This window comes from Euphorbia lathyris, chromosome 1, assembly GCF_963576675.1.
Source record: "Euphorbia lathyris chromosome 1, ddEupLath1.1, whole genome shotgun sequence".
NCBI classification, from domain to species: Eukaryota; Viridiplantae; Streptophyta; class Magnoliopsida; order Malpighiales; family Euphorbiaceae; genus Euphorbia; species Euphorbia lathyris.
In genome coordinates this window covers 71,344,233-71,416,321 of record NC_088910.1, presented here as the reverse complement: position 1 = coordinate 71,416,321, position 72,089 = coordinate 71,344,233, and the positions used below count along the sequence as shown (strand labels likewise).

At 36.0% G+C, this 72,089-nt stretch overlaps 2 protein-coding genes, 1 non-coding gene and 1 pseudogene across 31 annotated transcripts; 2 read left to right on the top strand and 2 right to left on the bottom strand.

Moving 5' to 3' along the window:
- Positions 1–5,574: 5,574 nt before the first annotated feature.
- On the bottom strand, positions 5,575–5,681 carry LOC136216184 (small nucleolar RNA R71). The gene has a single exon (XR_010683174.1). It is a non-coding gene; the product is annotated as a small nucleolar RNA R71 (small nucleolar RNA).
- A 3,601-nt stretch (positions 5,682–9,282) lies between these two features.
- Positions 9,283–21,736, top strand: LOC136201602 (caffeoylshikimate esterase). Of its 5 annotated transcripts, none has more exons than XM_065992250.1 (9): positions 9,283–9,556; positions 9,691–9,880; positions 10,080–10,109; positions 11,369–11,495; positions 11,599–11,745; positions 20,546–20,676; positions 20,757–20,894; positions 21,062–21,160; positions 21,279–21,736. In XM_065992250.1, exons 1-9 carry the CDS (start codon positions 9,507–9,509, stop codon positions 21,504–21,506), a joined length of 1,140 nt encoding a protein of 379 aa, XP_065848322.1. In that variant the 5' UTR covers positions 9,283–9,506; the 3' UTR covers positions 21,507–21,736. The 5 variants fall into 5 exon arrangements, with proteins under 5 accessions (XP_065848322.1, XP_065848323.1, XP_065848324.1 ...); XM_065992251.1 differs by having other exon boundaries at positions 9,284–9,556; positions 9,697–9,880; XM_065992252.1 differs by having other exon boundaries at positions 9,286–9,556; positions 9,714–9,880.
- Positions 21,737–26,065: 4,329 nt separating this feature from the next.
- On the top strand, positions 26,066–44,301 carry LOC136201469 (protein ABA DEFICIENT 4, chloroplastic-like). 25 transcript variants are annotated; one of them, XR_010673887.1, is made up of 10 exons: positions 26,068–27,329; positions 27,425–27,605; positions 27,683–27,783; positions 27,959–28,087; positions 28,174–28,262; positions 28,729–28,848; positions 28,944–29,095; positions 30,038–30,086; positions 37,613–37,661; positions 38,275–38,308. XR_010673887.1 is itself a non-coding variant. In XM_065992153.1 (9 exons), exons 2-9 carry the CDS (start codon positions 27,276–27,278, stop codon positions 38,378–38,380), a joined length of 756 nt encoding a protein of 251 aa, XP_065848225.1. In that variant the 5' UTR covers positions 26,066–26,309; positions 26,887–27,275; the 3' UTR covers positions 38,381–41,310. The 25 variants fall into 25 exon arrangements, 16 of the variants coding, with proteins under 16 accessions (XP_065848225.1, XP_065848219.1, XP_065848235.1 ...); XR_010673884.1 differs by having other exon boundaries at positions 28,174–28,268; XM_065992153.1 differs by lacking the exons at positions 28,729–28,848; positions 28,944–29,095 and having other exon boundaries at positions 26,066–26,309; positions 26,887–27,329; positions 28,174–28,268; ... (1 more) ...; positions 37,617–37,661; positions 38,275–41,310.
- A 5,979-nt stretch (positions 44,302–50,280) lies between these two features.
- On the bottom strand, positions 50,281–54,039 carry LOC136210501 (peptidyl-prolyl cis-trans isomerase CYP28, chloroplastic-like; annotated as a pseudogene).
- Positions 54,040–72,089: the final 18,050 nt, after the last annotated feature.

Genomic DNA, 72,089 nt, shown 5'->3' with positions numbered 1-72,089 from the left:
TATTATTATCCTTTATATATTAGATATATTAATGGATAATGATTATGAATTCTATTCCGAATTGAATTCTTATTTGAATAACCTAGTTCTATCTAACTAGGGATTAGATACAAGAGATTATAAATAACCCCCCTTATAGGATTTTCGAAATCCACAAGCTAAACCCCCTAGAGAATTTCGAATTCCACCCTAGAGCAAGAGAGAGAATTTCGACCCCCAGTTCGAGGACGAGATTTTCCACGGCTTCCTTCCGTTCAATTGATTTTCATCTTTCTTTCTTTATCCTTGATCTTGTGTTGATTAATTAGAGGCAATCTATTTTGGTTGCTATTCAACGGTTGATTCTAACTTGATCTTATATTTGTTTTGTTCTGTGCTCGGGAACTCGAAGTAAGAGTTGTGGGCACTTCGTTTGCAACGGTAGATAGAACATCTAAAAGGTATTTCTTCTTATCCCTCTTTATATGAAATAACGGTTAACGGATCTTATGGTTTATGGATAGGTTAAAATTTTATATTTCCGCTGCTATACGTTAGCCTATTTTTCCAACATATACCTTTGGCGATTTCCCAAAAAAACTTACATTCTCACCTCTAGGCACAAATTGGTTGATATGGCAAACCTCACCATGGTGATTTTGGCCACATTGTGCACAAAATGGTATCCTTGTTGGGTTTTTACGACTAAGGAAAGCCACAAGGAAGTCCATTTTCTTGTTTAAATCAGCTAGACGGTTCTAGAGTTCTGTTATCCATGATAGCGCTAACACAGTAAAGTTTAAGATGTATAAAAATGTGTAGATTTTTACAAAGATACAGCTTTTACAATGTATAAAAGAATGATTATGAACAAGTTTGAAAGGTATAAAATGAAAACCATAAACAAAAATGAATGCCTAAACTAACAAATTCGACCTTTAGTTCGATATTGCAGGAAAAATAAATCCCCGGCAACGGCGCCAAAAACTTGATGCGCCTCGGAGCAATCGCCTAATGAGACTCACTTAGGGATAAGTGTACCCCGTCGTTATCAAGTAATAATCTGGAAAGTCCAGGTATCGAATCCACAGGATTTACACATGCAAGTATCGAGCTACTAAGCTTCTAATATTATCTAGGCTTTGGGGGGTTTGAGATTGAGTTTTTTTATTATATTAACCTACTCCTAATTAAGTTATTCTACTCCTAAGTGATCTTTCAACAATGCAATTACCCGAAGGTTTATGGAAGGATACGATAATGATAAATTCAACCTGTTTAAACAATCAATTATTAACCTAATCTAAGTCACTTGTGCCTGAGGCGATTAACCCTACTTATCCTTCTATGGTTCCTAGCTCGTGATTCCCTTGTAAGACCGAAACTAGCTCTAAGGCTCAGTAATTTGGGCTTAATCTTCCATAGGGTCGTCAATTTTATAGGCTCTGACTACGTCAGATTCAGCTCGCAATATGTGCCAAGTATTTATTCGGATATATGAATGAGTTAAACCAATCAGACAAAACGTAAGACAAAGATTAAATAGGCAAATCAATTGAATGAAACAAGAAATGAAATTAACATTAAAGATGAAGAATGTGTTTGTCACGATGTTACAATTAGCCTAAGATTCATAGCCTGGATCAAAGGTAAACAGAATATAAAAAGAGAAGAAATCTCTTTCAGGAAACCTGTCGACCAGTGCAGATCTCTTCTTAGGACTTGAAGGCTGGATCCTTGAATAATCCTCGGTGGAAGCGGAGCTTGAAGGTTCTCCAATGGTGGATGGAAAGAGAGAGAGAATTCTTCAAGGGTGGAGGCTATGGTTTTTACACAAATTGAAAGATATCTAATTACATTTACAAAGTCCTATTTATAGATGTAGTTTAAGTCCTAAACCTAACCGAGTTTGTTTCCTGTTGCAGGTGGATAAGTGGGGGCGAGTTTGTGGAGTCATGGGGCCAAGAATCAGTCAAAAGACTGATTCCCGAGGCGCAGCTCGTCACACTGGTAGTGCCAGCTTGTCGAGTTGGCCTATAAAGGCCAGTTTGATGAGCGACAAACGCCCAAACGCACCGAGTGACTGTCAGGGGTCCCCGAGACGCGATTTTTGCCCGAAATTGCTCCTGTTTTGACCTGCACACGTACATAAACTCCAAACGCCGTCAGTTCAAAGGCTAAATTGACCCACCACTCGCTAGATTTGAGTAAAAACTCCATTTGGTGCGACCTTTAGTGGATCATTTAGCCACATTAAATAATTGATAGTTAACGTACGTGCTATTTTGGCAATATTTGCCTTAAAACAACTAGAAAACGACTTCAAACTACAAAAGTAAATAAAACATATGTGAAATCTAACTAATACGCACACATGCATAAAAATGCGAGAATTACTCGCTTATTGAAGGATAGGGGTTTTTTGACCCCTATCAATTTCACATTTAATCAAAAGTTTATTCATCTTTCATTTCTTCATCTTCCACTTTCAATGAGTTTCACTTTATTTCAAGTCTTATTTCCTCAATGACTATGAACTAATTCTTCCCTGCTAGGGATGAGGGGAATCTTTCTAATATTTTGAGTCAAGATTAGAAGTCTTTTAGGTAACACTCGAAAGGAATTCAATTTAAAAGAACTAAGAACGTAAGCTTCATCCATATTTCAGTTAATCGCTTTTTACTCACCTGTTGGGGTTTAGTGTCATATAGTCAACTGTTGTAGGATATAAACCGGCTGTAAATGAATTGTTCTTTTATATCATTTGTTTTAATAAGATATAGTTTTCAACCATATATAAAGGCAATCACTTTTAAGAACTAAATAAGTCAAATAAAAGAAAATCCTTAAGTTTATTTAAAGTGATTATAAAGTGTTCATACAAGCATGAAGTGAGACAAAACATTATAATAAACTAATAAACTTAAAAACCACCTCAAGTCAAGTAATATGTTTGAATAGGTATTGACATAATACTATTGAGACTTGCATTTAATAATGTCTTCTGTTGTGAATAGAGAGCTGATCTCACAAGCTTCAGATATGTGGATATCTGGGTAGTTACATGGATCCAGTGAAGGAGTTCATTAGGATTGGGGACCCGACTTGAGATAACATGATGGATGGATTTATCCTATGTCACATATTCGTCACATTGGTATTAGTAGGTATAAGTAATCCTCAGACTCAAAGGAATATTAATTAGTGATTCTGGATTATGGAATGTGATACTTTGACTCTGTTCAAACACGATCCATAACAGGGAGGACCATGGGGTGTGTGCGGGCAGGCGTTGGGTATCACATGAAGTAATTGCAGAATAGTTAATGTTGGATTGAGCATTTGTCACTCCTGATAAATAGGAGATACGTCCAAAGATCGCTTGTGGAAGACTTGACTCTAAATCCTTGCAAGGTGATGGATCAAGAGTTGAAATGAAGATTTCGTTTAATCTATCTATTCGGAGTTAACTCGGCATGTACAAGTACAAATGAAGGTCTCGTTATATGTGACTTGACATAATCCATAGTCATAAGATTCAGTTCGAGGATGTAGCTGATGAAGGATCGAATTATACTGGACCTAATATGGAAAGGTCAACGACGGAAACAACCTGTCTTCTTATAGCTCTGGGGGAATGTTTACGGTTCTGCTATTCATAGTCCGCACACTCATTCCGATATACAAAGATTGAATATAATTTTGGGAAATTAATTCAATGGTTGTATACGACTAGTAGCAATAAGAACCTAATGAGTCACACATAAGACTTGGAACTAAAAGAGGACATAATAGCAATTAATGAATGGAAGATTAAAATTGTTTTAATTAAGTATTTAAGGGGGCCGAAATTCATATACATTAAATGTATATATATTAGTTAATTTATTTAGATAATTATAATTGGATTATAATTGTGGTTAAATTAATTATATGATAAATAAGTTAGGAGGTTTAATGTGATTATATGTCTCTAATTATTATCCTATCAATACACAAATATTATCTGTTATATTTAGATATAATTATAGATAATATTAATAGAGTATTATTTAGAATAAAACTCTACTTAAGTAACCTAATTCTATGTAACTAGGGTTTAGATACAAGAGGCTATTTATACCCCCTTATTGTGATTTTCGGCCCATGAGAACATTCCCACAGTAGGAATTTCGGCCAACACAGTATTGAAGAAGAAAATACTCCGCTCGTCTCCATTCGATTAATTTCTATCTCTATCTCTATTTCTATTTCTCTTTCCTTGATCTTGTGTTGATTTATTAGAGGCAGTCTTCTTTGATTTCTATTCATCGGTTGTATTCTAATTGTTTACTTGTTTGATTGTTTGTTTTGATTGTGTTCATGAAACTCGGGATTAAGAGTTGTGGGCACTTCATTTGCAACTGTAGATAGATCGTCAATAAAGGTATTTCGTTCTATCCCTCTTTATATGAAATAACGTTTAACAGATCTTGGGTTAAAGGAAATAGGTAAAATTTTTATATTTCCGTTGTGCCTGTGTTTGCCTATTTTCCATCAACCGAAAACTACATTCCTAGAGTCGATAGCAAATCGATGTGGTTCCTGGCATTTCATTGTTAGGATTTCTCATTGACATTAAGGCTTTCTTGTCGTATTTAAGTAACCATTGGCCCGGTTAAGTAAATGAGAGTGAAGAATAAGAATGAGGTGGTCTAAGGTCTTAGCACCGAGTTTCTTTTAGAAATCACCATCTTTAAATTCACGAGTTTCTCTTCGATGTTTTATTTCAATAGATTTCATTTGACTCAAACTTAAGAAGTGAACTCGACTCCCTAGTGTTTTACTTCATAGTTTTAACATCAAAAGTTTTTGTCGCTATAAACAACCAAAAATCATTTTAACCCAGTCGTTTAGACTTCAAAAACCTGTGGATAGTTAATGATTGTGCGGAATCCCTGTGGGATCGATCTTTATACATAAGTATACTATATTCCTTGGTACGATAGAGTGCACTTGCTCTAAAAAGCACGTATACGTTTTATACGCATCAAGTTTTTGGCACCGTTGCCGGGGATTCTAGTTGCAACATTAGCGACAATCAGGTTTGACATTCTAGACACTTTTTCAATTTTTATGCTAACGCGGAGCCAATCTTGGCATGTTTTAGTTTTTGACCCAGAAATAGAGCGTACGTGCCGAAGAAATCGGCGTGAAGGAAGAAACGCCGTCATGGAAGAAAACAGAGAAAGAACGAGCATGGACATGTTAACTCCAAATCGCCTTGTGGTCACATCTAGCATCGTAGAACCAACCATAGTTGTACATAACTTCGAGATTAAACCGGCCATGATTCAACTCATTTAAAATGTCGGGCAATTCGGAGGCGATGCTAGAGAAGACCCAAAGGCTCACCTTACAAAATTTATTAAGCATTGTTCTTTATTCCATACTAATGGCATTACGAGTGACGCTATTAAACTCAAATTGTTTTCTTTTTCTCTCAGGGAGGATGCCATTGATTGGTTAGAGTCCTTAGATGACGGATCCATCACAACTTGGGACGATTTAGTAAAAAAGTTTCTTGCTAAATACTTCCCTCCGTCCAAGATGACCATGTACAAAAACGAGATCAACGTTTTCCGTCAAAATGAGAGAGAAAGCTTGTACGATGCATGGGAAAGCTACTGCCAGTTGTTCAAGAAATGCCCACATCATGGTTTCGAGAAGTGGGAACAAGTAAATATCTTTTATAGTGGTTTATCTTCGAATAATTGTGCCACTATTGATGCAGCCGCATGTGGAAGTGTATTCCGAAAGAGCCCGGATGACGCTTATGCGCTCATCCAAGAGTTAGCCGAAAGAAGTTCCCATTGGCCGACCTAGCGCTTCTCCGAGGTAAGGTCAGGTATGTACATGTGTGATGCACCACCCCAATCATCTCCCAACCCTGATGAGCTTAATAAGAAAATGGATTTATTAATGGCTAATTTGAGTATGGATAACCAACCCAGAAATATCTTGCCTATGAGGTGCCATTGGGATCAGTGAGGGAGACTCCAATTCCAAAGTCAGTATAATATTTAGTGATAATAAGGATAATTGACAAGAGTTTTATGAGAGTCAGTGAGCATACCTCAAATACCTCGGAGTTAGGGTATTTATATAGATTTTTGTAACCTTTCAGTACTAATGATGTTTCATTTGAACACTCATGTCATTACTCCTATTAATGGATACTAATTTCCATTTAAGTATATTTATTCCCATTTAAGGATGGCTGTAAAGGCGCCCTTGGAACCGTCAAGACGGATGTACGCTGGTATGGGGAATAATGGCATGTCTATTTCATTTGACTCTTTTCATTGTGTCTCTCTTATATGGCGTATCTTGTTACGATCCATGTGGTGTGGCATAATGCTGAAGACTCATTCCTTCTTTCATTATTACACATTTTCCTCAAGGATAATATTCAGATGTTATCAACATGTTATTGTAGCAGTGTGTCACGTGTTGTTCTATAATTAATGTTTACTAATGTTCCTTTAGTGAGAAACATTTGGTGTGAGTAAGCTAATTAAACAAGCAATACAAGCTAGAAAGTAAAAGTTCAGAAGCTATCCATTTTTATAAAGAAAACTTATTGATGCTTGATTGTTTCTTATTTTCAATTATGTTTACTCATAGTTTTACTGGTTGAAAAAAAACTAGTTTACTAGTTATATTTATAAATAATAACCAATAGATTGATTATTTATATAACTAATCTAATTGGTTTTAAATGTTTACGTCAATATGTTTATTTAGTATATTGATTCCCAATATCCGTGATGATCCATATGGAAATCGATATCATGTGAAATGACATCATGTTGATGACATGATGATCACCCCTTTTCTTGGATAAAAGGTCAGGTAAAGACTGATGCCCAACCTATATTTAGGACGACAACCCAAGCCCAATGATAAAAGGCCTAACTTTAGCTGATCCAAAACCGACAGCCAATACGCAGAGCTTTGGATCCAATCACTAAGAGACACCTCTTAAATCCTACGAGATAAAGGATTCCTCCCAGGATTCGAACTCCTTAAGGGAATAAGAATCCTAAACTCATAAGGATTCCTACTAAAAGGACAACCTTAACCTAATCAAACACTACAAATATAAACACAAGGTTTGGTACGTTAACTACTATCTCAAAACCTATTCTTACCCTCTTATTCGGTCCTAAATCATAAACTAACTTAGCCATCGGAGCGTGTTCACTAGACTCCGGCCCTGTCTGACTACTTACTGTTTTGTAGAGCCATTACGATGTCAGATCATAGTTACGACCTTGACACGTAAATAGGATCAGGTAACAAGTTATCATTGGTGCAGTGAAGGTGGATTCGAACAATCTGTCGCAATTATTCAGAATATCAAGTTATGGCTGCATCTCATCGAATTTAGTCAGAAGTTCATCGAAACAACGAAGAAGATGTTCAACAACCGTTCCAACTGGATCCTCAGTACCAATTGTTGGCAGATGAGGTTTCCTGGAGATGTGATCACCATGCAAAAAGAGATGGACGAAGCGAAAGCAACCCATCAACAGGAGAGGATCATTCTCCAACAACAACTGAGAAAGGCAAGGGAAGACCTTCGTAATAAGACTGTTTAGGCAGCGTAGTCCGGCCAGGAATCCACTAAAACTCTGAAGGCACACTCCCAAAGCGTATCACCCAACAAGGAGACCCTGAAGGAATTGGCAGCCTTTTGGTATGAGTAACTCTTGCCTGAATCAATTTACGACTTTAATCAAATGGCTGAGTCGTTTGTGGATCACCTCGTCACTTTAATACTCGAAGGAAAAACGATGCAAGATCTCAATTGTACTGTCCATGTTGAAGGCGAAATGTTAGCCCTACCATTTTGAGGTTCTTTAGATTCTACACAACCCTACCATTTTGAGGCTTACCTTTCTTGCTAGAACCCTTGCCCTTGCCACGAGAAGATCCCGCTTTAACCATTGATAAAGAGGAAAGATAGAAAATGAAAGAGCAACGGAAAAAAGAACTTACTTAAAGAGGAGCAGCAATGTTGAAAATTCAAAGATGAAAGAGAAAAATCGAAAGCTTGGGAGAGAAAAATATGCAGAAAAAAGGGAATAGCAAAAAAGTTAAAACCAAAGAGAAGAAGATAAAGGGAAGAAAGAAACCGAAAAGACTTAAAGGCAAGTGAAGGGTCTCTTAGCATTGAAACACGAGATGTTATAAATGTGTCGCAAAGAGCACAAGATCCTAGAACCATTACCAGCTAGCCACATTAACACACCAAAAATGAAAATAGGCGGCCTGATGATGACTTCAAAAGGTGACGGTTGTGGAAAAGCCAAATACACGGAATGACATCTCTTGTGAAATAACTTTTACAAACTATATCCCGGAAGAATATAAACTATAAGGAATGTGGGGGACATCTGATATCATGCGAAATGACATCATGTTGATGACATCATGATCATCCCTTTTCTTGAATAAAAGGCCGCGTAAAGATTGAGGCCAAGCCCATAATTAAAACGACGACTCAAGCCCAACGATAAAAGGCCAAACTTTCGCTGATTAAAACCCACAGTCAATATGCGGAGCTTTAGATCCCATCACCAAAAGACACCTCATGAATCCTACGAGATAAAGGATTTCTCCCAGAATTCGAACTCCTTAAGGAACTAGAAATCCTAAACTCATAAGGTTTTCTAATAAAGGGACAATCTCAACCTAATCAAACACAATAAATAGACAGATATAAGTGCAATGTTCGATACGTTAACTACTATCTTAAAACCTATTCTTATCCTCTTATTCGGTCCTAAATCATAAATTGACTTAGGCATTAGAGTGGGTTCGTCGGACTCTAACCTTGTCTGACCTACTTACTGTTTTGTAGAGCCATTACGATATCGGATCAGAGCTATGGCCTTCACATTGACACGTAAACATGATCGGTAACAAGTCATCAGGCATATTCGAAAAAATTGTTAAAATATTTTAATAAAAATTTACTAAAATCGTTACTGCAAATATTGAATACAGAGCGGAGATGCCACCTCCTCTGTACTCTCTAAATTAAAATTGAGCAATCTATATAAGATTTCACACTTTCCAAGCATTAGCTTCCAGCCTTGTGTGAAAATGATTCTCTTTGTCGGAGTGACATACATCTGCAAAGCCCTCGTCGCGTAAACGTGTTCACATAGCATCCGTGGCAGTCAGGCGTAAAAAATAAACGTCAATCCTAACTAAATTTATCTCTTCCACACTTGCACTGCACACACTCCTGATATGGAACCTTCGCCAAAGCAGTTTTACGAGTAACAACTTAAAACTGACGCATTTCCATTATAAAAGCAATACATAAGAAATTGGTAGTTTTATTGCGGGAAAAATTGACAATTCCGCATAAAATACAAATAAATAGCTCAAGATTGAAATAAAATTGGAACAAACCAAACAACCAAGATAGTTTCAATTCATGGGTTTGACGTGAGATTGAGATTTTGCTTGTTATGGATTTAACCCGCGAAAGTCTACGATCTCCACTGCCGTTTTCTAGATGGTCTCTATTTTCCATTACTTTTCTATATTTATTATTATTCATTATTATCTGCTTTAGAAAAAGTATAAATATAGCAAGTAGCGTTTTCATCTCCAACTTTTATTTTTCCTTCTATTCTTTTAATTCTTTTCTAGGATTAGGGATTGTTTGTTTCCAGGTAAAAAGAAAAGGGGAGAAGTAATGGAGAGTTCAGGAAAGTTAGCTGGTGTCGACAAAGAGTTGTTGAAGCTTCTCGATGTGAATATGGACGAGGCGCCTGCTAGACGACGCGTTCGTGAAGCGTTTAAAGACATTCAGCTTGGTCTTGACCATATCTTATTCAAGGTTTTTTTATTTATTTATTTTGTTCTCATGTATTGGCATTTGCTTCCGGAATCAGAATGTTATTAAATTATGATTCTGTTTCGTTAAATCCAAACGATGATTTTCTGTTCATTTTGTGGTTATTATATTATTTGATGGTTATTCAAGTTTCTTATTAATTTTGTAGTAAACTTCATCGATGTCTATTTATATGTTGCAGACGCCTGTTGATGGATTGAGAATGAACGAGGTAAAAGCTATGTACTTATCTATTATTAAATCTATTTGTAGTGACATTTTGCTGCTAGAAGGAAAAATTAATTAGGTGGACATAGGAAGAACAGTTGAGTTGACTAGCTTGAAATTAATTGCATCTAAAATGTGCTTATAGTTCATTGTGGCAATCTATTTTGCTTACGCATGTCAATTCAAATATGAATTTTAAGGCTAATTTGGGGTTTTAAAGGGGAGAAGAGGGATTCTCTGTATTTAATGCTTCAACTGCCTTCTTTGTAGGTGAAACTTATTAGCTCCCTTTTTCAGGTGTATCAAGTCCAACTCCTTATACTTCTTTCTGTTGTACTAAATGCTGCCATTTTTGTTTCAAATGTTATTTTCATCTCCTGACAATATTCTTCAAATTTGAATTCGAATTCAATGCTGGTAGCCTTAAGGAGGTGAATATCACTTTCTATGTGGTTCAAACGAAAAGGGAAGATTGGATTCCAACCAAAAAGAAATTATCAACAACAAAAAAAAAATACTTCAAATGTGGGGGAATACAAATAGTTGGGAAAAGAAAAAAAAGGAAGACAAGCTTCAAGAACTACAGCTTCTAGAAGTACAGTTTGTTTTAGCTTTGATTATTTTTTAATACACATCAATTTATAGTAATCGGTAGGCCCAGCCGTTTCCAGTTAGGGGTCTGGATCCGATGGCCCCTCCTCTAAATTCTAGACAAGTGGAATCTGACAGGTTATGCTATCATTAGAGTATCTTCAATAGAGTGCCAAAACTTAACACATCATACTAAAATATAATATTTTATTGATTTAACTATCCACATTACTCTTCACAACTTTTGTTAAAAAATGCTCAAATAATAAGCAATTTTAAAAGTTGACACAAAAGCTCCACAAATCATTACTTTATATATAATTTATTTTAATTATAAATATCGTCAATCAATAGTGAAAGGAAAGAGACTCGTAAAAAAGTGCACCAATAGTAATCAAGTAAATCATTTTTTTATATTAAAAAAAGTTTGGCAACCTTCCTTGGCACCCACCATCACTCCAATAATAGGTATCTTTTATAAGTTGTCAAACCAATGCCACATCTCATCTGGCACTTTTTTAAACACAGTCAAACCAATGTCACATCATCTGACACTCTTTTAAACAACATGTGTTGGGGATGTTCTTAGATATCTAATCCTCAATCAAATTGTTGTTCTGCAGAATAACTTAGGCCTGTAATATATGAAATTACTTGTATTTTCTTGTGCAGTCATACGAAAAGAACTCTAGAGGATTGGAAATTTTCACTAAAAGTTGGACTCCAAAGATCTCTTCCCCAAAAGTAGTGGTGTGCCTTTGTCATGGTTATGGAGACACTTGCACATTTTTCATGGAAGGTATTTAACCATTTTCAAGTAGTAGTTAGTTACTATTATGTGGTTTTAGGGATGCCAATGCTGTGGAGAATAGACTTTGTTGACTGTCTACACACATCTGCAGGAGTTGCAAGAAAGTTGGCATCCTCTGGTTTCGCAGTATTTGGTATGGATTACCCAGGATTTGGTCTTTCAGAAGGTCTTCATGGCTTTGTTCCCAGATTTGACGTGCTAGTGGATGATGTTATCGAGCATTACTCCAAAGTCAAAGGTATGGATTGAACTAGACCAGACATTTGCTTTGAGTTCCTTGTAGAAAATCTATTCTATTTTTATTGAGGAAATGATGTTATCTCTTTGCAAGTGAAAAGATCAGATTTATATTTCCATGCTTTGAACACATTACTAGAAACGGGAAAATCCTAATAGCATAAGTTTGCCTTGTTATATTTGAAAAATATACTGGGTACCAACAATTTGCATAGGCAGGTTATAGGATATTTTTAATGTTAAGGCAACTTGAATTACAAAGTTAGGGAGATGGGTAATTTACTAGCATGAATTTTCTTTGATTTGGATTGTTAGTGAGGAGGGAATGTCATCCAGAGAGCGCTTGCAGTTGTTGCAGTGTTTGGCTAATTTTTTACTTTCTCCTTGGTAATGAGGCAATGTATTAATTTAGCACTTAGGAAGGAATCTCAAAGCACGTAGGAAAGAATCTCTAAAGGACATTGAGATCCAAACCTTTTACTTTATTTACAGGATATATTTTGAAGCAGAGTGGAGAAACTTGATCAAAGTGTTATATAGATGTTCTTGTATATCAAAATTATCTTGATGGTCAGAAAGGGGTTATCTTTGCTTTGAGAGTCTATCAAATCTCGTAACCTCTCTATTAGGTTTCTTTGAAGTTCCAGTATCATTCATTTCTTTGTGGTTCACAAGAGGTGATTAGATGGGATTAGAGTGTGTTACGTATCAGCGTAAAGGGTCATGTTAATTGCATTTTTGTTATTGTTGTGTTCTCTAAAAGTTGTATCAGCTAGTTAGTTAGTATTGTGCGATTTTGGATTATAGTGTGAGTGGTTATGCTATTTTGGATTATAGTGTGAGTGGTCCTGCAGTATAGAATCATAGTTGTCCTTGTAAACAGTTATGACCTCAGTCCTATATTAGGAGGCATGATTGTACACAATTGATTATCCTGAAATTAATGAAGATATTATTCTCTTCTTCTCTCTTCTATTCCTATTTCTATTTCTATTTCTCTCTTCTATTTCTATTTCTATTTCTCCTTCTCCTTAGTGATGGTCAGTAACGCCGTTCGACGAACTAGAGCAGCTACAAAGAGACACATGGAAGGTCTAGAGCAACAAATGAGGGCGGTCACCGCCCAGATGAAAGAACAAGCAGAAATCATGGCGATGCAGCTTGAATCAATCAAAGCCTTGTTCCAGGATATGCAGTCTGCACAGAATCAACAGATTGATTCTCTTATTCAAGAACAGAGTTGTTCAGGAAGGACCAACTAACTTTTTTTCCTAACCTATCCATCCTTGTTCGAAATGTCCAAGCATCATCGCAAGTGGCATCTCCGTCCGGTGGAGCTCATTGTGACAGGGGTATTCTCCGGTCTCCTCACTCAAACATTGAAAACAACACCAGAGCACCGACCATCTTCAACAAGATGTTGCCTCGTTGTGAACTACCAGCATTTGAAGGAGGGAAGGTGGAAGCTTGGATCTGCAAATGTCAAAAATATTTCCAGATATTTGAAGTTGCAAAGAAAAGGAAACTGGATCTGGTGGGTATCTACTTGCAAGGAAGGGCTGACAAGTGGTTCAAAAACTGGATTAAGTTTCACCCTAAAGCAACATGGGAGGAGTTCACGAAAGAGATCCTGAAGAGGTTCCAGGAAATTGAAACCACAAATATAGTAGAACAGATGAATCAACTGCAACAAACCTCCACTCTGACAGAATATCAGGACCAGTTTGAGGCACTGAAGCTCAAAATGGAAGAGACTCATCCAACCATCCCTGAATCCCTTTATCTTTCCTGTTTTGTCTCTGGGTTAAAACCAGAATTGCGATCAGCAGTGAAAACCCATGAACCCATTGATATCTATGCAGCTATCAAGAAGGCCAAGCTTCAAGAGAGTCATGTCAAGGATATTATCGAAGCAACCAAGCCCAAATATTCATACAAACCAGCTAAGCAGACTACTACCAACAAGGTTTGGAATCCTACACCTATTTCCACCTATAAGCCAAACACAAACACAAACACAATTTCTACTGTTATACCTAAACCACCGGATCCAAAACTTCCTTTACCAGTATTAACCTACAAGAAAACCCTAGGAGCTTGTTGGAAATGTGGGGAGAAGTACTTTCCAGGCCATCAATGCACTATCAAGAAGCTTCATGTATTGAACCTAGAGAAGGGGAAATTGAGGAAGCAGGGGAAACCAATGGCAATGAGGAAGAAGTGCAGGAAAGCATGGAACCCATTTCCTTGTCTCTCAATGCCATGGAGGAGTCACTCTTAAAACACTAAGGTTGAAGGGTATATTGAACAAAAGGGCCATCATGATCCTCATTTATAGCGGGAGCACACATAGCTTCGTGGAACAGAAGGTTGCACTGGAGGCCAAACTACCCCTATGACAAGTTATACCTGCAGCAGTAGCTGTTGCAGATGGCATACAACTCATTGTAAGTGCGATGAGTTTAATTGGTCTATGCATAATTCAAGATTTCAATTTCCTGTGAGGGTTTTAGACCTAGGGGATTATGACCTCATATTGGGATCCGACTGGATGAGAAATCATACACCAGTCACCTTTGAATTTGAGTACAATAAACTGAATACAGAAGGATAATAAGTCCTTAGAATTGCAGGGAATTATTGAGGGCCCTAAACTTAAGACAGTGTCCCTCAAGAGTGTCAATCACTTAGTTTCTAAGGGTTGGAAGGGGGTGACTGCTAGGTTTTTTTAATGTCAGTAAGTGAAGTTCCATCAGACCCTGAATTAACCAAATATATATACCACACGTATCACCTACATTTCAACCACTTCTCAACAAATACCATGCACTCTTCCTACCACCCACCACCTTACCTCCAACAAGGTCTCATGACCATGCTATTCCACTCAAAAATTCCATAGACCCTAATGTGAGACCCTATAGGTACTCACACCACCAGAAGAATGAAATTGAAATGTTAGTACTTGAAATGTTGGCTAATGGTGTGATTCAGCCTAACACTAGCCCTTATGCATCCCCTGTATTATTAGTCAAGGAAAAAGAAGGGGCCTGGAGATTTTGTGTGGATTATAGAGAGCTAAACAAAGCAACTGTTAAGAACAAGTTCCCAATTCCAGTTATTCAGGAACTTATTGATGAGTTGAGGGGGGGCTAGAGTGTTTTCTAAAATTGATCTCTTAGCTGGCTATCACCAAATCAGAATGAAGACTGCAGATATACCTAAAACAACCTTTAAAACACATACAGGACACTATGAGTTCCTTGTGATGCCCTTTGGCCTCACAAATGCCCTTGCCACCTTTCAATCACTAATGAATACCATATTCGAACCTTACCTAAGGAAATTCGTTATAGTCTTCTTTGATAACATACTTATATACAGTTCCTCAACAGAAGAGCATCTGGTTCATCTGGAATTAGTATTTCAACTATTTTCCTGTAATCAATTATTTGCTAAGGCATCAAAATGTGAGTTTGGAATATCATCAGTAGCCTATCTAGAACATATAATTTCTGCAGCGGGGGTGGCAATAGACCCAGAAAAGATCGCAGCTATGCACCCGTGGCCCATTCCGAAGAATTTAAAAGGGTTGAGGGGATTCTTGGGCCTGACTGGCTATTATAGAGGATTCATACAGGGTTATGGTATCATAAGTGTTAGGCTTGGCCCAATATTTAATTATGAAAAACCCAAGTCTTTGTCTTATAGAGTGGTAAGTATCTCACATTGCTTTCAAAACACTTGGTGGAGGTATTTATAAAGGAGGTCCTCACACACTTGGGTGTGTCCCAAGGGGTACCCCACTTTTGTGAAAGGGTGAGGACCTACCTCTTGCTTGACCACCACACGCGCACGTGCGCCGCCGTCCGGGCCGGGTTGGTGTGGTGTGGTGTGAACTCTATAATTTTTTATTGAAAAATTAATATTTTTTTATTAAATTCGATATTTATTTTTTATTTAATTATTTACATTCAGAATCAGTCTTTTCTTAAGGTCTATATTTTTGATCGTGTCTTTCTCTGAACCAGTCTCAACCCACCTTCCCTGATTTCTCTCCCACCTTCTTCTCCACTAAATCAGAGCTCAACAACTCTTTTTTTCCTGTATAAATAGGTGTGAGACTAACTTACAAAACACAATTAATTCATTTTCGATTCTCTGAGTTGAGCATTTTATTGAGTGTAGACAGAAACGAATTCGTACGGTGCAATACGGTGCATTTTATTGAGTGTATACAGAGGGCTGTTTTATCCTGGAGGCGACCGGAAATTACACTGCTTGCAATTTCCCGGCAGTTCCGCGAACGTCTTAAAGAAAGTGACTTAGTCCGCGACTCTGCCCATTTCTTTTGTTCGGTTTTTCCAGTTCCTGTTCCAACAATAAGCAAACCACTTACTGATCTTTTAAAAAAGGATAGCTTTCAGTGGTCTCCTGAAGCTCAAATTGCCTTTGACAGACTTAAAGTGATTATGACTCAAGCCCCAGTACTTTCTTCACCTGATTAGAGCAACCATTGACACTTGAATGGGATGCTAGTGGCATGGGAATAGAAGCAGTTCTTATGCAGCGAGGAAAACCCATATGCTATCTATCTAAGGCTCTTAGTTCTCTCTGCTTACGAGAGAGAACTCTTGGCAATCTTACAAGCTTGCTCTACATGGAGGCACTACCTAGAGAACTCTCCTTTCATCATTAAAACAGACCATGAGAGCATCAAGCATCTCTTATAACAGAAGCTACACACCTATTTTCAACATAAAGAGATTTCTAAGCTTTTGGGGCTGGATTACACGATACAGTACAAAAAAGGAAGTGAAAATAAGGCTGCAGATGCCCTATCTAGACAAGAAGGGTTGGATAATGCCACTTCTAGCCTACGAGCTCTCTCTATGGTGGTTCCAAGTTGGATGGAGGACATATATCTCTCCTATCATCAAGATGAATTAGCCTCTAAATTGATTCCCCAATTGATGGTACAACCAACAACTCAATCTCCTTATTCTTATACTAACGGTTTGCTTAGATACCATTCCAGGTTATACATTGGCATGATCACTGACCTCAGAGGTAAAATCATAGAAGCTTGCCACAATTCTCCTATGGGAGGTCACTCAGGCATCAAGGGAACTCTGTCCAAGCTACAACAACATTTTTATTGGCCCAATTTATCACAATCAGTAGCAATTTGGATTTCTCTGTGTGACACTTGTCAGAGGTGTAAGGCAGATCACTCTGCTTATCCAAGGATATTGCTATGAATTTCATCGAACGACTTCCTAAATCTTCAGGCTACGACACAATATTGGTGATAGTAGACAGATTCTCTAAGAGTGGACACTTCATTGGTCTCACTCATCCTTTCTCTGCTGCTACTGTGGCCTAGGTATATCTAGATAATATCTTTAAACTTCATGGGATGCCACGATCTATTGTCTCAAATAGAGATAGGATCTTCACTGGGGTATTTTGGAAAGAATTGCTCAAGTTGCTAGGCACTAAGTTGCTTTTCAGCAGCGCTTATCACCCTCAAACAGATGGTCAGTCTGAAAGGCTCAATCCATGCTTGGAGAATTACTTGCGCAGTATGTGTTTCTTGGCCCCTAAACAATGGTCTAAGTGGTTGAGTTTGGCGGAATATTGGTAGAATTCCACCTACCATAGTGCTATCAAAATGTCCCCTTTTCAAGCACTGTATAGAATTGTTCCCCAGCTCCCCATTCTACTTTCTCAAACTTCTAATGTAGCCGCTGTTGCAGACCTACTCCAGCAAAGAGAGACCATGAATACCTTTCTAAAAGAATGCCTTACTTCTGCTCAGAACAGAATGTAGACCAGAAGAGAACATATAGAGAATTCGCGGTGGGAGACTGGGTATTCTTGAAACTTCAACCTTACTGACATGTCTCCCTAGCAATGAGAAAATCTATGAAACAGTCAGCTAAATACTATGGGCCATTTATGGTGTTAGCTCGAATTGGGAAGGTTGCCTACCAGTTGGAATTACCTCCAACTTGTCGTATTCATAATTTATTTCATATTTCATTGCTGAAAAAGAGGCCCAATTCATCTTCCACACCTGTTACTACACTTCCTCCTATTTCTGCCGGTGAATTTATTATTCAATGGGAAGGACTGCCATCAATTGATGCCACTTGGAACCTGAGACTACTGTTGCAGCTCAATTTCCAGCCTTTTATCATTCTTGGGGACAAGAATGCAGTGAAGGAAGGGGTATTGTTACGTATCAGCGTAAAGGGAAGAAGTTTAAGGACTAATTGTGTTATTGGTACTAGTTTTTATAGTAAGCAGTATTATGTTAATTGCATTTTTGTTATTGTTGTGTTCCCTAAAAGCTGAATCAGCTAGTTAGTTAGAAGAATGCTATTTTGGATTATAGTGTGAGTGGTCCTGTAGTATAGAATCATAGATGTCCTTGTAAACAGTTATGACCTCAGTCCTATATTAGGAGGCATGATTGTACACAATTGATTATCCTGAAATGAATGAAGATATTATTCTCTTCTTCTCTCTTCTATTTCTCCTTCTTCTTCCTCCTATTTCTAATTCCTGAAGATTAGAACCCTAAGTTCTGACAGAGTGTCAGATTTGGTTGGGAGTGTTTTGGGTTTGTTTAATCTGCAGCCTGAAGAAAGGTTTGATCTTTTGACGAACTGTCACCTTAGTTGACGGTCAGTAAGGATTCCTATTACCATTTCCATGCTTTATAAGAAGTGATTTTTTGACAGCAATTATTGCTGAATGTAATTTTATTTATTTAATGGAGCAATAAGGAGATGGATGTTATAGATTAAGGATCCGTTTGGCTTATCTACTGTTTGTTGCTGTTGTTTGCTGTTACGGTTTGCATTTTGCTGTTTGAAAAGGCTGCTTTTCCAAAAAGCAGAGATTCTTTGTTTTTATAAAAAAAACTATTTTTTCAGCTACAAAAGGCAAACAGGAGGTGTCTAACCAAACACCTAAAACTCTTATTTTCAAAGTGAAAAGACAAACAGGAGGTGAAAAATGAGCAACCAAACACCCCTAAGAATTGATCACATACTCAACAAACTTGTGTTTGGGGATGTTCAGGCAGAGATATTAAAATGGGTTATGATTAGATGGGTTATGACCCGTTTAATACATATAATAAATGGATTGGGTTGACCCATTTATAGATTACGTCATAAATGGATCGATCCATCTAATATATTTAATAATTTTTAAAAACCGAATAAAAAAACAAAAAAAAACATGAGAAACAAAAAAGCATGAAAAATGGATCGATCCAGCTAAGTTTAGTTCCTTATCATATAGACTATTTATATTATAAGGATGTTTAGTATAAATATATAAGACTTTTTATATATATATATATATATAGACTATAAAAAATATAGAGTGGTAGTTTCTATTTAAAAACTTTTCTTAAATTGACTATTATCTTGAAAAAATATATATTTCTAGCATATTATTCTAAATTGACTAATTCTAGATATATCTTTATCATAAAAAATTGTAAGACTTGAGTCTAGAGACGATGGCAAAAAGCATAGGGTGCCAATACACCCCGTTGTCGGGAACCATCTCTTGTACCATTGGTTAGGCCTTTGTTCACATTTTCCTTTTTTTAATGTTTTTTCCGCTTTTACACTTTTACATTTTTAATTATATTTAATTAATTAGGTTAAACGAGTCGATCCATTTAATAAATGGGTTGGATCATATCAATCCATTTATTAAATGGTTTGGTCAATTCTTTTATTAAATAGGTTAGGTGAACCCATCTACCTATTTTCACAACTCTAGTTCATGGCGATTCATTTGCCTTGGTCATGCCTCTTAATATTATTTAATCACAATTGATCTCTGATATCATATGGTAGGTTCAAATTTTGGTCTGCTGGGTCTTTTGTTAATTTAACATCTATTTTAGCGACTTCAATAGGTACCCAAATTTAGGATTTCAACTAGTGGTTTAAAGAATATATTGAGGTCACTTTGCTACAAGTCTTCTGCAGAGTGGTTGCTCATGTATCTATTCTTCTGACCTGAGGCGTAGTTATCATATAGATTAGCTCGTGAAATATATTCAGTGCATGGTGACTGATATGATACGTTTGTAAGCCATTTGTCTATTTTATGTTGTGGGAAGTTGAATCCATCCTGGGAGTAAATATACTTCAAATCTTATCTGGCTATTTATTGTTGTTGTTTTAATTTAATGTCAGGAATTTGCTTTTCTTAATTGAATCGTGTGTGTTTGTGTATAGTACTATATGCATAGCATTGTTTTCATCTCCTTGCATTGCAAGGACTATGACTTCTAAAACGAGGATGTTCTTATAGCTTCTTTTACTATAGATGCATATAAATTAATAATCAGTACCATTTCTTTGTGTTCATAAAGATGAATTGGTCTCTCTTATAGTGGTTTTTAGTGTTAGCAATCCTAAGGGAAACTTGACCAAATAAGTTCTTCAAAATCTTGGGGTGCAGAGGATATTGCTCCATAGGATTTTTTTTTGTCTCATTCTAATCCGAAGAAATGGCTATTTGGAATTTTCTCTTCACAAGAATCTACTGGTCATTCTCCTTGCAGTATGATGCCCATTTTGCCGAAACTTCTGCCATGAATTTAGTATAACCATGCCAACATCTTCAAACTCTTCTCATTTGGTTTTATACAATTAATCTGCTCGCTCTTTCTCCGGGTCTTTCAGTACTTAGTTTACTCCTGCAGAATAACATCAAGTTATGGCTTAACATCAAGACGTATTTTTGTCCCAATTGGATTGCAGAGAATCGAGCGTTTCGCTCTCTTCCTAGTTTCCTGTTAGGAGAGTCAATGGGTGGTGCTGTTGCTTTGAAGGTGCATTTAAAACAGCCTAATGCGTGGAATGGTGCCATTCTGTCTGCGCCAATGTGCAAAGTATTGTTCTCAACTCAATGTCAAATAAAATGTTGTATATCCATAATGTTACCTTCTGTTAGCTGAGAGATGAATTGTAGATTGCAGACGACATGGTTCCGCCATTACTAGTGAAGAAACTCTTGATAGGTGTAGCCAATATTCTTCCAACAAGAAAACTAGTTCCAGTAAAGGATATGGCTGCGTTAGCTTGTAGGGATTTGAAGAAACGAGAACAGGTTTATCTCTTTACTCAGTTGATATGCTTTTGAACTTCTGTCTGATAATTGCATGAATTGCATTTTCATATTCCCTTTATTTTCATCTATTTACTTTGCATTTTTACACTTTTTTTCTCAACTTTGGTTGGGTATCATTTAACTTATTTCACCCATGTCCAATGCAGGCAGCTTATAATGTAATTGCTTACAAGGGTAAGCCACGGTTAAAGACAGCTTTGGAGATGCTTAATACTACTCAGGAGATAGAGCAGCATTTGGAAGATGTATGCCATTTAATTGCTCTGAAGTATTACAGAGATTTATCTCCTAATTTTTGTCCAATTAAGTATTTATTTGAATAAATTAGGAAATGAGTGTTGTATTAAATTGTTGATGATCCAGGTGTCTCTGCCGCTGCTAATCCTTCATGGAGAGGCAGATGTCATAACAGATCCATCAGTGAGCAAGGCTTTATATGAGAAATCATGCAGCAAGGACAAGAAGTTTAAGCTTTATAAAGATTCTTATCATGGTCTTCTCGGAGGTGAGCCAGATGAAGTGATTATTCAAGTTTTTGATGATATCATTTCTTGGCTTGATGATCACAGCAAACAAACTAATACCTCTTAATTATGTACAAAGAAAAGAACAAAAATAAAAATAAATCATTATTCAATTGTAAAATTAAATTAAATCATATATGTGACAACATCTACGATATCACATTTTGTATATTATTGGGGGTTGTATACATGTGTTTCTACATGTATATTCTCTGGAAATTTCAGAATAATTTGAAAATGTAAAAAGCTAAGGGTGACCTCTTTAATCCAACCAGTTGTAAATGAGTTGATATTGAACCATGGAGAAAGAAGAAAGTGAATGATATTTATTGTTAGGATCACACGTCTAATTTATTTAATTTCTTTGTTAAGTTTCTGACCTGCAATTATCAAGGGAGAGGAACATTTAATTTATAAGACTATCTGCTAGATATTTTTTTTTATTAAACTCGTGAGTTAGATTTTGAGGAGTTTGTAGTAAAATGTAACTCCAATAGCCTCTTTTTATAGGAGAAAAATTCTTACATGTCGTACAACGTTTGTCTCATTTTACACTTTGATGTACAACATTTATTTTGTCTCACTAACATGTATGACCATATAGCTGTCCTTCCACTTTAGTGTACAATAGGTAAAAATCATCTCTTAATGTCTAGTTAACGCGTCACCTAACATTTTTCATCATACCTAAATCCTCTCTCTAACTCATTTATCTCTATATAAAGTTTCAATCTCTTCCTTCCAAAAACAATAATAAATTTCTAATTTCAATCTAATGGCAAGTTTGGTATCAAAGGCTTTCCATTACTTTCAGATGTTCCAAAAAAACATATCTTTTGTCCCCTTTTCATCTATTTGCAATTCCTCCCAATCTTCTGCTCCACTCCCTCTCCCCCATTGTGTCCAATCCCTATCTCTGGAAATCCTTACAATATAATGAAAGAAACTTAGGGGGCGTTTGGCTCAGATTACGGAATCGGAATCGAAAACGGAATCGGAATGTGGTGGAATCGGAATCGGAAATACAATTTATTTATTGTGTTTGGTTTAATATGGAATCGGAATCAGACTCATTCTGAAACTGTTTGGTTCTCTAAATGTCCGGAATCGAAATCAATATATAAGGGGGCGTTTGGTTCCTAATGGATAAAGCAAAAGGAATCAAGAAAGGGAAACTAAAGGAAAGGAAAGGAATAAACATTAATTCCCCTATGTGTTTGGATATGTTTAGGAAAGAGAATTAGGTAAAGGGAATCCTATAGGACTTGGGGTAATGGCTTAACCTAAAGTGGGGTAATCCCATAATCTAAAATGGGTAAAGGGAATGAATTTTTTTTTTAACAAACAAGAACAAAGGGAATGAAACCCTCTCATTCCCTTTCCCATTCTTAAAGACCCCGAGCCAAACGCCCCCTAAGTTAATAATAATAATAATAATAATAATAATAAGGTTTCATAATAATAACTATAATATAAATATTGAAGATTTAAAATAATTTAAAATAATTATGTATTTTGTGTATTGTATTACGATTTCTGGGATTTATATGTCCACCATTGTATTCATAAATTGTATTTATATGTTTTTATGGAAAAAACAATTTTGCTAATTGAAATAGCCCATTAACATCACTTTTCAAATTGTTCATTGACAGTTATAGTGAAAAAAATATAGAAATTGATAAAAAGAACATGGGAGGGAGAAACGTGAAAGGAAGTGGTGGAATCAAACTTGATTCCTCAAGATAGGAAGGGGAATGGTGATTCCCATAGAAAGGGTATTATCTAGGACATTTTAGTTAACCAAACATTGGGAAAGGGAATTGCTTATTTCCATTTCCATTCCATATCATATTTTCATCCAACCAAACACCCCCTTATAGTGCAATCAGAGTCCATCTCAACACATTTAGACTAATTGAAGAGAAACATGTACCTTCTCTTATTGATAAATTCGGAGCGGTGCACTTGGGATGCATTTTACGTAACTGTGAAGCTTGTTGGTGAATGGCATAGTGTCAGCGAGTTTGCAGAAGGTGGAATTTCTAATTTCTTTAATCCTTCGAAGAAATTAGAAATTCATTATTGTTTTTTTTTAAAGGAAGAGACTGAAAACTTTTTAGATAGAGAGAGGAGTTAGAGAGAGAAATTATAGAGAGAAAGGGAAAGATAGAGAGAGGAGGCAAGAAAGGAGATAATGGTATTTTAGTAATTGGGGTAAATTTCATCAGCGGTATACAATATTTGCCTCATTCTACACCTTTAGTGTACAACCTTCAATTTGTCTCACTAATATATACGAATTTATAGGTGACCTCCCAATTTGGTGTATAGCAGATCAAAATGATCGGTCAACGCGAAGTCAATGCGTCATGTCAGCAATTTGACCGGTGAAAAAGTCAAAATTTGACCACCTAATATAAAATTACTTCTTTACCCTCTTCTTTTTCCTTCCCCTTTCCCTTTCTCTATCTAACTCCTTTCTCTATCTTATTTCTCTCTCTATCAAAAACAGAATTAATATTTGTCTACCAAACCAATTATACATTGAGCTATTAGCTATGGAAGAATTATAAATCCAAATTATACAAGGTTAGCTACAATCATAACGTTTTTTTGGCATTGTTTTTCATTATGATAAATCATTTGAGAGCAGAACTATAGTTTGCATATAAATCATTCCAACATCTCTTAATTCTCAAATGGTTGGAATGATTGAAGAAACGAATGTAGAGAACCAACACTCAACACTGTTGATACAAATACAATCCCATGAAATCAATAGTGTGGATTCAATGGAGATGATCTTGCGTATAATCAATTCCTCATGCTTAAATGAATCCAATTGTTATTTATTTTCTCAATTGAATACTTGTTTGGATACTTGTTGTTCGCTTTTTTGCTTCTTAATTTGCAATTATTCGAGTTTTTTTAATTTGCAATTTGTAGAATAAAGAGGAAAAGAAGATCTCGATGATTTGCAGAGAGGGGAGAGGAAGAGAGAAAAGAAGAGAGAAAATTCATTGTATAAAGAGGAAAAGAAGATTTCGATCATTCGAGTTTTTTTTAATAGCTAAATGTATAATCGGTTTGGTAGACAAATATTAACTCTATTTTTTATAGAGAGAGAAATATGGTAGAAGAATAGAGGAGTTAGATAGAGAAAGGGAAAGGGAGAGGAAGAAGATGGTAAAGTAGTAATTTTATATTAAATGGTCAAATTTTGACTTTTTGACTGGTCAAATTGCTGACATGTCGCATTGACTTCGCGTTGATCGGTCATTTTTACATGCTATACACCAGAGTGGGAGGTTATCTATAAGTTCGTACATATTAGTGAAACAAGTTGAAGGTTGTACACCAAAGTGTGAAATGAGAAAAAAGTTGTACACCATTGATGAAATTTACCCTAGTAATTGTATAAAGAATAAGAGTATTTTAGTAATTGCATAAGGAGTGAGTCCCACTTTTTAAATGGATAGGATGAAAAATGATGAGGTGGTGTGTTGACCAGGTGTTGACCGGTCATTTTTACCTGTTGTACACCAAAGTTGTAGGTCACCTATAAGCTCATACATATTAGTGAGACAAAATATAGGTTATACACCAACGTGTGAAATGGAAAAAACATTGTACAACATGTATGAAATTTACGCCCTCTTAGAGTATCTCCAAAAAGCTGTCGTGGACAGGCCCACCATCATCATGAATCTATTAGCCTAAAATAGTCGTGGACTGGACAACCCACGAGCAGTTGGCGTTTTAATGGATCTTGTTCAAAATTACAAATCATTTATTATTTTCCGTTCTCGTATTGCTGGAAACTTTTCGGTTAGGGAAAGTGTAGCTATTGATATTCGAAAGGCTCTTAGCTGGATCAAACTCAATGGTTTGGATGATGTGGATCAGATGCGCTGTTAGTGGTGGAACATATTCATCGAGCATATTCATCAAGCATACTTTCGTTTTTCTAATGGTTTAATTATATACGATTATAAAAGTCTTATTTTTAGTATTAATGACATTTCTGTTAGATTTATAAGCTGTTCTGCGAATGAGAGTGACTCATACTTTAACTATGTCTTTTCATTTATTGCGAGAACTTGTAGAATGTGGTACTATCCTTCCATATTTTATTTTACATGTTCGGTTTAAAGAATATTATTTTTTAAAAAAAACATTATACACATTCATAGCGCAAGTTTTCATTTAGTTATAAAGAAAAACTCAATCATTGAAAAAAAAACTGTATTGGTGCGGATATCGTTGGACAATGCTGAGCCGTCAGGCCATGTGGGATTCATAAATAGCGGTGAGTTGTTGAATATGTATGTATGACTCAATCTAATCCATTGCAACAAAACAACAAACGATGTTGTGCAAGTGGGACCGGACCTCCTTCATAACATTCATCTTCTTCTTCTCTTTAGTTATTATTAATGTCCTAGTAGTAGTAGTACTCCATTCCATTGAGTTGAGTGCGCCATTTGGAGACTCTCTTTATCTATTTCCTTTAGTTTTCCCCGGGGGGGTTGGGGTGGGCTCGAGCCCCGGCAACCGGCCGGGGGGGGTTTATATCAAAACGACGTCGTTTTGCTCATGATCAAAACGACGTCGTTTTGGTTTTAATGAAAATAAACTGCAAAATAAAACACAGCACCTTAAATCCTTGAATTAGGCCGAGACTCGAGCATCACGCTCAAGCCTCTCGCACACAGCCGGCGCAACGCAAACGCAAGGGAATCCGCACAAGAGGGAGGTTCCGCCACTGTCTCCGCCGTCGGCTGGCCACCGATATCAGTCGCTACTTGCTAGTCTCCATCGCCGGACACCGTTCAGTCGCCGCTGCTAGTTTAACGCGAAACGCAAGGTGAGAGTTTTCGTTTTCTTTTTTTGCTGCTTGATTTTTAATTTTCGTTTTGCTGCTTGATTTTTCTTTGCTTTTGCTTTTGCTGTTTGATGAATTTTAGATTGAATTGGGGATTATGAATGTTAGATTGAATTGGAGTTGATTGAATTGGGATTTTTCTTTTGCTTTTGCTTTTGCTGCCTGCTGAATTTTAGATTGAATTGGGGATTATGAATGTTAGATTGAATTGGAGTTGATTGAATTGGGATTTTTCTTTTGCTTTTGCTTTTGCTGCCTGCTGAATTTTAGATTGAATTGGGGATTATGAATGTTAGATTGAATTGGAGTTGATTGAATTGGGATTTTTCTTTTGCTTTTGCTTTTGATGCCTGATGAATTTTAGATTGAATTGGGGATTATGAATGTTAGATTGAATTGGAGTTGATTGAATTGGGATTTTTCTTTTGCTTTTGCTTTTGATGCCTAATGCATTTTAGATTGAATTGGGGATTATGAATTTTAGATTGATTGAATTGGGATTTTTCCTTTGCTGCTTGATGAGTTGTTGCTGATGCTGCAATTACCATTTGTTTTTCAGAATGGACCAAATGAGGGTCTCTAAACAAAATGGACCTTCAAGTTTTGTATTAGGACATAGGCTTTTTCCTTCTTATATTTAGTGAATTTCTTTTTTATATTAACATTACTTTCATATTAGCATATTGGTCTTTTCAGAATGGACAAATTCGTATTCTGCAACGTTATCAAACATTGTACAAACGTAGGATTCAGTTATAAAAAATAGACAATAATGACTGATGTTTCGAATTTTTTGTTGACGTTTTGAATTTTTTTTGCTGATATATTTGAGCCCCGGGTCATCCGGGGTCCTGGTTCCGCCACTGGTTTTCCCCCATTTTCTCACCGCTTTTTGGCAACTTGTTTTACTTTAAATTACTTCACTCAACCGAATGAAGAGCCCATTTTATGTTCGATATGGCCCTCTCCTCTTGCTTTTCCCATTCTCATTTCTCCATCAAGGTAATGCCCTATTCCTCTTATTTTATAATGAATTTGTAGTTTGTCTGGATAAATTGAATTTCTTATATGATTTTACTTTTTGGAATTTCTCACAGATTGAATGCTCCGAGCGGATTATAAGATCTAGGCGTCCAGTGGACAAGGGTGACTGTTTTTCTCTGAAAACTGAACCAGTTGCAAAGGGTGATAACTGGAGTTTTCTAGGAGGTTCTAGACTTACCATTCGCCCAAAACTTGCAACATTTATTGCCTATCGAAAACCAGTATATGCATCATGTAATTCCGTTCTTTCGATCTAACTTTTCAGTTTTCTTGGGTCTTTGCAATATTACTGTACTTATTCTGCGCTACAGGGTTGAGTAATCCCCAAATAGCAAGCTCTGTATTCACTTTGGGAACTGCAGCTGTTCTCCCATTTTACACCCTTATGGTTGTGGCTCCTAAATCTGATTTGGCATGTATTGTATTTATTTGGAATTCAGAACCTCTACGAGATATTTCATTTTGTCAATTTAACTACTTCAAGTATCAAATTGGCTTTGTATGAGATTATTTTGAATAAATAACTAGTACTAGTACTAGTAATGATATCCTAACTAAGTTATTTGACTGTCCGGACTATTGTGCAGACTAGAAAATCAATGGAAAGTAGCATGCCATATGTTGTGCTTGGACTTCTTTATGCGTATCTATTATACCTCTCCTGGACACCGGACACAATACGTCTTATGTTTGCAAGTAAATACTTGTTACCAGAGGTAGCTAAGACATATTTTCGCCAGTTTTGTAATCTATTTACTTTGACAAGGTTATAAAAATTTCTGATTCAACATTGCTGATGTAGTTGCCTGGTATAGCTAAGATGTTTTCCAGTGAAATGACATTAGCCTCCGCATGGATTCACTTGCTAGCCGTTGATCTCTTTGCTGCTAGGTACAGGTACAGTTTCCCTTCGTCTTCTCTCTTTTGGCTACCTGTTATAACACTTAGATCCATGTTTATTTTGATCCAGGCAAGTTATAAAGATGGATTAGAAAACGAAATAGATGTTGGGGTTTAGTGTCCTATAGACAATTGTTCTAGGATACAAACTTAATGTAAATGAAGTGTTCTTTATATCATTTGTTTTAATGAGATATGGTTTCATAACTATATAAAGGCAATCCCTTTTAAGAACTAAATAAAGTCTAATAAAAGGAAATACATAAGTTTGTTTAAAGTGATTATAAAGTGTTCATACAAGCATAAAGCGAGACGAAACTTTATAATAAACTAATAAACTTAAAACCACCCCAAGTCAAGTAATATGTTTAGGATTGACATATCACTGCTGAGACTTGCATGTAACAATGTCTTCTGTCGAGACAGAAAGCTGATCTCACAAGCTTCATATATACAGATATCTGGACAGTTACGTGGATCCAATGAAAAGGAGTTCATTAGGATTGGGGACCCGACTTGAGATAACATGATGGGTAGATTCATCATTGTCACCTGTTCATCTCATTGGTATTAATAGGTATAAGTAATCCTCAGACTCAAAGGAATGTTAATTAGTAATTCTGGATTACGGAATGTGACGCTTTGATCTTGTTGTAACACGATCCATAACAGAGATGACTCTGGGGTGTGAACGGCAGACGTTGGGTATCACAGGAAGTAATTGCAGGATAGTTATACATTGGATTGAGCATTTATCACTCCCGATAAATGGGAGATACGTCCATGGATCGCTTGTGGAAGACTTGACTCTAAATCCTTGCAAGGTGATAACTTAAGACTTGAAATACAGATTTCACTTAACCTATCTAATTGGAGTTGACTCGGCCTGCACAAGTAAAACGAACGTCTCGCTATATGTGACTTGACATTATCCATAGTCACAAGATTCAGTTCAAGGATATAGTTGATAAAGGATCGAATTATACTGTAACTAATACGGAAAGTTCAACGACAGAATCAACCTGTCTTCTTATAGCTCTGGGGGAATGTTTCGGATTTGCTAATCACATTTTGCATACTCATTCCGTTATGCAAAGATTAAATATAATTCTGTGAAAATTAATTTAATAGTTGCATACGGCTAGAAGCAATAAGAACCTAATGGGTCACACATAAGACTTGGAACCCAAAAGAGAAACGGATGTTAATTAATTGATGGAAGCCCAATTGAGTCCACTAAGGCCCAGTATATAGGGGGGCGATTTTCATGTATGAAAATACATGAATAATTTAATTTGATTTTAACAATCCTAATTAGATTATGATTGTGAATTAAATTAATTAAAGGATAAATAAGTTAGGAGTTTTAATTAGATTAAATTGCTCCTATTATTATCCTATAAGGTTACTATTATTATCTTTATATTTAAGATATAATTATAGATAATAAATAAGAATTATATTCCGAATTAAATTCTTATTCAGTAACCTAATTCTATCTAACTAGGGTTTAGATACAAGAGAATATATATATTCCCCCTATGTGCAATTTTCGAAATACACATACTAAATCGGGAGAGAGAATTTCGACCCACACCATAAGGACGAGATTATCCACCGTTTCCTTCCGTTCAATTGATTATATCTCCTTTCTCTTTATCCTTGATCTTGTGTTGATTAATTAGAGACAATCTATTTTGGTTGTTATATACGGTTGAATTCTAACTTGATCTTCAATTGTTTGTTTTGTGCTTGGGAACTCGAAGTAAGAGTTGTGGGCACTTCGTTTGCAACGGTAGATAGAACTTCTAAAAGGTATTTCTTTCTATCCCACTTTATATGAAATAACGATTAACGGATCTTGGGTTAATGGAAATAGGTTAAAATTTATATTTCCGCTGCCAAACGTTAGCCTATTTTCCTTCAGTGGTATCAGAGCCTGCGTTAAATCCGTTATTTCATATATGAAAATTTAGAAGTTTTTCAACCAGGTTGAATAAATATTTATAGTTAGGTTAATTAACAAAACTGTTTTGATTAATTAGTTCTAAAGATAAATAAGTTTTAATTAATTGTTAATTAAAATAGTTTATGCATATGTTCCTAATTATTTCGGTTGATAATCATTATAACAAAATCTATTAGTTTTATAGTTAGATTGATAAAAGTTAATTTTATTAATTCTAAAGATAAAACGGAAAATCTATAATAGGTTTTCTTATTTTCTGAAAATCGTTTTAAAACTGATATATATATATATATATATAATTTAAAAAAAAAAAATTGGACAGCAGCTCGGGTCGCGCCTCACGGCGCAACCCGGCTGCTGTCGGACGGTTGCTGCCTCGCGGCAGCAACCACGCGGCGGCTGGCCTCTGCTTCCGCAAGGCAACAGCATGCCAGACGCATTAGGGCTGCTGCCATACGGCAGCAGCCGCGTCCTCAGGGCCGGCCCAAGACCCACTTATTTTAAAATCAGTTTTTAAATATATTTGTATATATATATATATATATATATATATTTATATATATATATGTTTCAGAAATTAATAGTTTTATGTTTTGATTATCGAATGAAAAGTTTATTTAAAAGTTTGTTTTACCTATTTGTAAATCAAAAGTATTAAATGAATTATTCTCAAAAGTATTAAATGAATTGAAATCAAAATAATTGGGACATGCATAATTAAAGTTTTGTATAGTTGTATTAATCTAAAAGGTTAATATAGAAGATACAAAACTGTTAGAAGTAAAATTGGATGAAAGTTAATTTGATGTGTTAATGTGATTAACCTAAATATTACATAAAGTATTTATGTAATCAACCAATTAAATTTATTTAATTGAGTCTATGCATGTTTGGAGTTATGGACATATTTAGATCCTCTTTTAGTCTTTTGGTATTTTTGAAATAGGGTCTGCGAGTCATGTCTTTCTACTATCTATTGTAATTTCTCCTCTCATCTAATTCCCTTCAATTTAATTGAAGTTTTCTTTAGTAGAATAGAAATTAATATGTAATTTCAAGGCGCCATGGAGAAGACGAAGGACCTAAAGAGAAATATGTAATAGTTAGTATTTCCCTAGGTTTGGTCTTTTATTCCGTCTCTGGCTCGACGGAATAATTTAGATGATATGTCCATAACGCCAATGTATGTGTCTGATGTATGCTAAAGCAAATCAAGACTAAGTTAGATTATGAGACTTAAAATAAAAATCTCTCACTAATTAAAAGTTAAGTAAATAAGCAAGTTATTAAATCGGTTGCCCCTCCCTAATATTATAATTCAGCCGGCAGTACCGGGGGTCTTTGGGTTGTTGAGCAAACTCAAGCTCGGGGTCTTATGGTAACACCTGAATTATCGAAAATCATTTTTCATGAATATGGGGTAATACTTAAATTAGATTATGATAATTGGATGAGCAAACTCATGTTGTCATAAACTAATGGGCAATATGGTTGGGATTAATATGAATAGCATATTAGTTACTAATGTGGTTAGTAACCCAATAACCTATGAATCACATTAAAGATGTGATTGATTACATGAATCTACCTAACAAATGAGACTAGCTTGTTGAGTAAACTCAAGGCGAAATCTCAGGAGTTAGGATCCTAACTCACTAAAGGATTTGTGAAATTCTTCGAATTAATATGGAGGGCTATTAATTTGGCAAAATAGTGGGAGCAATCTAAAATGAACAAAAGGCCTATAATTTTAGATTGATGTATTTTAAAGCAAATGAATAACATACGTTTACTCTTTCTCACTCTTAGGTTATATTAAAACACTCTTAAAATCATGACTAAAACCAATCTGCAAAACATTCTTACCGATAACAAGTTGAACGGTTCAAACTTCACCGACTGGTTTCGTAACCTCAAAATCGTTTTGAAGTTCGATAAGATAGGGTATGTACTTGATACAACGATACACCCTGTCCCAGCTGATGATGCTCCCATCGAAGAAATTGATGCTTACCAGAAGCACAAAGCTGATGACGATCATGCGGGATGTATCATACTTGCATCGATGACACCGGAATTGCAAAGGCAACATGAGGAAATGGATGCCTATTCCATCATCATGCACCTAAAGGAGCTGTTTGGGAAACAGACTAGGTGCGAACGCTACGAGATATCCAAGTTGCTATATCGTTGCAGGATGCAAGAGGGCACATCTATGATGACACATTGTGTCAAGATGATTGGCTATATTACCAAACTTTCTAGTATTAGATTCGCGATGGATAACGAACTAAGCATAGACTTAATTCTTCAATCCCTTCCAGAGAGTTATTCACAGTTCATCATGAACTACCAGATGAATGACTTGCAAACCTCTCTTGAAGAGCCTGCAAATATGCTCAAGTCAGTTGAGCCCAATATGAAGAAAGACAAGGCAATACCGGCTTTTGTCATAGAGGGATCAAAGAAGGGGAAGGGGAATTTTCCCAATCTTAAATATCCCAAGAAAGGCAAGGGAGCCATGCCCACTAGAGCTAAGGGAAAGGAAGTGAAGAAGCCCAAAGGAGAGTGCCACTTCTGTGGTAAAGACGGGCATTAGAGAAGGAACTGCAAGGAGTACCTAGCCTCCCTCAAGAAGGGAAAGAGCGGTGCTTCAACATCTGGTATGTTTTATATTGAAATAAATACAGTTTCACAGTCTGAATCTTGGGTACTTGATACCGGATGTGGATCTCATATTTGTACAAATATGCAGGAACTAAATCGGACTAGGGAATTGAAGAAAGGAAGCATTAACTTGCGAGTAGGAAATGGAGCAAGAGTTGCCGCCCTCGCCATTGGAGATTATGCTTTAAGTTTGCCCTCTGGGCTTGTAATAGAATTAGGGAACTGTTTGTATGTTCCAGAAATGTCTCGTAACATTATTTCTATTAGTCGTCTTGTTGACGACGGTTTTCATATTTCAATAAAAGACAAACATTGCGATTTTTATAGAGATGTGATTTTCTATTTTTCAGGAATATCACAAAATGGGATTTATGTGCTAGATGACAAAATTTCTGTTTTCGCAATTGATACCAAAAGACATAAACTAGATAATTCAGCTTACTTGTGGCATTGTCGTTTAGGCCATATAAACAAAAGACGCATGCTTAAGCTTCATCAAGATGGGCTTATAAATTCAATTGATCCTGAATCATTGGAAACATGTGAAGCATGTTTAAAAGGTAAAATGACAAAGACACCCTTTAGCAATAAAGGTGAGCGTGTATCAGAAACTCTAGGATTAATACATTCCGATGTATGCGGTCCTATGTCAGTCCAAGCAAGAGGAGGATTCAGATACTTCATAAGCTTCATAGACGACCATACCCGATATGGTTATATCTACTTGATGAAGCACAAGTCCGAAGCTTTTGAGAAATTCAAATGCTTCAAGAATGAAGTAGAAAATCAATTAGGAAAGAAAATAAAGATACTTTGATCCGATCGAGGTGGCGAATATCTTTCAGATGATTTTCTGAATTATCTAACTGAATGTGGGATATGCTCACAATGGACACCTCCCTATACACCACAACACAATGGTGTATCCGAGAGGAGGAACCGTACCTTACTAGATATGGTACGATCCATGATGAGCATAGCATTACTTCCATTCTGGGGCTATGCCCTAGAAACTGCCCTCTTTACCCTAAATCGAGTACCAACTAAATCCTCTAGTTCCACACCATATGAATTGTTCGTTGGTAGGAAACCCACATTCTCATTCATGAGAGTATGGGGTTGTTTAGCATTTGTCAAACGCATAGCGTCAGACAAACTAGATTCTAAATCTGATAAGTGTTTCTTCATTGGATACCCTAAGGAAACTGTGGGGTATTACTTCTATCATCCAGATGATCAGAAAGTAATAGTATCCAAGCACGCAACCTTCTTGGAGAAAGAGTTTCTCGAAGAAACAGAAAAGGGAAACATGATTGAACTTGATGAAGTTCAAGAACAAGAAACACCGACTGAAACAACAGAGGCGGTTGAGGAACCCGAAGCAGTCCCATTAGATGAGACTCAAGTGCCACCCATTCGTAGATCGCAAAGAGTTCGTGAACTCCCAATTAGATATGGTTTTCTAGTGGGAGATGATGATGAGGTTCCCGTGTTAGACGACGAACCCGAAAACTACGAAGAGGCTCTTAACAGTCCAGATTCTAAAGCATGGCTCGAAGCCATGGATTCTGAGATGGATTCCATGTACACCAACCAAGTGTGGACTTTGGTTGATCCACCCGAAGGGATAAAACCTATTGGGTGCAGGTGGATCTTCAAAAAGAAGACTGACATGGATGGAAAGGTTAGCACCTACAAAGCTAGGCTAGTAGCGAAAGGATATCATCAGAAACAAGGAATTGATTATGACGAAACTTTCTCTCCTGTGGCTATGTCTAAATCAATCAGAATAATGCTCGCTATTGCCGCTCACTACGATTACGAGATTTGGCAAATGGATGTGAAAACAGCTTTCCTAAACGGAAACCTGCTTGAGGATGTATATATGATGCAACCTGAATGTTTCACATCAAAGGATGCAAACAAGGTTTGCAAACTTCAGAGATCCATTTATGGACTCAAGCAAGCATCAAGAAGCTGGAACAAGCGTTTTGACGAAACCATAAAACAATTTGGTTTCGAACAAAATTGCGAAGAAGCTTGCATTTACAAGAAAGCAAGTGGGAGCTCAGTAGCATTTCTGATATTATATGTGGACGATATATTATTAATGGGAAATGACATAGCTCTACCACAGTCGGTAAAAGTATGGTTATCTGGTAACTTCTCCATGAAAGACCTTGGTGAAGCAGCTTATATACTTGGTATAAAGATCTACAGAGATAAATCAAGAAGACTCCTTGGTCTTTCACAGGCTACATACATCGAAAAGGTGCTAAAGCGGTTTAGCATGCTTCGAAACGAGGTAACTTACCCATGATACATGGAGTAAAGTTAAATAATCATCAATGTCCTAAAACCGAAGATGATAAGAAGCGCATGGCTGTAGTCCCGTACGCCAGCGCAATCGGTTCGATTATGTATGCTATGCTTTGCACTAGACCTGACGTAGCGTTCGCGTTAAGTATAACGAGTCGTTACCAAGGTAATCCGGGAGACGAGCACTGGAATGTTGTCAAGAACATTCTTAAGTACTTGAGAAGGACTAAAGACATGTTCCTAGTGTACGGGGGATCTGAAAATAGAAGGATTTTCAGATGCTAGTCATCTCACAAATGAGAACGATTTTAAATCCCAATCAGGATACCTGTTTATCTTGAATGGGGGCGCGGTCAGCTGGAAGAGTTCCAAGCAAGGAAGCGTAGCTTTCTCTACGACCGAGTCAGAGTATATCGTTGCTGTGGAAGCAGCAAAGGAAGCGGTTTGGATTAAGAAGTTCATTACTGAACTTGGTGTGGTGCCTGACATTGTAAATCCCATTACACTGTACTGTGATAACAATGGAGCCATTGCGCAAGCAAAGGAACCACGGTCTCATAATGCATCCAAGCATTACTTGAAGCGATACCACATTGTAAGAGAAATTGTGGCAAGAGGAGATGTGAGAATAGAAAGAGTACCTACTGAGGACAACGTTGCAGATCCGTTGGCCAAACCCTTAATCCAGAAAGTACATGATCCTCATATAACTTCTACTGGGATAAGTTGTAGAAACAATTGGCTATAGACAATTGTTCTAGGATACAAACTTAATGTAAATGAAGTGTTCTTTATATTATTTGTTTTAATGAGATATGGTTTCATAACTATATAAAGGCAATCCCTTTTAAGAACTAAATAAAGTCTAATAAAAGGAAATCCATAAGTGTGTTTAAAGTGATTATAAAGTGTTCATACAAGCATGAAGTGAGACGAAACTTTATAATAAACTAATAAACTTAAAACCACCCCAAGTCAAGTAATATGTTTAGGATTGACATATCACTGCTGAGACTTGCATGTAACAATGTCTTCTGTCGAGACAGAAAGCTGATCTCACAAGCTTCATATATACAGATATCTGGACAGTTACGTGGATCCAATGAAAAGGAGTTCATTAGGATTGGGGACCCGACTTGAGATAACAGGATGGGTAGATTCATCCTTGTCACCTGTTCATCTCATTGGTATTAATAGGTATAAGTAATCCTCAGACTCAAAGGAATGTTAATTAGTAATTCTGGATTACAGAATGTGACGCTTTGATCCTGTTGTAACACGATCCATAACAGAGATGACTCTGGGGTGTGAACGGCAGACGTTGGGTATCACAGGAAGTAATTGCAGGATAGTTATACATTGGATTGAGCATTTATCACTCCCGATAAATGGGATATACGTCCATGGATCGCTTGTGGAAGACTTGACTCTAAATCCTTGCAAGGTGATAGCTTAAGACTTGAAATACAGATTTCACTTAACCTATCTAATTGGAGTTGACTCGGACTGTACAAGTAAAACGAACGTCTCGCTATATGTGACTTGACATTATCCATAGTCATAAGATTCAGTTCAAGGATATAGTTGATAAAGGATCGAATTATACTGTAACTAATACAAAAAGGTTAACGACAGAATCAACCTGTCTTCTTATAGCTTTGGGGGAATGTTTCGGATTTGCTAATCACATTTTGCGTACTCATTCCGTTATGCAAAGATTAAATATAATTCTGTGAAAATTAATTTAATAGTTGCATACGGCTAGAAGCAATAAGAACCTAATGGGTCACACATAAGACTTGGAACCCAAAAGAGAAACGGATGTTAATTAATTGATGGAAGCCCAACTGAGTCCACTAAGGCCCAGTATATAGGGGGGCGATTTTCATGTATGAAAATACATGAATAATTTAATTTGATTTTAACAATCCTAATTAGATTATGATTGTGAATTAAATTAATTAAAGGATAAATAAGTTAGGAGTTTTAATTAGATTAAATTGCTCCTATTATTATCCTATAAGGTTACTATTATTATCTTTATATTTAAGATATAATTATAGATAATAAATAAGAATTATATTCCGCATTAAATTCTTATTCAGTAACCTAATTCTATCTAACTAGGGTTTAGATACAAGAGTATATATATATACCCCCTATGTGCAATTTTCGAAATACACATACTAAATCGGGAGAGAGAATTTCGACCCACACCATAAGGACGAGATTATCCACCGTTTCCTTCCGTTCAATTGATTACATCTCTTTTCTCTTTATCCTTGATCTTGTGTTGATTAATTAGAGACAATCTATTTTGGTTGTTATATACGGTTGAATTCTAACTTGACCTTCAATTGTTTGTTTTGTGCTTGGGAACTCGAAGTAAGAGTTGTGGGCACTTCGTTTGCAATGGTAGATAGAACTTCTAAAAGGTATTTCTTTCTATCCCACTTTATATGAAATAACGATTAACGGATCTTGGGTTAATGGAAATAATGTTAAAAAATTTATATTTCCGCTGCCAAACGTTAGCCTATTTTCCTTCAATAGAGACAAGGCATTCAGTCTCATTTTGCTTGCTGTTTTGCCCCATTGGAATTGTTACTCATTTAATCACCAAAGCACTAACAAATAAGTGCTGGAAGTACTAGACATGGCATGTAATCAACTCGCTTCTTTATCCAGTTTATGAACCCAATTGGATACTGTTTGGTGTCTATTTGCAAGGAATGCTTTTTATTATTTGTTATACTATTGATAAGTTAAAGCTGTCACCAACTCGACAATGATAATATTGTGAAAAGGATAGCACTATCATTCACTATAATATTTGGTCAATCTTGTTCAAAAGGACTAATTTAAAAAAAAAAACTGCAAACATTTTTCAATTAGTTAACTTATTCATTATTCATCAGTTCGTCTTTTAGCTGGAGTGATTAGTTGCTGTAATGAGATAGGTTTATGTTATTAAGGATGTCAATCATTCATTTGATTATTTTTTAGTTTTGTTAAAGTTTCAACTTTTGTTTTGCGCGTATTATTCAGACCAACTTTGAAGACTGGACCAGGCAGTTCGACCGCAAACCGACCATGTATCTTGTCCGGTTCATGCGGATTTTTTATGTGCCTATCAAATTGGACTAAATCGTAACCGTAACTCGTTTGAATCGGTTCTGGTTGAACAGTTTGGTTCGATTTGATACTCATTTACTTTTAAGAAAACAATTCATATGTCAATAGTGAGATTTGAACCTTGGTCCTATCAAATCGGATTGAATTGCTTTAACTGGACGTGTGAACCACAACTCCCTTGAGCGGTTTGGTTCGGTTTGATATCTATATTTACTTTTAAAAAAAATAAACCATATGTGAAGAGTGAGATTTAGACCTTGGTTCTATCAAATCGGACCGAACTACTTTAATTGGCCAGATTAGTTGTAATCTATTTGATCCGGTTCTGATTGAATGGTTTGGTTCTATTTGATATCCATATTTACTTTTAAAAAAATAATCCATGCGCTAATAGTGAGATTCGAATCTTGGTTTTATCGGACTGGACTGAATCGCTTGAACCGGTCGGGTGAACTGTAACTTGTTTGAACTGGTTTATGTTTAGCGGTTTGGTTTGGTTTGATATCCATATTTACTTTTAAAAAAAATAATCCATATGCGAAGAGTGAGATTCAAATCTTGGTCCTATCAAATCGGACTGAACTGCTTGAATTGACTGAATTAACTGCAATCCGTTTGAATTGGTTTCGACTGAATGGTTTGGTTTGGTTTGGTTTGATATCTAAATTTACTTCTAAAAAATAATCCATGAGCTAAGAGTGAGATTTGAATCTTGGTCCTAACAAACTAGATTGAGTGAATCACAACTTTGTTTGAACTGGTTCTGATTGAACAGTTTGATACCCATATTTACTTTTTAAAAATAATCCATATGCGAAGAGTGAGATTCAGACCCTGGTCCAATTAAACCGGAATGAATCGCATGAATCGGTCGGGTTAGCCGCAATTTGTATTGTATCAGTTCCGATTGTGTGGTTTGGTTTGGTTTGATACCCATATTTACTTTTTAAAAATAATCCATATGACGAGAATGACATTCGAACGTTGTCCTATCAAACCAGGTTGAATTGCTTGAATCGATTGGGTTAATCGCAACCCATTAGAATTGGTTCTAGTTGAGAGGTTTGGTTCGTTTTGATATTTATATTTACTTTTTAAAAATAATCCATATGCGAAGAGTGGGATTCAGACTTTGGTTACCATATTGAACCATTCGAACCAATCGTGTTAACCACAATCCGTTTGAATAAGTTTTGATAGAATGATTTGGTTCAGTTTAATACCCATAATTACTTTTTAAAAAAAAATCCATATACCAAGAGTGAGATTCTAACCTTGGTCTATAAAAAGCAAGTATGTATATTTTACCATTAATTTCTTTTTTAATTTGAAGGGATATTTTACCACTAAGTTAATTTTATGGGATAATCTGTAAAAATACTTCTAAGGTACAATACATTTAACATTGAAAATAATATAATTGTGATTTATAACTTGATTTCTTTTTTTATTTTCTATAAATCTTGATAACTTGAATTAATAAAAAGCAAGTATGTATGTATATTTTACCACCTTTTTTTTTTGAAGGGATATTTTACCACCAAGTTAATTTTATGAGATAATGCGTAAAAATATTTCTAATCATATAATACATTTAACATTGAAAATAAATACATTTAACATTGAAAATAATACAGTTGAGGTCCTAATTATTGATAACTTCAAGCTCTTTTAAAAAAAAAACTTAGAACAAGCTAACATCTTTTCGTACAAAGTTAAAATTTGCATTTGCATATAGTTTGCATGTTGCCAGCTCATGAAATTATAGTTGATTAAAGGCAAAAAAAAAAAAGCATATTTAAGCCCTTGAACTTTACCTGTTTTAAGGATCAAGCCTCTGATCAATTATGTTTCCACATTGAACCCCTGATCATTGATTTTGTTATGGATTTGGCCCTTATTTAATTTTTTGTCGAGTTTAGGAGATGAGAAGATCGATTTGGCAATTCTAATGTTGAAAATCACAAAATGAGAGAGAAGAAAATCGAGTTTGGAAGAATATACTAAAAATTAATTTCTATAATTTCGTTTTAATTTTTGATTTTTTATCTCTCCTAGTCAAAGAAATCTTTTTTTTATTTGTCCATGTCAACAAGCCGAATCGCTCTAACGATGTATGCAGTCCAAACTCGACAGAAAAGTTAAATAAGGGCCAAATCCATAACAAAATCAATGATCAGAGGTTCAATGTGGAAAAATAATTGATCAGGGGCTTGATCCTTAAAACAGGTAAAGTTCAGGGGCTTAAATATGCTTTTTGCCTTGATTAAACGTATATTCTCTCTAAATTTAAATGTTCAAAACCCTCACCTGGACAGAGGAGCCTCCACTCTTTACTTGAACTTGACATTGCCTAGCATTACCGGTTTCTTCTCTTTCAAAGTTAATTAAAAAAAAAAAAAACAAATTCTAGTTACACTGATTTGCAGATAAAAATGATTATAGTTTTTTCGTTGTCAAAACTAGGTTTTCCGATTTTGATCGAGAACTTTTAGATTGATACTGTCAATTTATTGAAATTTTTTAAAAATTAAACTCGTCTAGTATCACATTTACCTGGAACAAAATTTTATATTTTTCAAAATATATCATTTTTGGAACTTTATCTCTCTAAACATTAATTTTTTCTCTTATCAAACAATACCTAAATGACATCAAAACTAAAAAATTGAAGAATTAAAGTTGCTTAGAATATCATCAAATTCTTGAAAATTTTCATTTCAAGATTGTTAACGGCTAAATTGGAAATATCAATCCAAAAGTCCTCAAAATATTGACAAACATAGTCCTTGTTTTGACAACAGAAAACTCACAGTCCTTCATTTGCAAATCAGTGTAACCATATGTCTTTTTAGAATTAATCGTTGAATCAAACACATGAATTCATCACTAAACCAAAACAAATGCAGCTCTAATCTTAATTTCTTCAATTTCCCTTTCTCACTAATTTCTTGCAGCCTTCAAAGCAATGAAGAAGCACAAGAAACTTTTTCAGCTCTCGCGGCACCAAATCAAGCTTTATATCCCATGAGAATCAAATTTCACCTTTTCTTTATCTTTCTAGTTTCTGTCCTGGCCAGTTTCTTCCTTCTCGTCTGCTATTACATGAAAGGAATCGAAATGAAAAAACATGGAGTGAAATTGACATTTTGGCATTCTTAGATTTTTCGGATTAAGAGATTTGGATGAGGGTTTTGAACATTTAGATTTGGAGATTATGTTCCATAACCGAAAAATATAGGGATACAAATGACATTTAGTTGACTTTAATCACCTGGAATTTCAATCCACTATGCAAACATAAATTTTAACTTTGTATGGAAAGTCTATTAGTTTGTATAAAATTAGATCAAGTTGTCAATATAAGAGATGACTCTTGTGAGAACCCTTTTTTAGGTGAGAACACTCAAAACTACGTCGTTTTGAGTATAAAAAATCAATAAAAATGGAATGTTGCTGGTGGGATTAGCTCCCTAACCACTTCACTTATACTCCATGCTACTTACTACTGTGACAATTGTTTTTCTTATCTATTATGGAGCGCGCTGCTTAATATATCATTGTCCATGTAGCTTCTATTGTTTAATATTTGACACATGCACTTATTAATATCGATTAAATGTGCATAATAATTAAATTATTAATAGAAAAAAAAAAGAAATGTACATAATAATGAATTATTAATAGAACAAAAAATCCAAAAACATGCTCCAATTTCTTATTTATTTAATTCCTCTATATTTTTTTTTGTAATTTATGTTTTAAAATGTTAAGGATGATGTTCTAAATAATGTTACATATGTTCTAAACTTTATAATTTGTGTGCTAAAAATTAAGTATAATGTTTTAAAAAATCAGTAAATATCTCGATCATAACGTATTTTTTAAAGTTTATAGTTTGTGTTCCAAAAATTAAGTATAATGTTCTAAAAAAAGCAGTAGATATCTGGATCGTTTTTTCATTTGTTCTATAATATAATGTATAACTCATGTTCGAAAAAAACATAACACATGTTCTAAAAAACATAACATATGTTCTAAAAAATATGCCGTACGTTCTAAACTTCATAGTTCGTGTTTGTTCTATAATATAATTTATAACTCATGTTCGAAAAAACGTAACACATGTTCAAAAAAACATAACGTATGTTCTAAAGTTTATAGTTTGTGATCCAAAAATTAAGTATAATATTCTAAAAAATCAGTAGATATTTGGATCGTTTTTTCATTTGTTCTATAATATAATTTATAACTCATGTTCGAAAAAACATAACACATGCTCTAAAAAAACATAACGTATGTTTTAAAAAATATGTCGTACGTTCTAAACTTCATAGTTCGTATTTTAAAAGTTAAAATATATGTTCTAACGTATGTTTAAAAAAATATATTTTCTTATATAACATAAATTACAAAAATATAAAGGAATTAAATAAATAAGAAATTGGAGCATGTTCTTGCATTTTTTTCTATTAATAATTCATTATTACGCATATTTCTTTTTTTTCTATTAATAATTCCTTATTATGCATATTTAATCGATATTAATAAGTGCATGCGTCAAATATTAAACAATAGAAACTACTAGCACAATGGTATATTAAGCAGCGCGCGTGACATAATGCACAAGAGAAGTAATTGTTTTAGTGGTAAGTAGAGTGGAGTATAGATAGGAGTGCCTAGGTTTGACTCCCACTAGTAGCATTTAATGTTTTTTTATTGATTTTTATACTCAAAACGATGTAGTTTTGAGTGTTCTCACCATAAGGAAGTATCATCACCTAAGAGGAGGTTCTCACTTGATTCCTCCTATATATATATATATATATATATATATATAATAAAACATTCATAAATTAATATTCGATAAATTAATAATCACTTTAAAATAAGGGAAAATTACAAATTAGGCCGAATGGGCTCATTTACATATTTAGCCTATTTACCCAACCTACTACATATCTAGACTATTTTTGTATGACTTTCCCAAAATACCCCGACATTTCATCTTTCTCTTCCCCTTCCCCTTCCCCTTCCCAGATCTTTGATCTTCATCTTTTCCTTTATATTGCGAAATCTCCACCAATTTCTTCATCACCATGTCTTTCTCTTCTTCCTCTCTTTTTCTCTTGATTTCTAATATTCCTATTTCTAGAAAATTAAGTCATGGTTCTTCATCTTCCTGTTTCTTCTCATCTCTTGGTTTCTTTCTTCTTGTGCGGATCGAAGACATCGTTATTCAACGTTATTTTGATTGTTTTTCTGTGTGTATCATATGGTTATTGATGATTTAATGATAAAGGCGGGAAAAATGTAACTACCTACTGTTTTCTCTTTGTTTTTTTTTTCAGAAAATCACTTCGCGAGATGATTTTTGCGAAGGTCTGCGAGGAAATGTTCATGATTTTTACCTTCACACACTTCGCGTAATCTGGTTCCGCGAAGTAAAATCGTCATTTTTTTGTTACATTTCTCTTTGCAGACTTCGCAGAATCTTCCTTCGCGAAGTAAAATCGTCATCTTTCTTGCACATTTCTCTTCGCAGACTTCGTAGAATCTTCTTTCGTGAAGCCAAATCATCCTTCTTCTTGCTAACACGACTTAATTTTTGTGAAGGTAGTTGAATAAATAACATCCCTTTCAAGAAGGCGGTGTACTAGGATGCAGGGGAGGTGGGGTGGGAACTTGCCGATTTTTCTTGGATTCTTTTCTGAAAAGAAAAGAAAAATCACCACAAATTTTGGATTCCATTTATCATCTCAAAAGGACGCTTATTCCGCCGATTTTTCTTCGCTTTTAGGATTTAGGGTTTAGGTTTTGAATTATTATTGCAATCTTGTTGTAAATTTAGATAATATTATAATTTTAATGTTGTTATTATTGCAATCTTGTTGTAAATTTTGATAATATTATGATTTTAATGTTAGAATTATTGTTGTACCCTTGTTGTGATACTTTTTTTTGTTATATACCACTTCGCATATATCGCAATATGCGAAGTATGCGAAGATAATACTGCTTAAAAACACGTCTTTTACTTCGCATATTTCGAAATCTGTGAAAATGAAAGTTATTCTACGAATTAATATTGTCTTCGCATGCTTCACATATTGCGAAATATGCGAATTGAAATCATGCTCTGAACCAAATATTGTCTTCGCATACTTCGCATATTGTGAAATATGCGAAGTGAGATGGAAGGGAGAAAGAAGAAAGACTAAAAAATTTCTAAGTGTTATATATATATTAAGGGTATTTTGGAAAAGTTACAAAAAATAGTCTAGATAGGTAATGGGTTGTGTAAATGGGCTAAATATGTAAATGAGTCTCCTATTTCACCCAATTTTGTAATTTTTCCTTAAAATAATAATTTCTTTTGGTCTTGACTTGGGCCAGTTCAAAAAATGATTAATTTTAAGAAATTAATAAGATAATAATTGTTTGGAACAACCTTTTATAAATCTCCACCAATTTCTTCATCACCATATCTTTTTCTCTTCTTCCTCTCTTTTTCTCTTGATTTCTGATATTCCTATTTCTAGAAAATTAAGTCATGGTTCTTCATCTTCCTGTTTCTTCTCGTCTCTTGGTTTCTTTCTTCTTGTGCGGATCGAAGACATCGTTATTCGACGTTATTTTGATTGTTTTTCTGTGTTTATCATATGGTTATTGATGATTTTAATGATAAAGGCGGAAAAAATGTAAGTACCTACTGTTTTCTCTTTGTTTTTTTTTAAGAAAATCACTTCGCTAGATGATTTTTGCGAAGGTCTGCGAGGAAATGTTCATGATTTTTACCTTCACACACTTCGCGTAATCTGGTTTCGCGAAGTAAAATTGTCCTTTTTTTGTTACATTTCTCTTTGCAGACTTCGCAGAATCTTCTTTTGCAAAGTAAAATCGTCTTCTTTCTTGCACATTTCTCTTCGCAGACTTCGCAAAATCTTCTTTCGTGAAGCCAAATCATCCTTCTTCTTGCTAACACGACTTAATTTTTGTGAAGGTAGTTGAATACTGAAGCTCGTAAAATATGTAGCAGTTAATAGGACAAGTGTATACTATCGCAACAAGTAATATTGTGCTAAGCACGAGATCGAACCACAAACTATTTTTTATAATTAGTAAATCTACCTAGAGTGATCTAATTGTTTAGAGGGTTGAATGATAGTTTGAGTTTTGTCTAATTAACTAATTGAATTGAAAGCAATAAGGTAACAAAATAAAGCGAACAATTAACAGGGTAGAAGGTGGATTAATAGAAGGCACAATCTAGGCTGACGAATCCTTGGATTAAATCCTATGGATGGGTTTAGGGAGTTCAGATTTAAGTTTTACCAGTGATTGACGGTAATTGCCCTAATAAAAAAGACAAATGTGTACAAGATTTATCTAACCTATTCACATGCATTCGGGTGACGGCTTGATTAGGCATATACCCTAGGTCATGAAAAGCATTAGGTTCTTTGACAACTAAGGCTAACGCCGTAGCCCAGCTAGGAAGCCGCACTCCTAGTGGTCTCTAGCGAGGCCAGATTTACACAGGTTCAGCATAGATAATTCCATGGTCAGGTTCTTATCTATCTATAATCCTATCTTTGTCAGGTTATAGGCATTAGGCACAATATATACATAAAGCAGGCTAGTTGATCGTCATTGAGACTCATTCTAGCAATAATCCTATTCCTGACAATTTCAAGGCATTAAGCATGCACAAACTGATCAATCAAAGGCCCTCGATCCCTAATCATACATATTCATACAATCAATTTCATCCCCATCCCAAATTGGATGGGGATCAGTTCATAAACAAACTAATCATAGCAATAGGACAATAGGAATACTGGAAACCATCCTAAATAGATCATAAAAGTAAAAGATAAGAGGGAGAGATAGAAATCTAACCCGCTTTGTCGATTCTGATTATAAAGTAGAAGATCAAGCTTCTCCCATCAATTGTTCTTCAAAAGGAAAGACAGAATTGAAAACTAATCTAAAAAGCAAAAAGGAAAAAGAACTATTCTGAAATATAAATCTACATTATGACGGCTCTGTTATTAAAATCTAAAAATCCCCCCGAATAATGAAGATTAGCTCCCTATTTATAGAGTTAGGGAGAAACCCAAATGCCTCCGGGGGCAAAATAGGCAATTCCAATGTGTTTTAGTGGATTCTAGGGCAGATTCCCGCATTGCAGCGCCTCGTCTCGTCGAGACAGGGGCTGTCTCGTCGAGACGATGGTTGTCTTATCGAGACACTTACCTATCTCGTCGAGACAGGTGCTAGAATGGGACAGAACTTCCGATTTTTCTCCGTTTTGGTCCCTGGGCTTTCGAAATTTGCTCTAATGGTCCCTGACGAATCCCAAAAGTGCTCCGACGGTCCCTGAATTATCCGGAAATGCTCCAAAAGGCCTGGGTCTGGTTCAGAAATGCTCAAATAGCCCTCAAAATACCTGAAAATACAGAAAATGCCATAAATAATGGAAAATACTAATTTTAACTAAAAACTATCAAATTAATACAGAAACTTAACCAAAAAGCTAATTAAAACAAACTAAATTAATCCTAAAAACACTATAAAATAGGGAGCTATCAACATCCCCACACTTGAATCTTGCTTGTTCTCAAGCAAGACAGAATCCAAAACAATGAAAAATCATCAAATAGCTCCCGTACAAAAACAAGAATCTACTGCACTTTATTATCCACAACAGTTCAGACTACTCATTTTGCAATTAAAAATATAATGAACCTCAGACGAGTCTCCAAAACTGATTAATTTGTTTTATCGATCAACACTTCATGAAAACGAAAGAAGAGAACTAAAATTGATAGCTCATAAGTGGTCACTCTAACGCTCAAGTGTTTGGGTGTAATTTTTTTTTTGTAAACGCTCTACATTTATTGCATAAAGTGGTCACGTTGGGATTGCATCATCCATCCGGTCAAAATTAATGCATTAAAATTAAACAAGATCATAGGTCTTTAAAGGGTTGTAACATGGGCTAAAGGTTGGGGAATGAAAAAGGGAATTTATAGGCAAACAGTTAATGACTCAAATAGTTAAGATTATTGCAAGAAGGACACATTTTTCGCTATAAATTAGGGAGCTATCAACCACCTCCCCACACTTAAATCTTGCTTGTCCTCAAGCAAGTCAGAATCCAAAAGGGACACATTTTTCGCTATGTATAAGAAGGTTTAAGCTCAAGGTTGTTTTTGTGATCCAATGAAGTATTGGGGAAGCAACTAGAAATATAAACACGTCTTTTATCTTTTCCTCTATAATTTATTTATTTTATTTGGTTTTTAACCATTTTTTTTCTTTTGAATAGGGGGGAAAAGAGTGAAATTCAAATGGGTAAAGGTTGATTCTTCTATTAAAATTAAATTATTGCTAGCGGGAATAATTTTTTTAACCAGTTTTTAACCATTTTTTTCTTTTAATGATTGTTAGCGGGAATTTGAAGGATATATGTGTCTAAGTTTTTATCAAAAATAAATTCAGTCAAATTAACTTGGGTGAGAAAGGATATTTAAGAAGGCTAAGGTTTGTAACAGGGTGATCAAAGAAAGGGGTAAATACAGGCTCAAAGGGGCTTATCTAGTGGATTTGTTAAGAGATTTTGGCTAAACAAAGAAATAGGCTAAATTTCACAAAGGTATATACCTAGGTCGCCTAATCATTTCAAATTTAATAAAAACATAAAATTCAACCAGTATTGGATGCAATTCCTATGAGCTCTCACATCTAAGAGATCAATTGTTCCTAATTATGAGTCTAAAAATATTGATCTTTATAGCTCTAACTCACAATTTAAGGGTTATTTGTATCAATTCTAGCCTTAACTAACGTTCCGTTCCATGTCAATTTTAGGCAAACAATACTCTTTGGAGACTCAAACGTTGTTCAAAAATTTTCGCATGCATCAATTTCATTTAGAATGTGTAAATTTTTAAGCGCTTTGTCAATTGTATTGTCGGGATAGCTAAATGTATCAAATTCAACTGCCTAGGATTCTTTTTATTCCTAGAATTAAAATAAAAAGCAAACAAAAACATAAAGAACGAAATCCTAAAATTAAAACAAAAACATGCAACCTAATATAGAAAAATTTAAAAAAAATTAAAAACATGCAAATGGCAGAATCAAAAATCATCCTATCCTATTACCTGCTCCCCACACTTACAACATGCATTTACTTCCATCAATGCATAAAAGCAAAACATAAAGTGCAGAAAAGAAATAGGATAGAAAAACTCCTTCAGGGGTGGCTGTCAATCCAACCCCGAATGTCTGATGCTAAATTGTTCAAATCCAAGCGAAAGTCCTGAAAATCAATCCGGCGTCGGGGAGTATTCCGATTAGAGGGTTCTGCCAATAGGAAAAAAGAAAACAAACGTAAAAATAGAGAAAGCAAAAGAAAAGAAAAAAACTTTAATTTTTTTTGTTTTTATAAAAATTTTTTTTTTGGCCTGTCTCGTCGAGATGAACAGTGTCTTGACGAGACGAGAATTTTTTTATTTATCTTTTTTTAAAAAAAAATAATTTGTTTTTCGTGTCTCGACGAGACGAGACGAAAAACCCAAAAAAATATATATTTTTTTATTTAATATATACAAATCTAAACAATTATTTCAACCTATTCAATTTACATAGATTATAATCGAAATATTCCCCGGCTATGGAGCCAAAAAATTGATGGTGGTGTTGTCGGGTATTTATAGATTTAATCTAATTATAAACGAAATAGTCCCCGATAAATTTAATCTAATTATAAACGAAATAGTCCCCGCAACGGCGCCAAAAACTTGATGGTGGTGTTGTCGGGTATTTATAGATTTAATCTAATTATAAATGAAATAGTCCCCGACAAATTTAATCTAATTATAAACGAAATAGTCTCCGGCAACGGCGCCAAAAACTTGATGGTGGTGTTGTCGGGTATTTATAGATTTAATCTAATTAAAAAGGAAATAGTCCCCGACAAATTTAATCTAATTATAAACGAAATAGTCCCCAGCAACGGCGCCAAAAACTGGATGCTCGTAAAATATATAACAGTTAATTGGACAAATGTATCATATCGTAACAAGTAATATTGTGCTAAGCACGAGATCGAACCACAAAGACTATTTGTTATAATTAGTAAATCTACATAGAGTGATATAATTTCTTAGAGGGTTGAATGATAATTTGGGTTTTGTCTAATTAACTAATTGAATTGAAAGCAATAAGGTAACAAAATAGTGCGAACAATTAATAGGGTAGAAGGTGGATTAATGGAAGACACAATCTAGGCTGAGGAATCATTTGATTAAATCCTATGTATGGGTTTAGGGAGTTCAGATTTAAGTTTTACCAGTGATTGACGGTAATTGCCCAAATAAAAAAGACAAATGTGTACAAGATTTATCTAACCTATTCACATGCATTCGGGTGACGGCTTGATTAGGCATATACCCTAGGTTATGCAAAGCATTAGGTTCTTTGGCAACTAAGGCTAAAGCCGTAGCCCAGCTAGGAAGCCGCACTCCTAGTGGTCTCTAGCGAGGTCAGGTTTACACAGGTTCAGCATGGATAATTCCATGGTCAGGTTCTTATCTATCTATAATCCTATCTTTGTCAGGTTATAGGCATTAGGCACAATATATACATAAAGCAGGCTAGTTGATCGTCATCGAGTCTCATTCTAGCAACAATCCTATTCCTGACAATTTCAAGGCATTAAGCATGCACAAACTGATCAATCAAAGGCCCTAGATCCCCAATCATACATATTCATACAATCAATTTCATCCACATCCCAAATTAGATGGGGATCAGTTCATAGACAAACTAATCATAATAATAGGACAATAGGAATAATAGAAACCATCTTCAATAGATCATAAAAGTAAAAGATAAGAGGGAGAGATAGAAATCTAAAACCCGCTTTGTCGATTCCGATTACAAAGTAGAAAATCAAGCTTCTCCCATCAATTGTTCTTCAAAAGGAAAGACAGAATTGAAAACTAATCTAAAAAGCAAAAAGGAAAAAGAACTATTCTGAAATATAAATCTACATTATGATGGCTCTATTATTAAAATCTAAAAATCCCCCCGAATATTAGCTCCCTATTTATAGAGTTAGGGAGAAACCATAATGTCTCCGGGGGCAAAATAGGCAATTTCCATGTGTTTTAGTGGATTCTGGGGCAGATTCGCGCATTTCAGCGCCTCGTCTCGTCCAGACAGGTGCCAGAATAGGGCAGAACTTCCAGTTTTTCTCCGTTTTGGTCCTTGGGCTTACGAAATTTACTCTAATGGTCCCTGACGAATCCCAAAAGTGCTCCGACGGTCCCTGAATTATCCGGAAATGCTCCAAAAGGCCTAAGTTTGGTTCAGAAATGCTCAAATAGCCCTCAAAATACCTGAAAATACAGAAAATGCCATAAATAATGGAAAATACTAATTTTAACTAAAAACTATCAAATTAATGCACAAACTTAACTAAAAGCTAATTAAAACAAACTAAATTAATCTTAAAAACACTATAAAATAGGGAGCTATCAACATCCCCACACTTGAATCTTGCTTGTCCTAAAGCAAGACAGAATCCAAAACAACGAAAAATCAACAAATAGCTCCCGTACAAAAACAAGAATCTACTGCACTTTATTATCCACAACAGTTCGGACTACTCATTTTGCAATTAAAAATATAATGAACCTCACACAAGTCTCCAAAACTGATTAATTTGTTTTATCGATCAACACTTCATGAAAACGAAAGAAGAGAACTAAAATTGATAGCCCACAAGTGGTCACTCTAACGCTCAAGTCTTTGGGTGTAATTTTTTTTTTTGTAAACGCTCTACATTTATTGCACAAAGTGGTCACGTTGGGATTGCATCATCCATCCGGTCAAAATTAATGCATTAAAATTAAACAAGGTCATAGGTTTTTAAAGGGTTGTAACATGGGCTAAAGGTTGGGGTAGGAAAAAAGGGAATTTATAGGCAAAAAGTTAATGACTCAAATAGTTAAGATTTTTGCAAGAATGACACATTTTTCGCTATAAATTAGGGAGCTATCAACCACCTCCCCACACTTAAATCTTGCTTGTCCTCAAGCAAATCAGAATCCAAAAGGGACACGTTTTCCGCTATGTATAAGAAGGTTTAAGCTCACAGTTGTTTTTGTGATTCAATGAAGTATTCGGGAAGCAACTAGAAATATAAACACGTCTTTTATCTTTTCCTCTATAATTTATTTATTTATTTATTTGATTTTTAACCATTTTTTTCTTTTGAATAGGGGGGAAAAAGAGTGAAATTCAAATGGGTAAAGGTTGCTTCTTCTATTAAAATTACAACCTTTTAATGATTGCTAGCGGGAATTTGAAGGATATGTGTGTCTAAGTTTTTATCAAAAATAAATTGAGTCAATTAACTTGGGTGAGAAATGATATTTAAGAAGGCTAAGGTTTGTAACAGGGTGATCAAAGAAAGGGGTAAATATAGGCTCAAAGGGGCTTATCTAGTGGATTTGTTAAGGGATTTTGGCTAAACAAAGAAATAGGCTAAATTTCACAAAGGGATATACCCAGGTTGCCTAATCATTTCAAGTTTAATAAAAACACAAAATTCAACCAGTATTGGATGCAATTCCTATGAGCTCAAAGACAATAAATGTTATCTCACACCTAAGAGATCAATTGTTCCTAATTATGAGTCTAAAAATATTGATCTTTATGGCTCTAACTCACAATTTAAGGGTTATTTGTATCAATCCTGGCCTCAACTAACATTTCGTTCCATGTCTATTTTAGGCAAACATTGTTCAAACTCAAACGTTGTTCAAAATCTTTCGCATGCATCAATTTCATTTAGAATGTGTAAATTTGTAAGCGCTTTGTCAACTGTATTATCGGGGTAGCTAAATGTATCAAATTCAACTGCCTAAGATTCTTTTTATTCCTAGAATTAAAATAAAAAGCAAACAAAAACATAAAGAACGAAATCCTAAAATTAAAACAAAAACATGCAACCTAATATAGAAAATTTTAAAAAAAATTAAAAACATGCAAATGGCAGAATCAAAAAACATCATATCCTATTACCTCCTCCCCACACTTACAACATGCATTTACTTCCAACAATGCATAAAAGCAAAACATAAAGTGCAGAAAAGAAATAGGATAGAAAAACTCCCTCAGGGGTGGCTGTCAATCCAACCCCGCTTGTCCGATGCTAAATTGTTCAAATCCAAGCGAAAGTCCTGAAAATCAATCCGGCGTCGGGAAGTATTCCGATTAGAGGGTTCTCCTAATAGAAAAAAAGAAAACAAACGTAAGAATAGAGAAAGCAAAAGAAAAGGAAAAAAGTTTAATTTTTTTTATTTCTAAAAAAAAAATTTTTTTGGTTCGTCTCGTCGAGATGAAAGTGTCTTGACGAGACGAGAATTCTTTTATTTATCTTTTTAAAAAAAAAAAATTTTTTGTGTCTCGACGAGACGAAGCGAAAAACCCAAAAATATATATATATTTTTTATTTAATATATACAAATCTAAACAATTATTACAACCTATTCAATTTACATAGATTATAATCGAAATAGTCCCCGGCAATGACGCCAAAAACTTGATGGTGGTGTTGTCGGGTATTTATAGATTTAATTTAATTATAAACGAAATAGTCCCCAGCAAATTTAATCTAACTATAAACGAAATATTCCCCGGCAACGGCGCCAAAAACTTGATGGTGGTGTTGTCGGGTATTTATAAATTTAATCTAATTATAAACAAAATAGTCCCTGACAAATTTAATCTAATTATAAACGAAATAGTCCCCGGCAACGGCGCCAAAAACTTGATAGTGTTGTTGTCGGGTATTTATAGATTTAAGGGTTAATATACATATTTGCCCCTATATTATCACGGAAAAACAGATATACCCTTGCATCAAATAAATTCATAAAACTATCCTTAAATTTTTCACAAACCTACGATTATACCCTAACCTAACAGAATTAGATATTTAGCATAAACACCGTCATCCCATAAACATCCCCTAAAAACTTTACCCGAACACATAAAGTGGAAAAAGGAAAAAAAGCACTTAAACTCACCTTCAAGCACAATGCCAAACACAATGTTCTTGCTATCCAAATCTAGACAAGGATCAGGGCCAGTAGTGATAAAGAACTCCACATTCCTGTAATCTGGATCAAGTTTAATATCATCCTCATCATCATTTTCCGATAAATTCAACGAAACAAGGCCTGGCCTTGAATGCAGTAGCTTGAAGGCCTTAGGATCAACCGTCTCTGTGTTTCGCATCAAGCCCACCGGCGGTCTAACCTCTCCCTTGGTGGCCGGTAAGAAAAAATTGGTCGTTTTATGGACGAGAGTGTTCTTATAGGAGGAGGTGCACATGGTCTTGAAATTAGAGACAGTGATGGGGACAAGATGGCCGTAAAGGCCGAGGACGACGCGGTGAAGAGGAGCAGATTCAATACATAGTGTGGAAATGTTATCGGAGAGAGTACGGTAGGAGCGGAAGTAATTGGGGCAGTAGGAGAAGTCATGAAAACACTGTCGGTTATGGTAGTGTCAAGTGGTGTGGGAAGAGGGGTGGTGGTGGAGGTGGAGTGGAAGAAGAGGCGGCGACGGTGGAGGGGTTGCAGGTGAAGCCATGGAAGTGGATGGACATGATTCATTGAGGAAGGAAGAGAGACGGGAAGAGCTGTGAAAGAAAATGGGGTCTACATTTTCAGTTGAGATAAAATGACGTGTAACTGCAAGTATCAATGAACTATAATTTTTTTTTTATTTTTTTCCTCAAAACTACTGTATAGAATCCAAACAAATGGGGTCTACATTCTCAGATGGTGATGTGGATCACGCCGTGTATACTAAATAAATAAGTCCGTTAGATTAGGGTATAATTGCAGGTTTTAGAAAAATTTAAGGATAATTTTGTGGGTTTATTTGATATAAGGGTATATCTGTTTTTTCATAATAATATAAGGGCAAATATGTGTATTAACCCTAGATTTAATCTAATTATAAAGGAAATAGTCCCCGACAAATTTAATCTAATTATAAACGAAATAGTCCCTGGCAACGGCACCAAAAACTAGATGCTCGTAAAATATATAACAGTTAATAGGACCACAAAGACTATTTGTTATCATTAGTAAATCTACCTAGAGTGATCTAATTGTTTAGAGGGTTGAATGATAGTTTGGGTTCTGTCTAATTAATTAATTAATTGAATTGAAAGCAATAAGGTAACAAAATAATGCGAACAATTAATAGGGTAGAAGGTGGATTAATGGAAGACACAATCTAGGCTGAGGAATCATTTGATTAAATCCTATGTATGGGTTTAGGGAGTTCAGATTTAAGTTTTACCAATGATTGACGGTAATTGCCCAAATAAAAAAGACAAATGTGTACAAGATTTATCTAACCTATTCACATGCATTCAGGTTCTTTGGCAACTAAGGCTAAAGCCGTAGCCCAGCTAGGAAGCCGCACTCCTAGTGGTCTCTAGCGAGGTCAGGTTTACACAGGTTCAGCATAGATAATTCCATGGTTAGGTTCTTATCTATCTATAATCCTATCTTTGTCAGGTTATAGGCATTAGGCACAATATATACATAAAGCAGGCTAGTTGATCGTCATCGAGTCTCATTCTAACAATAATCCTATTCCTGACAATTTCAAGGCATTAAGCATGCACAAACTAATCAATCAAAGGCCCTAGATCCCCAATCATACATATTCATACAATCAATTTCATCCCAATCCTAAATTGGATGGGGATCAGTTCATAGACAAACTAATCATAATAATAGGACAATAGGAATAATGGAAACCATCTTCAATAGATCATAAAAGTAAAAGATAAGAGGGAGAGATAGAAATCTAAAACCCGCTTTGTCGATTCCGATTACAAAGTAGAAGATCAAGCTTCTCCTATTAATTGTTCTTCAAAAGGAAAGACAGAATTGAAAACTAATCTAAAAAGCAAAAAGGACAAAGAACTATTCTGAAATATAAATCTACATTATGACGGCTCTATTATTAAAATCTAAAAATCCCCCCGAATAATGAAGATTAGCTCCCTATTTATAGAGTTAGGGAGAAACCCTAATGTCTCCGGGGGAAAAATAGGCAATTTCAATGTGTTTTAGTGGATTCTGGGGCAGATTCGCGCATTTCAGCGCCTCGTCTCGTCGAGACAGGGACTGTCTCATCGAGACGATGGCTGTCTCGTCGAGACATGTGCTAGAATGGGGCAGAACATCCGGTTTTTCTCTGTTTTGGTCCATGGGCTTTCGAAATTTGCTCTTATGGTCCCTAACGAATCCCAAAAGTGCTCCGACGGTCCCTGAATTATCCGAAAATGCTCCAAAAGGCCTGGGTCTGGTTCGAAAATGCTCAAATAGCCCTCTAAATACCTGAAAATATAGAAAATGTCATAAATAATGGAAAATACTAATTTTAACTAAAAACTATCAAATTAATACAGACACTTAACTAAAAGTTAATTAAAACAAACTAAATTAATCCTAAAAACACTATAAAATACGGAGCTATCAAATACATAACATCCCTTTCAAGAAGGCGGTGTACTAGGATGTAGGGGAGGTGGGGTGGGAACTTGCCGATTTTTCTTGGATTCTTTTCTGAAAAGAAAAGAAAAATCACCATAAATTTTGGATTCCATTTATCATCTCAAAAGGACGATTATTCCGCCGATTTTTCTTCGCTTCTAGTATTTAGGGTTTAGGTTTTGAATTATTATTGCATTCTTGTTGTAAATTTAGATAATGTTGTAATTTTAATGTTGTTATTATTGCAATCTTGTTGTATATTTTGATAATATTATGATTTTAATGTTAGAATTATTGTTACACCCTTGTTGTGATACTTTTTTTTTTGTTATATACCACTTCGCATATTTCGCAATATGCGAAGTATGCGAAGATAATACTGCTTAAAAACACGTCTTTTACTTCACATATTTTGAAATCTGTGAAAATGAAAGTTATTCTGCGAATTCATATTGTCTTCGCATGCTTCACATATTGCGAAATATGCGAATTAAAATCATGCTCTGAACCAAATATTGTCTTCGCATACTTCGCATATTGCGAAATATGCGAAGTGAGATGGAAGGGAAAAAGAAGAAAGACTAAAAAATTTCTAAGTGTTATATATATATTAAGGGTATTTTGGAAAAGTTACAAAAAAATAGTCTAGATAGGTAATGGGTTGTGTAAATGGGCTAAATATGTAAATGAGTCTCCTATTTCACCCAATTTTGTAATTTTTCCTTAAAATAATAATTTCTTCTGGTCTTGACTTGGACCAGTTCAAAAAATGATCAATTTTAATAAATTAATAAGATAATAATTGTTTGGAACAACCTTTTATAAATACATTGTTTTATTATCTCTATAAATTAATAATTTCTCAAATACATGTGCCAAGTATGTGTGTATATATATATATATATATATATATATATATATATATATATATATATATATATACACTTAAGATAATTTAGCAAAATATGACTCTATAGTATTTTGATTTTTCTTAAAATTTAAATCTAGTTGAATTTCATATCTAACTATTCTCAGTGCATTCAAAAGTTCTTGTGTACCATTGTCATCTGTAACAAAAATTTATAAAGAGTGGTTGATGCTATAATTGCTTCATTTCTTGTGACTGGTTCCAAAAGTACCGAATCATTCTCAGCTTCATCCTCAATTGAATTTTAAAATCACTCTATAAATTAATAAAATTTCACGGTCCCAACATTATTAATTTATAAAGGTTTTACTATATATATATATATATATATATATATATATATATATATATCACTGTTCAAAAATAAGGTCGATTAAAATGTCAAAATCGAGAATTCGTCACAATTTTCCCTCTTGGCGTTTTTGGCTATTGTGCATTTTTTAGACGTCTGGACACCGTCCAACCGACGATGAACAAAAGCGTTTTTCTTTTTGCTTTATTATAATTCACTTTTGAACATTGTCACATGGTTATTCGTTAATTGTGTTTATTAAGGATATTTTTAATAACTTTTAGTGAATTATATTACTTCTGAAAATTATATTTTATTTGTTTGAGTTGTTTCAATGATATTATTATTGAAATATTGATGTTTACACATTTGTAAAGATACATGTTACAAATATACATATTTTTAGATAGTATAATACATATTTTAATTCAATTTATATACTAATTTTTGTTGATTTACAAATAAAAAATATAAATTTGTTTAATTCCCAATTAACCCTCAACTAAGCCATGACGAATCTTCAATGATAGTCACGTCGTGATTTTTACAATCTTATATATATATATATATATATATATATAATCACTCACATCTTCACATTAAAATAGATGGTGATAAAGATTGGCTAACATATGGAATACTCGTGTGATTTGTATTTATTTTAATGTTAAATAATATTATAACAATTTAATTTCTTCGTTTTGGATGCGTGAATTTTTATGTTTAATTAAAGAATTTTATTATTATTATTTATGATGTAATCCGGTTTAATAAATCTGAGTCAATCGATTGAACTCATTGATCTTTGACTTAGTTATCAATCTGGTTCGATTCCTGATCCGATTTTAACAAATTGAACAAAAGAAGAGCTCAAAAGTTCCATGAATGATAAACAATAGAGAAAAATATTTCAGTAAAAAAGGAATGCACTTCATATATTCAAATAAGCTAAAACTAAGCTCTCGTTTGTTTGCTGGAAAATGTTATTTAGGAAAATATTTTCCTTATTTTTTTTGTTGTTTGTTTGCTTCACAAAATAAGTCAAAATTTTTTTTAGGTTAGTCAATACGAAAAAAGTGAGGAAAACATTTTACCGTTTCAAAAAGTACAATTCATTGGCTTTTATAAATATAAATAAATCATTCACTTTTAATTAAAATTCTATAAAAAATATAACCAATTTTTATTTTCAAAATTAATTTAATTTTATTTGAATTATAAATAAATATATATATTTAAAATATACATAATATAAAATTATTTAAAAATTACAAATTTTAACTGATTTATTTATCTAAATTATAAAAAATTCATATCTCGTGTATCGCATAAGTTTTCGACTGGTTATACATAATTCTCATAGTCAGCATGATATATTTAAAATATAAAACTGAAATGGATTCTATGCTTGGAATAAATGAATATTTTTTTCCATTTCTTATTTTCTAAATTAAACTTTAGTGAATAATGTACTATAAATATTTATCTAAAAAAGTTGAGTTTTTGAACAAGTTATAATTAGATTGAGGTATAAAAATTATTTCTTGAACATAATATAAGTGATGTCTCTCAATTTGTAAAAGGTCTTGATCAGATATAAACGGACCTAAATACAATCAACAAATAGTCATGGAGGGGCCAAAATATGGTGTCTTGATAGGGGTCGAAAACCCCTATCTTTAGGTATGATTTTTAGGATAGTTTTGTCTAGTTTTCATTCAATAAGCGAGCAATTCTCGTATTTTTATGCATGTGTGCGTGTTAGTTAGCTTTAATATATATTTTATTTACTTTTGTAGTTTGAAGTAGTTTTCTGATTGTTTTTGAGCAAATATTACCAAAATAGCACGTACGTGAACTATCATTTATTTACTGTGGCTAAATGATCCACCAAAGGTCGCACCGAACAGAGTTTTTACTCAAATCTAGCGACTGGTGGGTCAATTTAGCCTTCGAACTGACATCGTTTGGAGTTTATGTGCGTGTGCAGGTCAAAACATGAGTAATTTCGGGCGAAAATCGCGTCTCGGGAACTCCCAGTAGTCGCTTGATGCATTTGGGCGTGTGTCGCTCGTCGAACTGGCCCTTATAGACCAACTCGGTGAGTTGGCACTACCAGTGCGACGAGCTGGCAACAGCCAGTTGGCCATCAGAGACCAGCTCGGTGAGCTGGTGCCCAGCTCGCGCCGAGCTGGCAGTCAGAGGCCAGCTCGGCGAGCTGGGCCTCGGGAATCAATCTTTTAACTGATTTTCGGCCCCACGACTCCACGACTTGACTCCTAGTTGTCAACCTGCAACAGGAAACAAATTCGGTTAGGTTTAGGACTCAAGCTACAACTATAAATAGGACTTTGTAATCGTAAATTAAATACCTTTTAATCTTTGTAAAAACCCTAGCCTCCACCCTTGACGAATCCTCTTCCTCCTTCCATCCACCATTGAAGAACCTTCAAGCTCCGCTTCCCTCGATGATTATTCAAGTATTCATCCTTCAAGTCCTAAGAAGACGTCTGCACTGGTCGACAGGTTCCCTGAAAGGGATTTCTTCTCTTTTACATTATTTTTACCTCTAGTTCAGTCTATGAATCTTAGGCTAATTGTATCATCATGGCAGTATTTTCTCCATCTTTAATGTTAATACAAGTGATTTAGATTAGGTTAATAACTGGTTGTTTAAACAGGTTGAATTTATCATTATCGTATCCTTCCATATCCCTTCAGGTAATTACATTGTTAAAAGATCACTTAGGAGTAGAATAACTTAATTAGGAGTAGGGTAATATAATTAAAACTCAATCTCAAACCCCACACAGCCTAGATAACATTAGAAGCTTAGTAGCAGGTGTAAATCTTGTGAATTCGATACATGGACTTGTCCAGATTATGACTTGATGACGACGGTGTACACTTATCCCTTAGTGAGTTTCATTGAGCGTTAGCTCGAGGCACATCAAGTTTTTGGCGCCGTTGCCGGGGATTTATTTTTCTTGCAATATCAAACCAAATCTCAAATTTGTTAGTTTAGACATTCATTCTGTTTATAATTTTTGTTTTATACCTTTTATACTTGTACATATGTTAAATAGATTCAGTTATATCTTGTGACATTGTAAAAATGTATATTATTTGTTTCTAAAACAGTTCTAAATATCTCTTTGTAATTATGTAAACTGTAAATTAGATGACAGATATGTATATTATGTAGTTATGCTTTCTTTTTCCTGGAAATCGTGTCTATTTATTTATCTTTTCTTTTCAGCTTATGCATACTCGATCAGCGGAATTACCTTGTGTCCCTCTTAATCTTGAACTTGAACGTACTCTTCGCAGGAGCAGGAAAATCGAGAATAGTAAGCCAGCCGAGAATATCGAGCCTATCAAGATGGAAGATCCAGAGAACACTATTGAGATAGGCCCTGATACCCGCTCAATGAGCGAAATTCTGGCACCACACCACACCGACACCAACATCTATTTGGGATCGTAGCTCCTAACATTCCAGCCAACTCCTATGAGATCAAGTCGGGGATAATACACTTGATCCAACAGACGGGATTGTTCGGAGGTGAGGTGCAGGAGAGCCCAAACGATCATCTGGATCGCTTCTTGATGTGCGTAGACACCGCGAGGACAAATAGAGTCCCTCAGGATGCTGTTAGACTGAAGCTGTTTCTGTTCTCACTGACTGGATAAGCTTTGGAATGGCTGAGATCGCTGGAGCCCGGGTTAATCACTATGTGGGCGGGATTGGAGAAGGAGTTCCTCTCTTACTACTTCCCTCCTTCAAAGACGGTGATGCTAAGAAGTGAGATCACTTCATTCCACCAACCCGAGCATGAGGCACTCCATGCATCCTGGACCAGATTTAGAAAGATGCTGTGCATGTGCCCTCATCATAACATACCTAAAAACCAGTTGGTGAGCGTCTTCTATCACGGTTTGACGCCTACTAACTGAGCTACTATAGACTCCGCTACAGGTGGAGATTTGTTTAGGAAGACTACAACAGAGGCATATGAGATGATCAACAAGCTGGCAAGGAAGAGTGTGTAGTGGCAGGAGGAGAAACTCGCTGGTCCTTCAAGACAGCGGGTGTTTGCTATAGAAGATCCGGATCAAAACCTGGTTGTGATGGAGCTGAGCAAGAAGATGGACGTTCTGTTGGCTAAATTCAGCCAACCTCCCACTTGTGTGCATTGTGGCGGCGACCACCATGGAAAGGACTGTCAAACTGGCAACCCTTTTGCTGGAGATGGGATGGAGATTGTCAACTACGTTGGGGACAGCAGAGGTACAATCAGAACTCCAATAATTACAACCCCAACAACTACAACTCCTACAACAACAACAACTGGAGAAGACCTCAGGATCCAAACTTATCATACGGGAGCTCAAATCAGAACGTGCTAAGACCTCCCAACAGGTTCGTCAATGAGTACAGAGAGCAGGGGCTTGGCATGCCCCCGTATCAGCAGCAACTCCAAGGTCCTGTGCCACCTTCCAAAGAATCTGATGAAGTGGTGACCCCCCTAAAAGAGATTTCAGCCAGGCTTGCCAACAATGAAGTCTTCTGCAAGGATCTGACCAATCAGGTAGCTCAGATTAATAGGGACATGTAGGAAAGGCCGTAGGGTTCTCTCCCAAACACAACGGAGAAGAACCCGAAGATCTAGAGAAAGGAATGGGTAACGGGAAAAAGTCGGGTTATTCTGATTTTTTCAATTCAATTATGAACAATTGTTTTATTTTCAGTTTTTATTTTTCTTGTTGTTTTGTTTGACTTATTATTTTGCTTTTCTTTGGTTGAATTTTCCGTTATCTTTCTATTCCTTTCTCTAAAAAAAAAATTTCGTTCACTTTTTTTTCACGTTCGGTGACCCGGGGCGAAGGGGGGCATAATTCTTCCCCCTGGCACCTAGCTCATTCGAGCTGGGCTCTGATTAAAATAAATAAATAAATAAATATATATTAAGTGGGGGATGAAATTCATCCCCATTTTCTCTTTCTTCTCCTTCTTTTCTCTTCTTTCTTTCTTTTTCTCCCTTTTGTTCTTCTTCTCCCTTTCTCTCTCTAGAAACCCAAACCCCCAAATCCTCTTTTCTCACCCAAAATCAACAAACGAGGTATGGTTTCTTACCTATTTTTGATTCTAAGCATGATTCTTACTTTAGTTTTTAGTTTAGGAACTTTAAAATTCGTTTTTAGCTAACCCTAGGTTTTTAGGTTTTATAATTTTTTTGACCTATTTGCATGTTTTCCTTGATTCGTTGGTGCATTAATTGCTTATTAGTGATTCTTACATGCTCTGGGTATGATTTGAACTCTTAATTTAGGATATTTGGAAAAATTCTTCAATTTGGGTGTTTTCTCCATTTTTGCTTCAAAGATCGACTATGTTATTTATAGCCGAAAACTTGTCAATAGGCTTTCATTTTACTCCCATAACATGTTTTGGTCTATGGGGCTCGTTAATTTTGCACTAATTAGGATCTAGGAGTTTAACTACCAACATTTAGGGAGCAAACCTTAAAATTCAGTCCCTAAATGTCTAACTTTAGGATTTATCATGCTTTGTGAGTTTATGGTTTGGGTAATTTGACATTACTAACTAAGTTCTAAGCATAGGTTTTGGTTCTAACTCGTCCAATTTGGTCACTCTTCTTTATTTCAGGAATCATAGGATGAAAAGGAAAGGCAAAGGTCGTTGTACACGAGGAGGAAGAAGATTCCGACGCCGAGTTCATCAATGCACTCTAGGTTAAGTATGGCTCCCCTTTTGGTCTAACTTGTAAGGATGAGGGGATTAGATATGCCCATTTTGAGGCACAAGACCACTCCTCCGAGTCCTTTTTGATTTGCGTCACCTAGCAACTCTAGGATTGGACAAGGATTTTTGAAAAATCCTCCAGGTCCAGGGTTGGTACGATCTAGCCACAAAGAAAACTGTCGCTTATGACAATTTTACTCTTGAGTTCCTAAGTAAGCTGAAGAGGGAGGGGCCGGTAAATAATGACCTATATACCTTCTGGCTTAGGGGACATTCCTTTCGCCTCAAAGAGTCGGCCATAACGGCCTTTATGGGTGTCAAGAACGTGAGTGGGGCTCTTTCGGGTTTTGAAGAACCCATGGATGCCAAAACGGCCTGGGAAGAAATGACCGGGCTAAATTACTTTGACCCCAGTACTGCTACCCCTAGATCTCTACGGGACCCGCTCCTAAACCTCGCCCATAAGTTTATATAGCCCATAACTTGTTGAGCAAGAAAGAGCGCAACAAGATCGCTACCGGCGAGGTCTTTATGCTTTGGTGCGTTTCCAAAGGGAAACTGGTTGATAATGTGAATGCTATTTTTACTTGCTTTCGGAGTATGCTTAGCAATAGACGTAGGTCTCTTGGGCTAGGATATTTGGTGACTAACTTCGTTAAGGACTACTGGAAAGACATATCCTTTCATGAGGTTGGTCACCCACCATTTATTCTTGACACTGATTTTCTTAGGAGATCCACTTTTCAGGAGGTACTAACCCGAGACCAATATCATGAAGCAGGTTCAAGTAGTCAGCCAAGAAAGCGAGCACGGAGACCACCGTGCTAGAGGGTAGTAGAGGAGGAGCAAGAGGGAGATGAAGGAGCAGGAGCTGCAGCTGCATCAGAAGAGTACCAAGCGGAGTATCAAGAGCTGGGGGTTCAGGCTCAAATACAAGCCATGAGCACTATGATGAATGAGATGCGGAATCTCAATCTCCAAACTTATGCTACTGTTCAGCATATGGACCAACGCTTCACAGCATTCGAGTAGAGTATGGACCGGAGATTATCTGGACTTGAGTATGTGGCGGAGGATTACTGCACCTGCTACGGCATGGAATGTCCATACCCCCCGACCAATCAGTAAGTTGCCTTCTCCTCCCTAACCTTTACACACGAGCTTCCCTATTTTTATATGCAATGTTGGAACTTATTGCATGATTTTTAAATTTTTGTTGCGTCGTGTCTAATTTAGTTTTGGTGTTTTGGGTTTTGTTTTTGCATGTTTTAGGACCTAAAAACCAACTTCCTTCGAAGCTAAACTTTGTTATTTGTTTTTAGGGACTGAGAACCAAATCTAAAATTACATGCCAACTAGTTTAGGTGTAGGACACAATCCTTGTATCTATAAACCCATGAGCTAAGATTGCATTTAGACCCTACTTTTGAAGAAATGCTAAAATCATTACTTAGGTAGATAACTTAAGGATTGAAGGCATATGATATTGAATTTGAGCTTGGGGAGAACTAATAAGCACAAAATTGAAACCCAAAGAATTGTGAGTTGAATTTGAGCCTAAGAGCGAACATAAAAAAGCTCTCTTTCTTGAAATTTTTGTGAATGCTTTGACTTGTGAAGGATTATAGATTTTGCACCAAATATTGAGTTGAGTCTACACGCACTGATTTGAGACAATAGACGATGAATTAGCCTCATTAGAATTAACCTTTTTCTTTACCTTATTTTTATCTTTTTCATCAACTTTAGGAATCCCCTTTGAAGCCTTAATTTTTGTAGTTTATAGTTTTTCATTCTTTCCTAACCCTTATTTTTGCAAACTATCACCTAGTTTGTTCTCTAACCCGAATTTTTGCAAAACTCATCTAGAGTTTTTGTTCTATTCTAGCGTTTTTCCTTTGTTTATGGCATTATAAGAGCAAGCCGAAAGGCTAAGAGGTGAACGAGCATAATTGCTTGATAAAGGACCAACCAAACGGTCCGCACCAGGAAAAAAGAAGTAGAAAAAGAAAAGAGACGGACAAAAGGAAGCAACATCATTCCCCAGTTCTTAAAATCAACGTCTCATAAAAAAAGAGAAATAAAAGGCTCATTCACTTTATATTTGCTAAAAGCCATTTAGCCTTGTTTTTCTAGCGTTAGAATTCCTAACCCTTGTTGTACCTATAACCTTTTTCTAACCACATTACAACCCCACTTCGAGGCTATTTTTGATGTTGTCGGAGTCACGTAGCAAAGTAGAGGTACTCGGATGAACGTGCAAATTCACCGTAATCCTCAGCAAGGGCATAAGCCGAGAGTAAACACTTAAGCCACTTAGCTATCCTCTAAAGCTCGTTTAATTGAACATGTATCCTTTTCTTAAGCATATAACCTGTGATAATTAAACTGCGGCTTTTGGATATCGTGTCTCTATTTTGTATTTCTAAATGCATGTAATTACAAATGCTCGATATTGTGTCAGGCACCAAGTAAAACCATGAGGTTTCTCTAGCTTGGCCAGTGATTGCGGGTTTAGTTTTTAGTTTACTTGGGGACAAGTAAAGTTTTAAGTGTGAGGAGGTTTGATAGGGGTCGAAAACCCCTATCTATAGGTACGGTTTTTAGGATAGTTTTGTCTAGTTTTCATTCAATAGGCGAGCAATTCTTGCATTTTTATGCATGTGTGCGTGTTAGTTAGCTTTGGTATATGTTTTATTTACTTTTATAGTTTAAAGTCGTTTTCTGGTTGTTTTTGAGCAAATATTGCCAAAATAACACGTACTTGAACTATCATTTATTTACTGTGGCTAAACAATCCACCAAAGGTCACACCAAATGGAGTTTTTACTCAAATCTAGCAACTGGTTGGTCAATTTAGCATTTGGACTAACGTCCTTTGGAGTTTATGTGCGTGTGCAGGTCAAAACAGGAGCAATTTCGAGCGAAAATCACGTCTCGGGGACCCCGGTAGTCGCTCGGTGCGTTTGGGCGTGTGCCGCTCGTCGAACTGGCCCTTATAGGCCAACTCAGCGAGCTGCCACTGAGCTGGCCCTAGAAGGAAGATGTTTTTAGCTAGAGATAGCAGAAAATTGCCCGCTGTTATCAGAAAACCTGGGACTTAATTTATCAAATAAGGACTTGTCTATTCGGTTTATCCTGTTAGTGAGATGGGTGTAGCTCCCTAGTATGCACGAAGGCTTTATTCTTTTGAATTAGGGTTCCCGCATATTGATTGATGCTTCCTTGGAATACCTTGCCATAGGAGTTTGATAACATCCGCCATGAAATATGAAGGACTAAGCTGGAGATATTCCCTAGCGAATAGGGCTTAAAGGGAGAAAAGACTCGCCTCCAAGATATATGACGAACAGGTAAGGATATGATGTCGTCTTGAGCATTCCTTCTTGGGATCCGCCACATAGCACATAACAGGAATACAATATCGTCTCGTAGAGCTCCATTTATGATCCGTCTTAGTCAGAAATACGGCGTTGTACCAGGGCTACTTACAAGGATCCACCCAAGAAGGGGCCAAAGGGGATTCGCCTCATATGGAAATACCCTTCTAGAAGAAGCAGAGGCTTAGACGATGTAACTCATTATCATTTAACTAGCATTAATGATGGCTGAGAACCTGCCAAAGCTTGGAGGTTAGAAGATGAAGTTAAACCGCATTGGAAGAGCATTACTCTTCATTAGAAGAGAAGGTTATTACAGTTATCACTCAAACTTGTATAAATGCCTTTGTAGCATGACAATAGAGGTACACTTAACACACTCTTCTTAGCTTTGTTTTGTTATTACAGTTTATTCTCTTAAGAACTTTACTGACTTAGGCATCAGAGTGCCCCCGACCGATCCCAACGGCGCCTCACAGGGACGCTTTACGGTGTTGCTAAATCTCAACAATATCAATTGGTGAGGTGAGCGTGGAATCCTAACATTAATAGGGTTACACGACGAACATTCAAAAATGTCTTCGAATAATCCCACTGGGAATATCCCTACTAACGAAGACCACAATGACGGTCCCCTTGAACAAATTATACCACCTCCTGACAGTACGGTGCAACCTTCACATGAATGGTCTCCCGAGTCATTTTGGACCAGATGGTGGAATATGTCCGACGGGAACTAGGCAACGAATTGGCTGATAGGGCGCGCGATATCCTCAATAGAAACGATGTAACGGAGTGAGCTAGAAGGGTGCTCACGCAACAACAACCCCAAGATGGCGCTGCTAGTGCAGGTCCAGTGAGGAATAATTCTGAACCGGAGGGATAATCGAGATCACGTCACAAACGTTCGCCCAGTTCTCCCCATCGAAATCAAAAATCCGAGTGGGCGAGTCTCCTTTTATTACGAGCAGCAGAATGAAGAAAGGCTTAGACAAAGCCTGGATGATCTTGAAATGAAGAGAGATAGAGCTTCTATAAGAATCACTGCGTAATAAACAGCGAATCGCCTCATATCTCAACAAAAATGCTCGCCTAATGGAGCTAAATAAAGGGGATTTAGTCCTGAAGAAGGCGGATAAAATCCAGTCAGCAGATGGAAAAGGCAAGTTAGGCGTAACCTGGACGGGACCATACCGTGTAGCGGTTAAAATTGGAGCTGCCACCTTCAAGCTTGAGGAGATGGATGGAACAGAGATACCAAGAACTTGGAACATCCAGAATCTCCGCAAATACTTTCAGAAGTAGAATGAAAAGGGCTTTGAGTACTCTTTTTCCTTAGAATAAGATTTTTTTCCCAATGGGTTTTTTCTTGTTATAAGGTTTTAATGGGGCTCATAAGAGAGGCTATTCACCATTGTAATAAAGGCAAGCCATTTCTTGCTTAAATAAAGGAATTGTTATTAAAGTTGATTTTTTCTTGAATGTTTCTTTTTAGCATATAATACATAAATGTCTTCTAACCAAGAGGGAAGGCATAGATTATCCATTCTCTATAGGGTGAGTTCTCCATTGAACGTTCTCCATTGTTTCTCCTGTAGGAGATTTTATGCGAAGTCCCTCCATATCAGGGCAGATTCTCTTCCCCGTGAAAGAATCTTTTAAAAGTCCCTTCATAGGGCGGATCCTAAATTATAAATGTCCCGCAACGGATAGACACTTCTTTGTTGTAAAGTGGTCATTTAGATATCCTATTAATGGGCAGATTGTCCTGCGCAAAGGAAATCTTTAAAAAGCTTAGCACAAGCTTACTGAGGCACGGCTGGCCACCTACCCCGGAATATGGTGGAAAAGTTTGAAAACTTGAAAAAATTCAGAAGAAGTTTGAAAACTTGGAAAAATTCAGAAGAAGTTTGAAAACTCGAAAAGTTCAGAAAAGTTGGAAAGATTGAAAGATTGGTGTACTTAAAAAGCAGTTCAGAGAAAAAGTCTTGGCACTTATGTCTCTCTTAGAAAGCATATAACTAAGTGAATGCTTAAAAGTAAAAAGGCATGCATCCAAAAGCAAAAACTTCTCAAGGGGAAGCAAAAGAAATATTAAATGTGCAAAAAGATATTGTAGCATTTTTACATCAAAGAGAGACCCTAAGCAGTAAGGTCATTAATATTATCATCAAGAGGAGAGGAGCTTGGATTAGCCTTATTGGGCTTCGGCGTAGGCTCAGGGACAGGATCATGTTGGCTTCTTGTTTGCTCATCCGCCTTAGGGAGATTCTCACTAGGCGCAGTGTCGCCATCCTCCAAAACGCCCTCTGTGTCCTGAATGACGTCATCCAGATCAATGATCCCTTCACTCTTCTTTGATATGGCCGGAGGGGCAAAAGCTTCTTTGAAGATGACCGCCCTAGCATCCACCAAGGAAGCATAATAAACTGCCTTATTCTCGGAAGGCACCTCCACTTGGGGGTCGTCGAGGCCAGCATCCGGAAAGTCTTTCAAAAGAGCCGCCAGGATGCGCTCACCGTAATAGTAGGCGCGGAGTCCACAAGCTCCCTCCAAACGCTCCCAATCCTTCTCCCGCCTCTCTTGCTCCGCCCTTAGCTCCTCAGACAACCTGGCAGCTTCCGAAGTCTTCTCTTCTAGCTTCTTCTCCAGGTCAGCGAGTTTCTCCTTTAAACCATCCGCCAAAGCACTTGCTGCTTGGGCATTGGATCTGGCGAGAGAGCATTGCAGTGATCAATAGTCTGAGACAGATAATGAAAGAAAGAGAAAGTTAGAGAAGGAAATCATAAAAATATGTCAAAGTCAGAAATAGCACTTACCGCCAGAGCCTGACGCTTGATCATTTTAAGGTGAGATAAGGTCTTGTATTTGGCCCTCGTCTCCAAAACAACAGGGAGCTTGCCAATGGCTTCTTCAATGTCATGCATTACGTGCTCCGAAGCCAGAACCAACCCCGGACCATAAGTGGACAGCCAATAACCCCCAACATCAGGCTTCGAGGACTGAAAGTTTGAAGAACAGATTAAGGGTAAATTACATACGTGGTGTACAACTTTTGCAATATTTCACACTTTGGTGTACAACCTTCAATTTTGCACACAAAAGTGTACAACCTTTTGATAACCTCCCACTAAAGTGTACAACTGGTAATTATGACCGGTCAATGCCTGGTCAACGCGCCAACTCAGCATTTTTAACAATTTAAAAAAATAATGAGACCCATTAAATATATAGTTACTAAAATACCCTTAATATTATTACTTTCCATCATCTCCTCCATCTTTTAACTTCTCTCTAACATCTCTCTTTTTAAATTGCTCTCTCTAACTCCTTTCTCTCTCTAAATTCAATGTTGGAAGTAATCCAATAGCTTAATTGAAGCCCAATTTAAGAGAATTTCATCTTCCTTTTTCATATTAAATTTATTCCAAAAACCTAGAATAATTAGGAAATCAAACCCAGGTTCCATAGTCCTAATTAAACGTCACTCTTTTCGCTTCCAGAGAGTTCAAATTTTAGTGTTGTCGATCGGTGGAGAATCGAATCGCATGATGGTGACGGAAAAGGCCCACTGCTTTGCTGATGTTGAAGACGAGGATGAGCTCGATAAAGAACCAGGAGAGGTGATCGAATCACCTCCCCCTCTCAAGGTCGGCGAGGAGAGACATCTCAATAACTCCAGTCTAAGAAAGAAGCTCCTCAATCGTGGCGTGGGCTGGGAAACCCCTGAGTTCAAGGACGAAGTCACTGATACAGTGCTATTTACAATTTTTCTTCGCCTTTTGATCTTTGTCTTTCAAATTTTGATCTAAAGGGAAATTTTGAGCTGATTTAATATGGTTTTTCCGGGAGCGATGGTGGTGACTCTATTCTATTCTCCGCCTCGATATAGTAAGTCTAAGGAAAACAAACCGCCCAAATAAGATTCAATTAGGCTTTGTTCTTCCTGGTTCATATATGTATTCTTTTCGTGCTTAGGAGTTGGGTTTTCAATTTTTGATCATATATCGTTTGTGAGTTAAGATGATGAATTTCCATGACTTCTTTTCTATAAATTATAATAAGAGGGAGCCTTGATTTCGATACTTGCTTGAATAGATTCAGCTCTACATTTTATTGAATCGCAAACGTTATAGATTGGATTTAGGCCTGGATGTTTAAATTCCTAATTATAAAACTGTACCTTAATCAGGAGGAGTATGCAAAAGCAAAAAGTTAGAGAGAGAGAGAGAGGAGAGAGAGAGAGAGACTTAGAGAGAGGAGAGAGAGAGACTTAGAGAGAGAAAGATGGAGAAAAATTAGAGGAAGAAAGAAGATAATGGTATTTTAGTAATTATATAAGGGTAAAGGGTATTTTTATAATTTCATAAAGAGTGGCCCCCACTTTTTATAATGGGTAGGATGAAAATGATGATGTGGCACGTTGACTTTGGGTTGACCGGTCACAATTACCGGTTGTACACTTTAGTGGGAGGTCACCTGAAGTTTGTACACTTTAGTGTGCAAAATTAAAGGTTGTACACGAAAGTGTGAAAACAGGTAAAGGTTGTACACCACGTATGTAATTTACCCAACAGATTAAAGACAAAAGTAAATTTCAATATTTCCTATAAAAAGCATATAGAAAGAAAAGGCATACCTAGGAAAAGGAAGAGGAGAAGAGGGAGACCTTAGGAGTCTTGGCCGGAACCATCTGCTGATCCGGCTCACCGGCTTGTGAAGCCCGCACCTGAGGACTGGCTGCCCGGGCCTTTTTCGAAGAAGGAGGAGATTGAGCTCCGAATGTTGCAGGACACTTCCCGTCCTTCTTGCAAAGCGCAGCGTTCGCCTTCTCTTGGGCGATCAGAGCTGCTTGAAGCTTTCGCCTCTCTATAATAACATCCTTGGCGTTAATTCTCCCCCCTGCAAGAAGGGGCGAAGAACAACAACAAGTCAATAAGGGGAATAAAAAAAGAAGATACCTTCAAAAGTGTAGAAATTATTGTAGCGAATCTCTCCGTCCCGCATTATTGCCAAGGGTTCGCCAGACTTCATAATAGTCAAAGCCTGGTCATACGTCCAAAAATCATGCTTGAGAGACCGAAGGATCCGCATGGTACTCTTCTCCTCCTTGGTAAGGTAAAACTTTTGATTCGCCCTTTCTTTTGGATTATAGTTCCATCCGGCAGGGAATCCAAGGGGTACGCCATCCACTATCTTCACAAAGAAAAATCTTTGCTCCCAACGATGGATGTTCGACATTTTGCTGTGAAAAGGTGAGTACCCTTTCGATTTGGATAAGGTAAGGTGGCTTTCCACCCCGCGCTTGGATATGGTGTGAAGAGTTCGGAAAAGGCGAGGGCTCAGAATTAAGCCCAGATTCGCCGCCAAGTAAGTATCCAATATTAAGTCTAACCAACCATTTGGATGTAGTTGGCAAATAGGGATGAGGAAAAATTCAAGAATGTCCCCAACCATCTTAGGGACTGGATAATTAAAGCCCCTCTCAATATGGCTTTGGTAAACTGCAAAATAACCCCTAGGAGGAGACGCAGGTCTTTGATAGGGCGTGGGAACCATGCAAGAAGCTGCTCGGAGCTAAGGATATAGGGACTGAAGGGTTATCAAGAGGGAAAAGATAAAACTGGAAGAAGTCACTTCCATTTTAGGGGCCTTTGCCCCTTTCTTTTTAGGAGCAGAAGAACTCGCTTCCTCTCCGGAGGTAGGATTTTGGGTTTTCATGGCCGTAGTAGGAATACGAAACAAAGAGGGAGCT

What these genes read in the sequence shown, in the direction of transcription:
- LOC136201469 (XM_065992153.1), top strand. Translation starts at nt 27,276, where the DNA reads ATGTTCGATATGGCCCTCTCCTCTTGCTTTTCCCATTCTCATTTCTCC. An exon ending in ATTCTCATTTCTCCATCAAG is followed by an intron (nt 27,330 to 27,424) that starts GTAATGCCCTAT and finishes AATTTCTCACAG; the next exon opens with ATTGAATGCTCCGAGCGGAT. An exon ending in GTAGATAGAACTTCTAAAAG is followed by an intron (nt 37,662 to 38,274) that starts GTATTTCTTTCT and finishes CGTATTATTCAG; the next exon opens with ACCAACTTTGAAGACTGGAC.
- LOC136201602 (XM_065992250.1), top strand. Translation starts at nt 9,507, where the DNA reads ATGGATTTAACCCGCGAAAGTCTACGATCTCCACTGCCGTTTTCTAGA. An exon ending in ATGGATTGAGAATGAACGAG is followed by an intron (nt 10,110 to 11,368) that starts GTAAAAGCTATG and finishes TTTCTTGTGCAG; the next exon opens with TCATACGAAAAGAACTCTAG. An exon ending in ATTTGAAGAAACGAGAACAG is followed by an intron (nt 20,895 to 21,061) that starts GTTTATCTCTTT and finishes TGTCCAATGCAG; the next exon opens with GCAGCTTATAATGTAATTGC.